The 71,626-nt window shown below is 40.6% G+C and overlaps 4 protein-coding genes and 1 long non-coding RNA gene across 7 annotated transcripts in view; 2 read left to right on the top strand and 3 right to left on the bottom strand.

Annotated features, from left to right (window-relative positions):
• LOC115584516 (calcium-independent phospholipase A2-gamma-like) overlaps positions 1-3,835 on the bottom strand; it is a 6,480-nt gene extending 2,645 nt beyond the window's left edge. The window contains exons 1-4 of one of the 2 annotated variants that reach the window (XM_030421977.1): positions 3,722-3,835; positions 1,124-2,608; positions 744-896; positions 495-652 (exon numbers count right to left, since the gene is read on the bottom strand). In XM_030421977.1, coding sequence (XP_030277837.1) covers positions 495-652; positions 744-896; positions 1,124-2,512 — 1,700 coding nt within the window. In that variant the 5' untranslated portion in view covers positions 2,513-2,608; positions 3,722-3,835. Of the gene's footprint in view, positions 1-494; positions 653-743; positions 897-1,123; positions 2,609-3,138; positions 3,405-3,721 lie in introns of those variants that run through there. The other variant, XM_030421978.1, reaches the window with a different exon arrangement.
• A 3,021-nt stretch (positions 3,836-6,856) lies between these two features.
• Positions 6,857-9,635, bottom strand: LOC115584513 (uncharacterized protein At5g50100, chloroplastic-like). The gene is made up of 3 exons (XM_030421974.1): positions 9,089-9,635; positions 7,349-7,537; positions 6,857-7,220 (listed from the first exon to the last, which is right to left on the bottom strand). Exons 1-3 carry the CDS (start codon positions 9,236-9,238, stop codon positions 7,026-7,028), a joined length of 534 nt encoding a protein of 177 aa, XP_030277834.1. The 5' UTR covers positions 9,239-9,635; the 3' UTR covers positions 6,857-7,025.
• A 5,495-nt stretch (positions 9,636-15,130) lies between these two features.
• On the top strand, positions 15,131-21,079 carry LOC115585754 (monocarboxylate transporter 2-like). The gene is made up of 5 exons (XM_030424374.1): positions 15,131-15,255; positions 15,372-15,603; positions 15,694-15,837; positions 17,491-18,354; positions 18,802-21,079. Exons 2-5 carry the CDS (start codon positions 15,387-15,389, stop codon positions 19,011-19,013), a joined length of 1,437 nt encoding a protein of 478 aa, XP_030280234.1. The 5' UTR covers positions 15,131-15,255; positions 15,372-15,386; the 3' UTR covers positions 19,014-21,079.
• Positions 21,080-34,539: 13,460 nt separating this feature from the next.
• On the bottom strand, positions 34,540-36,509 carry LOC115585457 (uncharacterized). Its single transcript, XR_003984709.1, has 3 exons — positions 34,917-36,509; positions 34,708-34,825; positions 34,540-34,624 (listed from the first exon to the last, which is right to left on the bottom strand). It is a non-coding gene; the product is annotated as an uncharacterized LOC115585457 (long non-coding RNA).
• A 4,173-nt stretch (positions 36,510-40,682) lies between these two features.
• On the top strand, positions 40,683-71,175 carry LOC115584510 (chemokine-like protein TAFA-1). Of its 2 annotated transcripts, none has more exons than XM_030421970.1 (6): positions 40,683-41,759; positions 42,949-43,093; positions 66,657-66,797; positions 69,704-69,828; positions 70,029-70,115; positions 70,272-71,175. In XM_030421970.1, exons 2-5 carry the CDS (start codon positions 42,952-42,954, stop codon positions 70,059-70,061), a joined length of 441 nt encoding a protein of 146 aa, XP_030277830.1. In that variant the 5' UTR covers positions 40,683-41,759; positions 42,949-42,951; the 3' UTR covers positions 70,062-70,115; positions 70,272-71,175. The 2 variants fall into 2 exon arrangements, with proteins under 2 accessions (XP_030277830.1, XP_030277829.1); XM_030421969.1 differs by having other exon boundaries at positions 40,686-41,759; positions 42,952-43,093.
• Positions 71,176-71,626: the final 451 nt, after the last annotated feature.

Raw genomic sequence — 71,626 nt, 5'->3', positions numbered from 1 at the left:
AAGTTTGTTCAAAATATAATACTATGATAACCGCATCATTTTGAATTGAAATACTTGAGCAGAAAGCAGCACCACCGAGGAACCCACACGCCTGCTAATGTTAGCAGCAAAGGGCGCAAAACAGTAAGCTGAATAGAGTTAGGCGATGACTCTCCTCACCCATGCAAAAGAGAGCCTGCCTTGAAAAAAGACATGTATGTGTGGTGACATAGAGAGGACGGAGGGGATCACTGACTGCAACATGGACAGGAAGTTATCTGAAATGACAACAACGCTTTCAGCAGCTTTAAAGCTCTGAGTTGGTACGCGATGGACAAAGTCTGAGAAACAATGGTTCAATCCTTTTTCAAGCGAAATTAGTTGAACTATCTCTCATTCCACCATTTAAAAAGTAAGAATTTGTTACTTGAAAAACTATATATCCTCGATAGTTGATCTAGTTTCATTGATAACAGAAACAATCATTAGTTGCGACTCTTAATCCTTACAGTTACCTTGTGCCTCCGCCGTCAATCGATAGCACTCTAATGCCACGACCTTTGACTGGATCCATGTAGCCAATAAGAGCCAAAGTTTCTCTCAAGGCGCTCTGAAGCTCCTGGTTATCTCCGTAGCTCCGCCGCTTTCTCAGCAACGTAACCCCGGTTCTCTCCTGCAGACAGAAACAGCTTTTTATAATTTCCGCTGAGATCAAATCAGCTTGTTGAACACTTGTGAATGTGATCGTCTCACTACTGACAGACCTGCCACATTAAAGCTTTACATGATGGGTGGCGGATGAGGTGTTCATTGAGAGCCTCCACGCAGGCAGTCAGGGCTCCGGGAGATGACGCCTGTGCCAGGCTGCCAATCAACCCTTTTGTTATTTCCTCCGCCTGCCTCTGACTCAAGACAAGCTGAGAACACAGGGACCAGAAATTACTTGTAAAGATTTGCACAACTGTTTGATTTAATTTGATGCGTTTAAGCTTCTGTGACAGCAGCGAGCTTGCTACCTGTAGGTAGCCTAATACAATACACTGTCAGCTCTCTGTGCAGGTTTCTAGACTAATGACCTATTCCTTTTTATATTTTCAGTTTCTTATGTTCTTCCTTAATTTGACACAACTAAACATAAAGTCACCTTTTTATTCAATATTGCTGGTGATGCCATGGCAGGTTTTTGCTTCCCGGTCTGGGTCAAGGGGCCAAGATTTAGAAAAGCACCCAGCATGTCAGGGATGGCACTTGTGGGGCGGCGAAGGTAGTCCATAAAGGACACAGTCTTCTCAGAGGTAGCAGGCCCAGCATCTACCTCTATGAAGAAGTTTCGATCAGTGTCCTCATCTGATCCACTTTGACCCTTGAAATACTGATTAATGTGTCCGGCCGTTTGGAAGTAGTTCTCCCCAAAGTTGGTGGTATTACAGCTGCTGTGGAAAAGGCCTCCATTTTCGGGGGTGAGAGGTTCTTTGTGTTTCAGTTGTGATATGGCACCTTGAGTTTGTGAGGTAGACTGTGTTGAAAGGTGTATTTTGTAACTGGTGTTGTTTTCTCCCCTGTGCCGATTTTGGTCAATGTCATCAGTAACCTTTGCACCAAAGTATTTATTGATATGTCTTGCAAAGTGGAGGTATCCCTCCTCCCAGCTGCTGGAGATTGTGTCTGCTTCCACTGCTGCTGATTTTACTTGAGGCATTTCAGCTTCTTTAGTGTTTTGCAATTTTCTCCTCACATGCCTTCGGTTTGTTCCACTGCTGGAAGGCATGGTTTCCAAATTCTCGAGCATTTGAGCTTTGGAAGAACCGCGAGAGAAGACTGAGTTAATGTGATTAGCAACGTAGCTGTAGCTCTCACCGAATGTTGTTGCCAAAGTGCTGATGTGAAATAGTTGGAGCTTAGAAGCCCCCTGTGCTGTAGCACTTGTTCGGGAGCTTTCCTGTCTGTCTTTGGAAGTCTCCGTCATGTCTTTGCCCTCAGTTATTTTTCGCTCCCTGGCTGCCCGTTGACTTTGACTTCGCCTCTGTGACCTGCCAAGATAGTCTGGAGTTGTGACAACAAGACAGACATTTTCGGCCAGAGGTGCAACGTCCTGTCTCTTGAAATAAACGTTAATGTGTCTGGACCATCGATTAAATGATTGACCAAGACGACCTCCCAGTGAACTGAGGTTTACGCCGCTCTGGGCCTCCTCAAAGATCCCAATTGGAGCTTCAGCTTTGAATGTATTCCTATTAGAGGATGAGTAAAAACGCACAAACTGGGGATGTTTTACTTCTTTGCTAAAAACTCTTTGGAAGTGGTAAGAGGTAGAGTTTGTATCAACGTTGTTAAAACTCTTAGGTTTTCTTGTAAATCTGGAAGAATGAGGAGGTGACAGCAGTGAGTTTCTGTGCAGGTCCAGGCAGAGCGGTGCTTTGCCCAGACGAGGGTACTTTCTGAGAAGGCTCATCAGGTACCTAATCTTGCAGTACGACCTCAAAGTCTTGTTCACAGAACTTGAACACAAGTTGGCGCTGAGGTAGCGACCCATGTTCAACCTGGAGCTGTGAGCAGCAATCAATCAAAGTCCAAATGTCACTCTTGAGCTTTCATAGATTCGGGCTGCAGCAGCATTTCCATTAAGAATCTGGGGAAATAAAAGGTAGAGATATGATTTTTGCTAGAGGTCATAATCTTACATATCACAATTTAAGATTTTGACCTGATAATGGTGCTGTATGAGAGCCAGAGGATCCAATCAAAGTATTAATTATTTGGGGAACATGACTGCCTGTACCACATTTCATGGCAATCCATCAAACAGTTGTGGAGACATAACAACTAACAAGGTCAACATTCTGGTAGTGCAAGAGAAAAAAGTCAAGGAATCACCAGAATCATGAGTGTACATCGTCTTGAGACTCTGAATGATTGTACAAAATTTTGATTACAATGCTACATTCAAACATTGCCATCTATAGGGCCATACAGCTAGCCTGGCTGAAAAATGTCTAGTATCAACTACATGGGTAACACAAATATCATCATAACTTAATGAATAAAAGCATTTCATTGCTTGTTAAAAGTGAAATAATTATGAACTAGAGCTTAATTAACTAAAAACATAACAATTAATGCGGGTTATCGTTGTACTATTGCATAAAACAAGCGAATTACCTTGCAGAAGAAGGAAAAACTTGATAAAAGATAAAGTTACAAAAAGTGATCAAGCATCAGATAAATCTTTTCCTTTAATGTCTTGCTGCATGTCTGTTCGGATCGGAGGCACCTTCACTTCTATAAACAGGTTCAACGTGAGCTGATACAAACATCATGTTCCACAATAGCCTTGCACTTCCACATTTTCCTGGTAATGTCCCATCATGAATGTTACACGAAACCTCGGAGCAAGCACGTCAGTGTGCACAACCTGTAAATAACTCTCTACGTTCAGCTCATGCATGTATGCCGGCAATGTGACACAGAAATATGAGAACACAGGAAGCCTTGCCCTTAGTTACTCTCGTATCCAGAGTAAATGGGAGTGTGCTGTACTACTGTGTAAAACAAAGTTCATTCATAAACACGTTCTGTGTCCTAATATAAGAGAAAAGCAAACAGCTTGGGTGTGCAGTAGTCAAACATCTACTATCTGTGGTTGCTTTCCACTTAAGTGCAGGAAGGTCATGAACCAAAGTAGCTTATGGCCACTGTAACCTTGACAGGAAATGTCTGGTGAAATCAGTCACTGAGGATTTACCTGAAACTCAGCACCCACTTCTTCTGTCTTCCCAGCTCCTCTTTAAGTTATTTCCTGCTCTTTGAAATCCAGTAAACAACTTTTGACAAACCAGTCAGGAACACTATTTCTTTCTGTGTTTTGATACTTAAAGCACAGCTTCTCTCTCCTGCGGTGCTTTAATCCCATTGGTTGAGCTGGGCCGGGGGGTGGACCAGCAGGACCAATGCTTTGTAAGACAACATGAGCTTAAGGTCATGTGTGTCACTGCAGGACTGGAAGCACAAGTCTAAAATTAGGGAGGGGGGTGAATACTCAGGGGTCTCAGGGAGCTGATGTTAGCTGCTCCCTACGTCACAGCACAGCACAGCACACAGACACACACACACACACACACAGACACACACACACAGAGAGAGAGAAACACACACATACAGACACACACCTCCCTCCAAAACAGACAGAGCTGTAAAACTGGTCACAAGCTCTGCACAGGCGGCAGCATGTGACACACAACAATTACAAGCCTGTAGTGATTCATAGAAACAATGAACTATGATAGAGCTTTAGATTACAGCCCACAAGTTTCAATGTAAATACTTTGTACATCACAGAACTATGTGCGTGTATGGCTTCAAGGGTGGAATCTATAACTAAGTCACACTATAAAACACTGCTTTTTATTTGATCATCGTCCATTGATTTCAGTTTATTATGTCAGTTTTTGTTGTATTTCTTGTGTTTTTTTTTATGTTTTCCTCAAATTATGTTACATTGATTTTCATTGGAGTTTTTTTGGGGGACTTTTGTGAAATGCTGGTGGCTTCCTGACCTCTCTGACACATCTTACCTTTTAATTATGAAGCACTGAATGGTTTCAGGCCAAAATACATTTCTGACCTGCTGCTACTTTAATAATCGTCCAAAGTCAGAACTAAACATGGAGAAGCAGCTTTGTTATTAATGCGCCACATATTTGGAACAAACTCCGACCCTCACCTCTTTTAAATCAAGACCGAAGATCTTTCTATTTGCCACGGCCTTTCCCTGAAGCAATTTCAAGGCTTTGAACTGCACTGTGACTTTTATTCTTTAGTGTTGTCTCTTTTAAAACCTTTTTTTTATTTTTGCCTACTTTCCTTTTTCTTAACTTGTTTTAGTGTTTTATTTCTTGTCTTGCTACTAGTTTTTAATGTATTTTAAATGCAATTTTGATTTCTTTTAATGTAATTGTCTCCAGTGTGTCCAGTAAAACCACTAATAAGCACATAAACTGAAAACAACAAGAATCCCGACAATAAACTTAAATGTGTTTTGTTCAATAGATGTTTTTTGGGAAGTTATACACTGATGTGAGCAAAATAAAACACGTATGAATGAATTAATAATTTTAAAATCATAACCATATCTTGTAAAACCACACTGTATCAGCTATGTCATGAAATGGAATAAAATAAATTATACGTTTATTTTTACACCAACACTGTCACACGCTTTGCTGCCCAGTAAACTTCACCATGTAATCATAAAAAAAGCCCCCAGACATAAAAGAAAACAAAAAACCATTTACTTGGTGTAGTTTATTTCACAAAGTTTACCCAACATGTAAATTATTTCTACCTCCTCAAGAGACGATTAAGTTGCTGACTGTCTTCTCAACCGTGATCTAAAAAAATGCATTTAAATCATTTGGATTACATGGACGAGACAGGAAAAGGAAACGCAAGTTGTTAATTTGTGCTGAAGTGTGTCTTGTGCGCCTTATATCACAGAGAGTGTCTGTGATATAAGGCGTCAGCACGCAACCTCCGACGAGCATGCGCTGTTCCGCCTGGCGGTGTGTTGATGAAACACGCTCAGAACAGCAGAGGCTGCTGACAGTCTGCGGCGCATCTGTCCGCCTCGCACTCCCAGATACATTACATGTTGATTTATCCAAAAAGAATCATTTACTTTTTTTTCTTGTTTTTTTTTTTTTCTTTTTATATCTGCTACCTAAAAGATGAAAAGGTTTGAAATGAACAGGTCGACTGTGATCTGGTCAATAATCTGACATACAACAGAATTCTTTAGTGCGCGCCACTCCCACATCTGATATTATTTTAGACTTACAATGACATCTAGTGGCAGCTTCCTGACCGTTTGGTTCTCCATCTGCCGTTGAATGAACATCGGTCTGACACGCTGTGTGCAGCAGGAAATTGCATTTTGCCTCAGTGATTTTCTCTGTGCTGTTTATTTGTCATAGTGTGACAAGTGTTGCTTATATACAGTACACCATTACTCTCTGTCTTCTCTCTGTCCTCGAGGCCTCTTTCTCCGCAACTTTGTGTTTGTCATGGTTAGGCTTAATATAGGCTTAATATTTTATTCAATATCCAAAGTTTATGTCTTCTGCTCGTCTGTCAGTTTTAACAGTGATGTGACAAATGGTGTTATTAGTCAGAGAGAGCTGCTTTTGAATGTCTTTTATCCCCAAATCACCAGTTTATGCTCTTTTTTTAGATACTATAGAGAGATTTGTAATAGTCAAGCGTGTTCCTGTCGATCTGGACAATCTTATTTTTGCTTTAATATCACAATATCATCGTCTCTTTTACTGTGACAATTTCATTTTTGGTAATTCTCCATCATTTTAACTAACACCGAAGGCAATATTTTAGAAAAGAGGGTGTTGAGGTGTTCTTTGGAGGTTGATCTGGTGAGTTTACACCAAAAACTCACAACCAAGAGTTGAAACTTGCAACAACTCGCAGAAGAATGGGACTCGATAATTGATGATGACAGAAATGCTTTTTGCACCTGAGGTGACAGGATGATGTGATGTATTTCAAGTTTCTGCTGTCAGGTGCAAATTCATTCTATCAAGGTTTCAGACGTGGTGGTTAAAAAAATTGTTCAGTGACATGCAGCATTGGAAGCTAAGGAAGAAAAACACAATTTTAGACATTGTTCATGTGGCTTTGGAACTCTCTGGCAGACTAATGATAGGCCCAATGACATTCCAGCTGTCCAGGTGAATCAAATCAGACATTTGGCACTCAATGGCATGCTTTTTAATGACAATGAACTGGAGTGCGTGCTCAAAAAAGTTGAGAACCATTGCTCTTAACTGATCTAACTCATATATGTTTTAAAGGAATTCTGCACCAAACGATGGCTTCACAACATTTATTGTATCAGGCAGCCGATATTTCCCTTCAACATCTTGAAACTTTTCCAGACAGGATTGTAAAACCATGTTGAATTTCTTCTCCAGTTCTTCTTCACGATCAAATTAAAAGGGCTAAACACACTTAATTTTTTTTTTCTCCAATGGTCAGTGTCATTGCGATTTCTTTTCACAGCGTCCTGCGGTGCACTCCTCCCCACGTCCGGTCCACTTTAAGCGATTCCGGGCAAAGATGGCGTAGGACTTGTCCATGAACGGTCTCACAGGCGACCACATCATGAAGCGACCCACCCAGCCGAGGCCTACGGCGCCGTACATGACCGCAAACGCCGGGACTCCACGGTGAACCTGCCAATACACGACAGGTTAGCCAACTGGTTTTAATATTTACACTGATCCGCAAAAATCTTCCAATACAGCAGTTTGACGTACAGAATATCACGGCTCTTTGAGCGTTTTATGAAATGCAATCTAACCTTTCCTGTCTCATCAATCACATGCATTTCCTCCATGGCCATCTCGTAGCTGACGTCCTTGTATTTCGCTCCATCATAGGCCGGCAGGGAGATATCGACGAAATCTACTTTTCCAGGCCGGTTTTTCTGCAGAAACTCGAGGAACCGGATCTCTGTCACACACACAGGACAGAGTCCATCATACAGCACCTGAAAGAGAGAAAGAGAGAGAGAGAGAGCGAGAGAGAGAGAGGGTATTAGATGATTAAATTACTACTGTCTTCAATTTTCCGTTTCAGTGATTCAAGTGCACAACTGGAAAAATGATCAATAGTGGAGAAAAGAAGATTTCCAGTTGGCACATTGTGTTTTTATGAGTCAGTGACACCTTGAGACATTCAATGACACCTAATCTTATTATCAGTCTATGCTATGTCAATATTTACTGGACTATTTACAGATGTTTCTGTAATGTTACCCTGTATAGTTATGCTTGAATATGGGATACATATCTGAGCCAAGTTTGTCTTAAAGGGGCTGCTTTTTCTGGACAACTACTGTTTTATAGGGAGAAAAATAAGTAATACTGTAAAAACTGTTCACCTGCAAAACTTGTATATATATATATATATTAAGAGCTGAAACTAGATGTATTATTGAAGTAAGAGTAATTTGTTCTGAGCAGAACTTGTAGGAATTACAAAATGGAGAAAAATATAAATTACAACCCTTTCCAACCCTTGGTGCGATGATATTCTCGATTATCCCAATTTACGATAATCCATTACTGGATCAGCACTATCATCTTAGTGATTTTTTTTATTGCGATCCACAATAAAATCTTATCTCCCAGCATTACCACTTGGCTACTGTAATTGATAAGGCAGTTCTCATGAAGAGCTCTCTACTCTGAGTTAACTACTATTATCAAACGACAGGACACACTGCTGCTCAGCTCTACATACTGCGCTGATCCAGATTCAAACTTTAAAAAATTGATGTTGTGGGATTGTAGGACGGGCATGCTGGCAACCCCGCACGCCAGTATTTGACGTGTTGGGAATGAAACTCAAAAATAAAGTTTTAAATATTTACTTGGTATTTATTTAGAAGTTATCAAGGAAAAGGTACTGTTAATTGGCCAACATTAACTTGTTATTGGCCAGTTACAACGTATGGCAGCCGAGACGCACATCACCACTGTTTTGGATGACAGAATGGTAGTTTTTCAATAGCAAACAAATAACAAAACAGTACTTGGCAAGACATTTTTATTATCTAACTAGTATTGGATGTGAGACGTGCATAAATCTACCCAAGAACTGGACTTAAAAAGGTGCAATTTGTAGTTTTTGGGGACAATATTTTAAACAGAAGAGAAAAATCTTTATTGACTGATTTTTTATATTTTTTTAATGGCTAAACAACCAAACTCTCATGACTGCATAAACTGAATAAACAAACTGACCATAAATGGCAATTTCACATCGTTTCACTCAGTTTATACTTGGCGGACCCTGCCACCTCTCTAGCTAATATCTCTGACTTGTATTATTACCTGATTGATACTGTAAATATCATAATTCTAAGTTTGAATTTCTTCTCCAAAACTACATAGTCCTCCTTTAATGTTTGTGTTTTTTCTGTCATTGCCAGCAGGTTATCTAACTCACCAACAATGATGTCAGTAACTAAATCAGCCATTAATAGACTCGAACTCTGTATTTGTTTAGTTTGACTGTAACACGGAGACACGTTTACCTTGACATCTGCAGATCCAGAGCTGAAGGTCCGATGCTGATGTCTACAGAGGGCAGGTGTCGCTCTTACTGCCGCCCTTGAGTTCACACAACCGGGCAGCCTTGTCAGACCCGACACCAAACATGTTCTCACGCCCGAAAACATCTGCATACCCTGAATGCACCACGACCACGAACCTTTGCGAAGAGCTAAACAGGAGATAAACTATCTAGCTGTGAATGCATGAGCTAAATGTCTGACTTGAGTGTGTCAGACAGCAGCTTAGCTAACGTGAAGGGAAGCCAGCAACTCACGTGTTACACAATATGTTGAATAACGTAAACAGAGGTCGTTGATGGTGTTCAACAGACAAACCGTGGACACAGAGAAGCTGTGACGTTACAGAAAAGTTATCTCGCTCCCTCACATGTCTCCATTTAATGAGAGAAAGTTAAATTCGTACAAACTGTGAATCTATACGGTTTGATAACAGCGTCCCAGCTGACAGAGTCACGGAGGCGTGGTGACTGAGCAGTGTGGACTCCTCTCTGTCCGCGGTAAGAGGTCTCACTCTGCTGCGTTTTTCTCGAGCCGAATATTGGAGGAATAGAGCCGTAGCCACGCCTCTTTCCGGTGGACGCAATGGGACCTTGAAAAAACCTTGTATGCTGGGGCATGGAGAGCAACAAATATTTTTTTGACCCCGTTTGAATTGTGTCATGGATTACACATAGGATGTTTGTGAATTTAAAGTGGTCATGTTATGCTAATTTCAGCTTCATACTTTAATGTAGGGGGGTACTAGTGGTATAGGTTTAGATACCTTTATTAAACAATTAAAAATATTACATTATTTTTCACATATGGTGCTGCATTCTCTTTTCACAATGTGTCTTGAATGCCTCATTTAAGCTACGGAGTGAGACATCTCACCTCTGTTCAATCTTTGGTGAGAGAGCGCGTTACTTAACCGGCAGATGCAACAAGCAGAGGCTGAATCAGGGGTCATGGCGAGCAAGGTAGTGTGATCCAAAATATCGCTTCTACAGCAGCAGTAACTGTATTTCTGCTGACTCTCTATAAAAACACATTGCATTAAATATATTATCACTATTGGATTACGGAAGTAAAGGCTCGACTCCAAACAAGGTGTGTCAGGCAGTGCAGGAGCAGGTTTTTCTGTTGAAGAGAGTAACTCCCTTTGGTGTGGCTTTTGGGCTTTGTCACTTTGCAGACCTTTTACATGCACAAGAATGCTACATAACACATTAAAGTAAAGGCAAAAATCCCAAAAGCATAATATGACTTCTTTAACTTGTAAAGATTACACAGCCAAACAAATTACCCTTTCAAATAACTGCAGTTGTCAATCTGGCCAAATGTATTGTGATTTTTACATTTTAAATAGTTTTTCTGCACAGAGTTGGAAGCTGTGTTAGCTTTAGTGACGTGGGTTGAGCAAGACGATGTAGTTTACTCAGCGGTTTAACACAAAACTAGATGGCAATACACTTAAATTTAAGACAAACTGCGACTTTTTTGGCTTTGAAAATTATCTTTTAAAGGTCATATTATGCCTTTTGGGTTTTGTCTTTTCTGTATTGTGTTATGTTGCATTTCTATGCATGTTAAAGGTCTGCAAAGTGAAAAAGCCTAAAGTCCATGCCAAAAATAGTTACTCTCTCCTAAAGAAAACACTGCTCCTGCACTGCCTGGTTTGGAGTCGAGCCTGTACTTCCATAACTTCTAATCAATTTGTGACGCTGGGGCCTCTGGAGACTTGGATTACGCTGGACCAGCTGAATCAAGCCATTTTATGTGTCAGCCTCATGCCGATGAAAACTCAAGAGATGTTATTTATACCCTCGACACGCAGTTGAGCTTGTGCACTCTTTCCACATGGGGTGTACGCTAACGCTTATAGCTTAGCATCTACAGTGAAGATTTTTGCTTTTAAATAGTGTCAATTAAGTCTTTTCAAATCAATGTGTGAAGTTGTGGGCTTCCAGAGACTTGGAATTATACTGGACAAGCTGTATCAAACCATTTTATATTTTATTTACATTTTAAAACCAGTCCCCATGTTCTTCAGTTGTTGAGGAGAATACCTCAGTGCTCTTTTACTGTGATGATCCCCACGTGTTTTGTGGACTACAAAACTTCCCCCTGAATTTCCATCAGCATGAGGGTGAGTAGATAATGACTGAAGTATTGTTTTTTGTTGAACTTATTCTTTAATTTCTGTACACATTGCTGGGTAGCTTATGAAGTCCTCTACCCACCCACGAAGGCATCAATAACGTCCTTGATTTTTGGGTTTTTGGGTGCACTGCCTGAAATGCCTGGTTTTGGCCTTTACTTCCGTAACTTATGTGCATCACCATGTGACAGGCATTACAGAAATATTAAAAAATACACTCCATTCAGTCAGCAGAGTTATTTAAAATCACCCTACCTTGCTTGGCATGACCCACCCTCCTGTGCCCCTGATTGGCTACATCCTGCCTGTTAAGTCATGTACGTGTCCAACCAAGGGCGTAAGTTTGGTCTCAGCTTTGGTAGGGACACTGCCCAGCAACCTATTAATTAATAACTTTTGTATATAAAGGGAATAGCCAAGGTTTAGGCTTCATGAAACCAACTTTGTCATTCAAAAAAAAAGAGAAAAAAATCAACTTCTGATAAAAAATGTTAATATAAGTTAATACTTTCATTGCTGATATCTCATCACAGAACCATTTTAAGACCTCACCTGAAGCCCTGACGGTCCAGCTGCTGCTTCCTCAACCTGACCTACATCTGTACTGGTTTCATGAATATATTTCAAAATCATGCATCAGTGAATAAAATGCCATCTTTATATCCATTACACATATCAAACCTATGAGAAAGAACATTTGGGTAATATTTGAAGAATAACATCTTGACACCTTTAATTATGCAAATCCAACATTTATTTTCAAAATAACCAGCATGATGATGAGATTCATAGGTTACGACTGCAAGGCATTCTAAAACAAAGAACTGCAATGATCATGCCATCTTTATTCCAAACAAAATTGCTAATTGACATTCAGTGCGTTTACATGACACTCAAGAAAACCGAATTACTGTGTCAGTCTGACTATGATGGGATTTCTAAGATGCATGTATACACCTTAGTCTGACTAAAATCGGACCGGATCGGATTTCTCATAGTCGAATTAAAGCACCCAGATTATTCGATTGATAGTCGCATTACTCCTGCATGTATACGTTCCATCAGATCAGATCGGATTTTGCGTTCTGCGCAGGCGCGAGATTTTTTCCCGGGGCCGTGAGCCAGAAGCAGACGGACGGCGGCGGCGGCGTCTTTCCTCTGAAATCACCACAAGCAAGAGCGCCATTGTGCCCCTAGTTTGTGTAATTATCATGTACACCATATACGAAATGTACAAAGATGTAGCTCCGTCTCGCTCTTCGTACGCCATCTTTCTTTAATGCCGAGGCAGCTGGTGACGTAAAGAGGTCAGCCGGAGGTGTTTCTGTTACCACTAGTTGAAATGGGTACAGCGCCACCTGCCCAATTATCCGATTTTCTCACCGGCATGTATACTCAGATAATTGCAGTTGTCTGGTTGAGTAGCATAGTCGAACTATGGCTGTAATCCGACTAAACTGTGCATGTAAACGCAGTGCGTTTACATGCACAGTTTAGTCGGATTATTGGCTGGTGAGTAAATCGGATTATTGGCCGGAACATATCATACCCCGGTACGCTAGGTGGCGCTGTACCCGTTTCAACTAGTGGTAACAGGGCCACCTCCAGCTGACCTCTTTACGTCACCAGCTGCCTCGCATTCGAGAAAGATGGCGTACGAAGAGCAAGACGAAGCTACATCTTTGTACACTTCGTATATGGTGTACATGATAATTACACAAACTAGGTGCACTCTGGCGCTCTTTCTTGCGGTGATTTCGGAGGAAAGACGCCGCCGCCGCCATCCATCTACTTCCGGCTCACGGACCCGGGGAAAAATCTCGCGCCTACGCAGACCGCAAAATCCGATCCGATCCGCTGGAACATATACATGCAGGAGTAATGCGACTATCAATCGAATAATCTGGGTGCTTTAATTCGACTATGAGAAATCCGATCCGGTCCGATTTTAGTCAGACTAAGGTGTATACATGCATCTTAGAAATCCCATCATAGTCAGACTAAGACAGTAATTCGGTTTTCTTGAGTGTCATGTAGACGCACTGACTGATTGTCAACACCTCACCTGAAACTCTGTTCCTGATTCATCATCAGCCTGCTCTACATTTGTAGCTTCATGCTGCTGTTTTTACTGTGTGCAGTGTTTCATAGTTACTAGCTAGTTACTCACTAATTTAACCCTTGTAATTGCTAACATTGGTTGAAAGACTAGAGGGGACACAGTTAGCTTTATTAGTACCCTCGAAACTTATACTTAACACCAGTTATGTTTTACACAGTAGAAGCAATTTAGTTTTTTGCTGTCTGAACAGCTAGAACACGATACTCCCGTTTCCTGCTCATAACATGGTTCAACTGAATGTGTCTCTTCTGTAATGGCAAATTAAATTTGAGCGCCTCATTATTTTAAATGATGATAAAAGACATCTTAATTCGTTTGCCTCCAACAACCACATGTCCCACGAGGCCCTGATGCCACATCTGTGGTAAAGACTCAAGGGATACAGTTTTTGAACGCTAACAAACAGAGAAGAAATTTGTCTTAGAATCACAAGGGGTTCCTTTGCCGGTTTCCAGCTGTGCGTGTGTGAACGCCTCAGGTCAGGCAACAGGTTTTCAAAGTGGGAGGGTTGGGCCTCCTCAGGAGGGCTCAGGGAATGGAAGTGAAATAAATACTTCAAAAGTTATATTTGTTATCAAAAGGTCACACTGAATAGCTAAGACGTGATTTAATTCAGGAGGCCGTTCAGAGAAACAATGGGAATTGTTTTTCCCAATTTTGAAGTTATATCAAACACCAACATCTGGCTTTCCTGGTTCAGTTGTTGAATGTCAACATGTTTAAGATCAAATAACGTAATAATGACTTGGGCACTTGATTTTTGGGAGGAATCCTGATCTTCTGATCTTAAGAGGTACAATAAAAAAATCTGTTGTCAATGTATTGGCTAACATACATTTTGTGCAACAATCCCTCAAATGTAGTTATCAAACAACTGTGAGAAGGATATGTAACCAAGGCAGGATATTTTACAGTCTAACAATAGATTGTGAAATGACTTCAGTGCACTGAAACAGTAAACAACCTGAAGATTTAGTAACAGTAACAGAGTTTTAAAATAAATTATCTATCTATCTATCTATCTATCTGTCTGTCTATCTGTCTGTCTATCTGTCTATCTTGCTGCAAAATAATAGTTAACTGTTAATGAGTGCAATATTTCCTTATAATAAATGCATAATAAAGTATTTAATTTTCTCAATGAAGCAAGAACAAGAGATTAGTGGAGGATTAAAAACTACTACTACTATTAGGTTAAACTGAATAAATCTGCTTATAATGCTATTATAAACACATTCTTAAGCATTCTGTAAACTGTTAACATGTTTATTATAGATGCTTAAGAGATAAACTATTTCCTTCTCCATTATTAACACTGAAATAGACTTATGAATAATAATAAGCATATTATGAGGACTGAGAAGAACCTTATCAACTAACGCTTATTACGAAGACATTAAGATAAATCATTACCCAGTATGGGATTAACAAGATTTCAGGTGTTAAATTAATTAAATTAACCAAAAACAGACACTCCAATCTGGTTATTTAAAAAAATCTAAAAAATCTATCAACACTATCTCAGAGAAACATGCAAACACAAACAGTACAAAGGGCCTCGGCAGGACTACACAGAACTTTTAAACGGATTGTATTTTGACTTTTTACATTATCCTTAGCTTAGCTTTTCTGTTCATAGTTACACTGTATGCCTTAAAATCACAGACTCTAGCAGTGAAATTGCTTGTGTGTGTGTGCGTGCATGCGTGTGTGTGTGTGTGTCTGTGTGGCCACTTGTATTTCTCGTGCAAGCACGCGTGATGAGATCAAAGGCCTCAGAGCAGGGTCTTTCTGCGGGAGACCGCCACAGCCTAGTACAACAACAAAGTTCAGACTGGGTAACACACTTTCGAGGACTGAGCAGAGGTAAGCCCTTTGTGACAAGCAGAGTCTGTGCATTAGAGTAAGCGTTGTGCGATCATTACTGTCACTTTGAAAACGTTCTTTTAAGACCCTGCTCACTTCTCCTACCTGCTCCCCAGCTGCTGAAAAAGAACATGCCCCCCGCAGCAGCAACAAAACTCGGGTACACCCCGCCGGACGGAGGCTGGGGCTGGGCTGTCGTCCTCGGAGCTTTCATCTCCATTGGATTCTCTTATGCCTTTCCCAAGTCGCTCACCATCTACTTTAAGGAGATTCAGGAATACTTTTCGGTCTCCTACAGTCAGATTGCCTGGGTGTCCTCGGTCATGCTCGCTTCTATGTATGCAGCAGGTCAGTGGCAGACTTAGCCCTAAGTGCTGCAAACTTTCTGTGAAAGGAGAAGGTAACTACCAAAGATTTTTCTCTCTCTCCTCTGTGCAGGACCTGTGAGCAGCATACTTGTCAACCGCTATGGCAGCAGACCCGTCGTTATGGTCGGTGGGGTCATGGTCTGCACTGGCATGGTACTCGCTTCTTTTGGCAAATCTATCGTGCATCTGTATCTCTGCGTAGGTGTAATTGGAGGTAAATATTTTGTCGTCTCATTGCTAATCATGTCAGCTAAGCTAGCGTTCATTTAGATTTTTGAGTTTTTGGTTTGTTTGCATGTAAGGTTGCTGCTGCTCTTTTCTCATGTTTGCTTTACGTTGCCCGGTTGCGACTGGCTGGAACAGGAGGATGCTGGTTGAGACTCAGGAGGGGTTCTCTGATTGTCAGTGCCAGTCCACTTGTGCTGTTTGTGCACCTGTGTCAGGGTGAATGCGGGCCATCCCTTCTGTGGAATGTATAAATATTTTTTTTTTTAAATCATAAGGAAACATACAGGCCATGTTAAAATGGTACTATTACACCTTGTTCTTTTGAGAACGGCGTACTAAATCAATGAATGGCTACAGGGATGTGATGTTTGCCAGACCACATGATCAGGTTTCTGGCAGCGAGCAAACAAACCTCTTAGACTTTAAACTTTAATCTAGTGGAGATGATCTACCTGCAGTGGCACTGAAAAGACCTGTACACGAGGGAAGTGCCTGTTTTTGTATTACCTATCAATCTGCAGATTATTTTTGTACATTAATCAGTAAATCATTTGGTGCATAAAATATCATAAGTGTTGCAAAGAGTCCCTGTTTCTTGTGTCAACCAAAACATTTTAGTGTACTGTACTGTCATATAGACAAGCAAAGGAGGAAATCCCCATAAATTAGATGCTGGTGACAAAACATTTGCCATTTTTTTCTTAAAAAACTAATTTTTTAACAATCGGCTATTCATATCAGCTCTGATTATAACGAAAATAGCTTGAATTCACACAAAGGAGCTCAAGGTGGATAGTTTTGTATCAGACTAGTCTTTCGTCTCTAGTTGATGATAGAATTGATATCACCATTATCATTTTAAATGGCATTATCCTACCCCACTACCCAAGTTGATGTCCCGGTGATGTCATGAAAAAGTTTTATGATATACAGTATTTTGTAATGAAAACCAGATAATGAATGTTAAAAAATGACACACGTTTTCTTCACTAGACATTCTTTTCTTATTAACTTTTGTAGATGATGTAATAGCGAGTATATTTACTCAAGTGGCAGTTTTGATGGTCACTTGAGTACCGACAACTCTATCCATCTACTCCAGCACATCTTAGAGGGACGCATTTGTCTGACAGCTTTAGTTACTAGTCACTTTTCACTCTATGATTTTCCATATCTTCCTCTCCCCTCAGCGAAAAACCTTCAAACATTGTTACTTTGAATGTGAACGTTTGTTGTTGTGAAGGATTAAGTGTTCCTCTATGAGTTGAGAAAATTCTCTGACTTCTTAAGCTTAATAAACTATTTAAAACCCCCGCTAGATTAGCTGGAAAACACCTTGTCACAAAGCTGAAAACAGGCTGTTTTTCTGACCTCATTCAAACTTGACTTCTTAATGATGCTGCACGCGGTTCTCACAGGACAGCACTGCTACAAATGCCTTGTGCTGTTTATGGAATATGATGCATTGCTGTAGAATTGGTACTTTTACTTACAGAAACTATCTTGACCTCAATGTTTCTTTAGCTGTCTTTTAAACTTACTGAGACTTCAGCATCACCGTTTTCAGTCTGTATTCATGTGATCCAAGTAAAATCCGGTGGTCATGCAAAAATAATGAGCTGCTTTATTATTTCACCAGGTTTCGGCCTGGCCTTCAACCTCCAGCCGGCCCTGACGATCATAGGCACCTACTTCCAGGTCAAAAGGCCTATGGCGAACGGGCTCGCCATGACAGGAAGTCCAGTCGTTCTCTTCACTCTAGCTCCTCTCAATCAATTCCTGTTTGATTCTTTTGGCTGGAGAGGAAGCTTCCTCATCCTGGGAGCCATTGTTTTGAACTGCTGTGTGGCTGGTTCTTTGATGCGACCAGTCAACAAAACTGCCGGACAGAAACCGAAGACTGAACCAGCCGAGTGTAACGGGGCAGCCGCTGAGGAAGCTGCCACTGCGGACACCGGTGCACAGTCAGATAACCTCCTGACTGAAGAAAACCAGAGTGAGGGCAGGAGTCAGGGCTGTGTGCACAGATTCATTGACGTCTCGCTTTTCAGACACCGGGGCTTCCTCATTTATCTCACTGGTAATGTGGTCATGTTTTTCGGCTTTTTCGCGCCTGTGGTTTTTCTGGCTCCGTACGCCAAACATCAAGGGATTGATGAATATTCAGCAGCTTTCTTGCTCTCTATTTTTGCTCTGGTGGACATGTTTATCAGACCAACAACTGGCTTCTTAGGCAACTCCAAATGGATAAGGCCTCGGATCCAGTACTTTTTCAGTTTCGCAGTCTCATACAATGGTGTGTGTCACCTTTTGTGCCCGCTGGCGTCTGGATATACAGGCCTGGTTGTGTATGCCGTCTTCTTTGGTTTGGCATTCGGAATGGTGTCTGCACTGCTGTTTGAAGTTTTGATGGACCTTGTTGGATCTCACCGCTTCTCCAGTGCAGTTGGACTGGTCACCATCATCGAGTGTGGACCAGTGCTCCTTGGACCTCCACTTTCAGGTTTGTGATTCGAGTTGTGTTTCAGATCAGGGTTGTCATGATGTTCGGCCTTGTGCATTTTTTCTTTGTTGGTTAACCTGGTCACCTTTTCATTAGTAACTGAGTAGTTGATAGTAATTGTTCTTTTTGTAGATATTGTTTTTCTTTACAGTCAAGCTTACAGACTTTCTCCACCTTCCTGAGGTCATATTTTGGGGGTAATTTATTTGCCAAAAAACTGACAAAACATACAGTAAACAAAGTTAAAGGCAGATTTCATTGCTTGCATTTTTTGGTCAAATTTCTATAGATACTGCGAGAATATCGTTATCGTGAATTTGTCTTGCAACTATAATCCTGCAGTGAAAATCTGATATTGTGACAGCCCTACATCAGATTCTAAATGCATGAACAAAATCTAGAGAATTCTAAAATGATGACTAACATAGTGTGCATCTCCTCTTGCAGGAGCTCTGGTTGACATCTTCGGAGACTACAAATACATGTACTACGCGTGCGGCGTGTTTATGCTGGTGCCTGGCATATTTTTCTTCATCATGCATTACTTCAACTACAAGAGACTCGACGAGGAGAAGAGGCAGAGCATGGCCGCGGAGATGAGGACTTGCGAAGAGACCGTCCAGCTCAAAATGAGCCAGGATGAAAAAGCGGACGGATGACTGTGATTTTTGTTCTAGTGGATGTAGAAAAATAACACTGCATAAGCTTTATTATAGCGAGACGCACATTATATACATTATTATGGATAAAAGTTTTTTTCCACTTTGGATGAGGTTGTTGGACTCTTTGCTACATATCTGCACAACAACATTTGGTATTTTAATGGGGTTTTTTTTATATGTTATTATAGTACATTAGGTGACAACTGCAGCTCTAATGGCTTTTGTTCATTAATCAGCCATAAATACCTCTGTTTGCTCCACTGCAATTATTCTAATGGCTCCATGAACTAATATGGGTCCTCTTTGTTTCTGCAGTGGGTGAATCAAAAGTAATTTTCCTGAGGGACTGATATAAAATGACAAGTCAAAACCCACAACATGGAGAGAGAGTGAAAGAGAGAGAGAGAGAGAGAGAGAGAGAGAGAGAGAGAGAGAGAGAGCCAGAGCCTGTTATTATCTTCTTACCACCAGATGGCACTGGACACTATCATGTGAGAACTCAACGTGCAGCAAAATACCTCCTATTAAACTGCAATTAAATGACAGGAATCTTCAATGGATGTTTGTTTTTTTGTTTTGATCATTGCTTTCCAAAAGTCTGGGTCCTGGCCCTCCCAAGGGGAGCCAGATATTATGAATTGATCACCAAGGGCACAGCAATTAAAAAAACGAGAAAACCATCGTGAAGATTCAACAAAATCTCTCTTAAAATACCTTCTCTGAAATCCCCTCAAGCTGCCCATAAATTTACTTCCCACTTTTAGAGAAAAAATTCTTTATTCACACTTCAAGTTTTCTAGTCTACAGTAAAATACATTTCCAGTGTCTTGGGGATCTGCTGGAGATGTTTCACCGGGGCATTCGCTTTAGCAGAGTCATAAAAATTCAGCACGAAGTTATGGAATGTTTTAGCGCCGAGCTTTCAGATAAGCGCGGTGAACCTTGTGTGTATTTCATAACAAGATGTAATTTGCATGTGTAGGTGAAGGGCTGAAAAGTCTGCAAATGTGAGGAACCTAATAACACGAGATCAAAGATTCTGACTCATCTGCTGCACCACAGAGAGAAAATACATGGCAGAAGATAAAATTTGTGATGATTATGTCAGGTCACATCATCCACCCACAGGTCAAACTCTCTATTCTAACATGGCGCGTGATTACAGCCCCTGAGTGCCAGACCTCGAGCACCTGCAATACAAGATACATGGTGGAGCCATTCAGGGACAGAACAATGCCATTATTACAAATGCATGCTTAAATGATCCATTCTTATCATGTCCCTGCAAGGTGCATATTGACTTCCTTTTTTTTTTTCCAGATGGATGAAAATTGCTTAAGTGAGCAAATCAATATGTTTATTTATATCCTTAGATAACATTATCTGAAAAATCAGATAAACAGTGTAAGTCCATGGCTTATGTGTGGGCGGTGCTGTCTGTGGATTCTGGTTTGAATCAATACTGCGCGAATGCAACACTGGGTTGATGTTAAACAAAGGATTGTTTTGACCCAGCGGCAGTGAATTATTTCATATTACTGTTGGTTTATTTACCGTAACTGGTTATTTTGAGCTGGTGTTAGACATTCTAGCTTTTTTTTCTTAAACCTCTCACAGATTTACTTTTAGTTGAACAAAATGATGTGCATACACTGGAAGTCAGCAGAAGTAAAAGTATCAATACCACACTGTGAAAATACTCCACTTTAAGTAGAAATGCAATAAAAGTGTTACTCAAGGAAAAGCATGCAGGCATTATCAGCAAAATGTATGTCAAATATCAGAACTCATTTCTCAAGGAACCTCAGTATGTCTAATGATGATATATATAAGCTATCATATAGTATATTAGAATGTTATTATCACGCTTTAATGTGTAAGTACTTCACTCTTCTTTATGGTTAAGCTAATTGTTAAGTATTCAACATTGGGTTGCAGCTAGAGATTATTTTGTTATGGAATAATTTGCACATGGATCATTTCATTGTGTGGTTTGTTAAATGTAAGAAGAGCATTAGCTGGAAAAACGTCACTAATGTGTTAATAAATTGGATTTAAGGGAGCTACAGTATGTGTTTTTTTTATGTTAATTTGTAAAATGTAGGACAAAAGAGGCAAATGCTGATCACAATTTTAGAGTCGAGACATCTTTACAAACCTTTTTGTGCCTGACAGTCCAAAACCTCAAAACTCTTACTGCAATTTTATAAAAGAAGAAGAATCACCACTTTATAGATGTTTAAACCAAGAAATGTTTGATGTTTTTACAAGGAAAATTATGCAAATAAGTAATCAGATGAACACATAATATTTATAGATAATAGCTAATCAACTTAATGATTTATCAGTGAAACATTTAAAGGGGCTCTGCTGAACGTCAGTACTGTGACGGAAACTGGTTGTTAGTTAATGTCAGCTCACTCCATTTGTAAACTAACGTTAGCTACTGTCGCTAGCTGTTAGCGGCGCGGATAGAGGCACTGAGAATGTGCATGAAGTTGTGGAAAACAACTTCAACAAACTGCCCACAGGCTTGATTGAGAGAGATGGGGTCTAATTTTTCATTACATTCACATTTGTAAATGCATATAGCCAAAAAAAGTAATGTAAATTGCCTCAAACTGTGAAAACGCACCAATGTCTTAAAGTTCTTCTTGTGTTTTGAATGCAAAATCTCAATTTATAGGGTAAGTAGTAAACTATAGCTGTCAAATAAAGGTTGAGTACATGTATTAGGTTTCACAAACTGGGAAAACTTAAAGCATAGACAAATGTAGATGTACATGTTAATTTTCACCAGGGTATCCAGGCTTTGTAAAACTGCAAAGGATGTTCTTGACCAGACGCGAATAATATCATGTCAGTAGATTCATATTTAAGTGGGTAAAACAAAATTGGGTCAGTGTTGACTCAGTGATTTTAATGTGTAGAGGGAAGTGTTCATACATTCTTTAAACTGCTTTTGAAAAAAAACGTTTCAACTTGATTTTTTTGATATGTGATGAATGTATCACGTACTGCACCATAAAAGAAAGGTTAACGCGTGGACGTGAAGTGAGAGAGTGAAGACCTCCAATTAAGTGGCAGTTCCCGTAAACTCCATCATCTTCCCAGTGAACAGCTTGAGCATAATCACTGTGATGAACTGTGACTGATGTCAGCAAATCTAATTTTAATTGGGACCAGGAAGATTGAATCCACGCAGCTCTGCGTCCAATCCCTGTGACGACTGCTGCCGCGCTGAGACATGATGTTTTAGCCACGCCGCCGGTTTAAAGCAGCTGCACCCCGAGTTCTGTTAGAACCGCACGGTCGGGATGTGTGCAAAGAAGGGAGTGATACTGTCTATTTAATCCAGCATGTTTGTTAATAATCTCTGCTAATCTCCTTTAACCACAGCGGCAGAACTAATCTGTCTTCACAATGTTTACACTCTGAGGGAGGGCAACGTCATGCGAGCACCAGAGACTTAAGAGTTTATTCATCAGCCCTGTGGACGGAGCTATTAATGACACATCGCTGGTCTAAAATAAACATCGATAGCCCCGGCCTGCTAACATAGATACTCAGGGCATCCTGACATGTTCTCGCAGACGGAGGAGCAATTGCCATGTCAGTCTATCCAAGGAGCTCTCAAGGACTCAATCACACCTCCCCGAGACTAGAGACGCCATGTCCTGCCGTGTGTCTTTAACTGACTGTCGTCCCTGATGAAACACAAGATTTACTGAGATCATTTGGTGAAAACAAGGCACAGAGCACCCTAGTCTCAAAATCAATAATCTTCACAGCTGCCTTAACATCCATGAAAGTCACCTTGATATGTAGACTAAAATCATCCTTATTTTCTCAGATACTTTTTTTACAAATGTGTTTTTCCCTAGCACGAGCAGCCGACGTCTGATTATTCAGGAAGGAAAAACAGATGAAGATTTTGTTTCACCGTCCCCGGTCCCTGGAGGAAGGGGGGGCAGCCTGAACCAGATGAAAGATATGTGTTCTACAAAATGTGGCGATAACTGATTATACTTGTTATTGTTCATTTTGAGGAGACATTTGAACAGAGATAAATGTGCAGTAAGCTGCGTTTGCAACTAAATGCATTTACTCAACACTGGGAACCACTTTTTGAAATGACCGTTTTTGTCTCCGTCACTTTTTTAAAAGAATAATGAGTTTGAAATGAGCTAAAACAGATAGCCTGCACCACGAAATGTTAGCTAACAAATGGGATTGAATAAATTTTGACACTCCGTTGTGCAATTTGTCTCCTGCCTTAATTGACTACTGTGTCCTCCTATGATCCCCCTCATTACATTGCCTTAAACAGCACATGCTGCAGACCATTCAAAAAGTGTTTTCTTCATCTGAGCTATTGTACCACTTGTACAATACTTCAGTGGGTTTATGTTCTGCCACTTTACACTTCTAGTCCACTAAATGCTAGAGGAAATTTACATTGAACTTTTCAAGATCAATTTAGCGGATGTAGTTACTTTGCAAGGTACTGATCTACCTCAATGAAATCATTTGATAAACTTGTAAATTTCACCATCCACACTGAAACTAATGAATATTTGAATTAAATGTTACGATTATTTTTCATTTAGCTTTTAAAAATGTCAAAAAAACAGAGAAAGATTGCCGTCCCAGTTTTCCGTCAACCCAAGGTGTCAAATTGAATCATTTTGGATTCATACTGTCTTGTTTTGTCCAACCAACAGTCCAAACAACTAAACATATTCAGTTTATAATGATTATGAAACAGAGTGAAGCGAATCCTTCAGTCTGAGAACACTGAGACTCATTTAACATTTATGATTATAATTCATTGTTTCAGTCCCAAATGAAACTTTCTAACAGTACATTTCTTTCATTGTATCATATTTAAGTGCACCTAATAATAAGAATACAAAAATATGACGATATAACATTCTGAAAGTGGCAAGTCTGCATAATTGCTTGGCTTCTATCATGTAATATTGTTACTTTGAATTAAACCTGCAATAATCTTTCTTGCCACTTCTGTGCAGCAGAAACAAGATGTTGTTTTTTCTACACTGACGTATGATGACCCTTAAAGTTTAAAATGCAAAGTTGCAACACACAGTTGTTTGTTTACACATCCATCCAATCTGAACAAGGTTTAGTTTTTCATTTCTGTCTCGTCACAATGCAGCGCTTATGCTCTGGTCAGGTTAACGCAAAAGGAAAAACTTTTGGTTAAGGTGACCATTTGCCCGCCTGGTTGGCTTGTAATGTTGCCACCTCCCACCGTGATATGCTGTGTTTGCTACAAATGTCAATCGTAGATGTTTCTGTGGTTTGTAGAAACACAAACTGCTAACATTATATCCCAGTGACCAGGCTGATAATTTATTTGGGGTGTTTTTTTTGTCTTGGAAGTCCAATAATGAAACTCTTTTGGCTCTGTGTTTGGTCTCCACCAAGTCCTCAGAAAAATGTTTAACTCTTTAGGTGCTCAATGCTCCATTATGTTTCCCAGCTAGTCTGCTGACTCTGACTTGTATGATACTTGCTGCTGAGCAGGCAGTGAACAATGGGGTTTTTAAAGCTTGTTCTCTTAATATAGCTGCCCGCAGCAGCTGAAAACCTTATGAGAGCAGTGAGAGTAAAGCAAAACCAAAGAGTTGTAGCTAACAGCCAAACAATGAGCCGACACAACAAGCTCCTACAAGCAGAGGGAAGCTGCAGATTTAGGTGATTATACTCTTTGTAGATTAATAACTTTGTGTGAGTGTTTTCACATTTTCATTGATCTAATTTTATTATGAAATATTGATTAGAGCTTTAAGTAAAGGATCTGAATGCTTCTGTCAACACTGGTGTATTGAGCTGAGAATTAGTAAGAGGTTTTGTAGTGAAAAGGATTCTAAAACCAGACTCCATCTCAGATATATTTGAATAAATGCCATATGAATATAATTTCTGTTTGTTTGTGTCTGGGCCAAGACAGTTTGGTATTACAGACGCTCAACCAGCCAAACCGTGCTGTTACTTCTGCTGGACACCAGGCTTCCTCGTGGAATACAAATGGGACAAAGCAGAGCCCTTATGAAGACGGACATTTTTTTGAACTCAGACAATGGAGGAACTTAAACTCTTAAACTACTCAATCACGACTAATGCTTGTAAAAAGAAATTGAGTCGCAAAGCAAAAGGACTTAATGAGATTATGTTACCCATAATTAACAAACTGTGAAACACATTTCCCCAAACCGGGGAACAGTGCGTCTTCATTGTCCGCCGTGGAGCCGAAGAATGTGTGAGTTATCATCCCAACACACATTTACCCCACTTTTCGCAGTTGACAATGCAGAGCCTCTGACCAATATCCTTAATCTGCCACTCAAAATACATTTAGCTTTTGTGAGAACAAATGTGCGCATCTGAAACACTGCTCGTGGAGACTCTCCGCTGCCTATTAGAACTATTGTTCTTCTTTATCTGGCGAACACAGACAGCCACTGAAGCCTGCATGTCTGGGGACGGCGGGTGCCTGTTGTGCGCATATTACAGGAAGAATACAAGGATTGTCCTGCGGATTATAATCTATCATTTGAATACCACACTGAATTACACTGCCATGCGAACACTTATGATTGAAGAGGACTGGATGGATGACGTACAACTACGCACGGGCACTCTCACATCTACACATTGTGCATTCTGTGGCATGCGGATGGTAAAAAAAAAAGTAAGTGGGCTGCGTAATCGGTCCATCAGCGCAGCACACTTGAGCGACCAATTCGACCTGAGAGATAACATTGTAAGATTTCATTTAATTCCTCAGTTTGATTTGGAAAATTGTATTGAATCTAAGACAGTTCCCCACCCCCCCACCCCAATCTGCAGATGCCCGAGATAGGCATTCCAGCGTCATGTCCTCAGGGATCGACACCCTGGCTGCCCTGGGTTGAGGCTGAGAGCATGACAGAGAGAGACTGGGCATGGAAAAGGGAGAGGAGCAGAAATAATTATAAGAGCAACTGAGGCGTATCAGCTTGTCCTTGCCTCAAAATGAAAAGCAGGATGAAACATGATGGCGCAAATCAACTGCAAACCCACATACAGTACCTGATCCACTTCTAACATCTGTGTAATTACACATCAGGATCTGCACATCTCTGGCTAGGATCCAAAAATAATGAAGTGTATCATTACCCCGAATCAAAAAATTGTTGATGAGCAGGGAACAGCAGATGATGGAAGCTCTGTGCATGGCATTGGTGACTTATTTTAAAACCCAGAGCACGCTGTGTTGTTTTATCGTCGTTTGGCTGTGCTGAAAAGGCTTTTTTAGTATACTGGCCTTTGTACCACTGACGAGAACTACACTGGCTGAATTGAATCAATGTCATCAGTCGCTCTTTGTGTTTCAAGGACAGTCTCTCCTGAGTCTCAGGCTGACATGACGAGGTTGTTGACTGTCACAGCTGCCTCGCTAAGCCCGCCAAAAGTGTGTGATTAAATTTCCATTCTTTTCCTAAAGAGACCTGGAGCCAGTTTGAAACCTATAAACCATATGGACAAGTCACTAAAATGTCTTTACAGTAGACCCTATTGATTCTCCTAGAAGGAAATGACAATAAAAACTGGCTTTGTGTGCTGCACACAGTATGTATGAACACAATAAGCTCTTTCTTTTTCTTATTTCATGCAGTTGACGAACAGTTTTAAATGACTACACAAGTGGAAGGAAAGTCATTTAAAATTAGCAGTAGACCACTTATCCGCCTTGGCCAGATATCAGGGCCGATATTCAGCATTTTCCAATTATCGATATTGGTGATTTTTCGTCAGATTGCCAATAAAATACACTGATGAAAAAATGTGCTACTGATTCAACATTCTCTCATATGACGTCCCGCCTACGACAATATCTAGTTGGTAAAACGTCACAATTAACAGCCTATAACCACTGAATAATCCCAATTTGCAAAGTAGCTAGTGACTAAATTCATCAAACAAATGTAATGCAGAGAAAGGAGGTTTGTTTCATCACTGGTTTTCATCTTTACTTGAAATAAATTTCAGTCCTAAATATGGGTTTCCACTCTCCTTGATTTTTAATGAAAAAGCCATATCGGTTAAACCCCAATTCAAGATGTAAAAAAACTGCTGTGCCCAGCTATTTAAGGAAATCACTGAAAAAAATACACTATATATCGCTATTGTGAGCCTAATTCAAACGTTTACATCCTCCTTAAGAACAGATAGTTTGGGGGTTGAAGGCCACAGAGAGGATAATGATGATGCATTCTTGAGAGTCTTGAGAAATCTCCTTTGTTGTCCTTTCAAGGATTTGTTTTCAAGAGGGGCAAATGCATATCTATCTGTGGCAAAACTAACATGGTTATTTCGCTAACTGCAAAGGTTCGGCGAGGCTCACACATGAAGAGAACCTGTTAATTGCCTTGGAAAGATCACAGTTTGGGTTAGAATTAGTTGGTTGAGGTAAGGGAGCAATGGTTGTTAAGAGTTAAACCAACATCGACTGAACATTTTAGTGACCCGTCTCTACAACAACACCACACCACGTTCTCTCCCTTTGCTCCTGATGGACAACATTTCATTTCATTTTCTGTTTCATTTCATTTTATTAATGTTCTGCACAGCACATGCTAATTAACATTTCCCTTCATTGTGCCAGTGGTAGGCATCTGGCAAATTTTCCACCGACAGACCTTGAGATGTTTGGAACAATTAAAAAGTGACAAAAATGTAAAGAGCAAAGACGACAAAACAAGAATCCTCAAGACGGAAAAACAAGCCACTCAGATCGACGGGAAACAGCAGAGCAGCGGCAGATACAGAAAACAGCAATGATTAAGTTGATCTTGATCAAGTCAAAAGATGCAGTTACAGCATCACAGAGTCGTTAGACACAACTAAAGAATATTTTAAATGAAATACTAGTTGATATTTCATAAGACAAATGTTAAGCTAATCGACTGGCAGAGGGCTTGAGCCGAGCCGGAAGCAGGTCAGCCAATAATAACAATGGTAATAATGAAATGAGTAATGAACTATGTAGATTGGAAATTTTTCACAGGTCTGATATTTCAAAAGAAGGGGCCTTGAGATTTTTTATGACGGTGTGTAGGTGGTATGGTTTTCAAATGATCCAGCATCACACAATGGAGACGCTCTTGTACAGAGAAGCATCGGCCGGAGCTGGACCTTGTAGAGCTGCTCTTCATCTGTCCTTTTTTTCCCCTGCTTAATTAAAGCACTATTATAAAGGTTTAGGAGCCTTGCCATGTTCTTTATCCTCTGGCAGTTGTCATTGTTACTGCATTTCACAAGTTATTTCTACTTAAGATAGCCATATTTACCAATAGAAAATATTGCCCTGACGGTAAATATTGAGCTTTCTGTCTGACACGAGAGCCGACTTGTACGGAGAGAGAACGGGCTTCAGGGGTGTACATCGCATTTTCAAATGTTTTCGGTGCCCTGGATGTCAGGTAATATCCAGTTATTTGCATTTCTCTCTTAACCTATTCTTTTGAAGGATAAGGTGGAGTTGAATTTAAAACCGAGACATTTAACGTGATGGACCACTTCCATAGAGAGCCTAAGTCACGCCCCTTCCGGTGGACCTCATGATGACCTTGTTTCAGAAAACTGTGTATTGTAGTGAATGGAGGAGAGACAAATGAGGTCTTTGATCCAGTCTGGATTGTGACATGAATAACACATATCAAAATATGACTTTTCACCTTGAGAAAGTCGCAGTTTGTCATAAAACGAACTAAAAAATATATAAATTTAAAGATTACACAGCCACAGTGTCGTCTCGTGAGCTGCTCCTTTATATCAATAGCTCGCAGAACTAACAAACTACTCTTTCACATGTCTGCAGTTGTCAATATGACCAGTTTTATCGTGATGTTCATATTTTTTTTGTACCTTTTCTGTGCCAAGTTGGCGGCCATGTTGGTGTTGTTGACCTCTGTTGGCCGAGACGATGTAGTTCACTGAGCGGTTTAACACAAAACTAGATGATATTTTACTTATATAACGACTTTTTCTCTATTTGAAACATAATCTTTTAAATTGACAAACATCTTATGTGTGGTTCATGGCACAAATCAAGCAGGATCAAAAAATAATTTGTTTCGCTCCAATCAATACCGTACAATTCCCAAAATATGGTCCTGTGGGGCAAAACGGAACAGGCGTGAATTCAGGCTTCCCTATATGCTTTTTATGGGTTTCTTTTATTGTCTTCCCAAACTTGAGAGTTGATTTCTTATGGAAAGAAAAATAAAATAAGTAGAATAAAATGTAGTCCCACTGATTTGCAATTGACAAAAATAAATTGGTATGGCTCAAAGCAACAACAACAACAAACAAAAATTTAAAAACTGTACAACTACAGTACAAATACAGTAAAATACAGCAGTGCCCACTTTCTAGGAGGGAGCAAAGGAAAATATACACGTATACATCTGTCCTATAAAATGACAGCACTAGAGTTAACAGTTCTAACTGAGAAGCTTCTTCAGTTCACCAAACAGATCAAGAACTGTCATCAGTTTCCAGCCTATGAAGCTCTGGTGACCCACATGTTATATTTTGTACTTCATACACAAAGGAACACACGTCTTGGTATCGTGTTAAATATTTCAACAAAACATAGCATTATTTATATGTTTTCTCACCGTCGATAGCAGCAGCAGCCATTACCGGCAAAATAGCATGTTGTGTTTACTTGCTGTATTTTCCCAGTCCACCCTTTGCCTCTCAGCAAGCGCACTGCTACAAGAGACGGTGAAAATGCAACCCCCTGCTGTCCAAATTCAACATCTACAGCAGCTAAAAATGCTTTGGTGACATTTATAAAAACATCCTGTTACGCCAGGTGTTTGCTGACTATATGAAACTAATTTCTTTAGCAGTCAAGAACATTAAGAGGCCAAAAACATGCCCACATGTTCACGCCGCAACGGACGCTGTGGAAGACAATAGACCATGATGGCTGAAAAATAAATTGAGAATATAATTAAAGGCAGCAATTTTAGCAAATATGAGGGAAAGAAATAATTACAACCTAGTCTGTGTTTCAAGCAAATCAATATATGACTTTCACTGCAAATAATGTAGTCTAATCAAAAAAGAAAATTGATTTCCCAACGAGGGTTGATAAAGTATGTCTTGATGTTCCTCTTCATCTTAATAAATGAATTATGCAAACAAAGATGGCTTAGGAAAACAAAATAATTTGATAGACTATGATTTGTGCTAGCCTATCTCAAAAATATAAATAAAGGTTGATATTGCAAGCTATTTTTTATGGAGTGGCTCTTCTGTAGTTCCCCCACTGGGCTGTTACTGCATATACCGTCTAGGGCTTTTATTGTGAAAGGTACAAAACCAGAACGAGTCTGTAAGTGCTGCAGTTGTGAGTAGAATAAAGTCTGCCTTATTTTTTAAATCTTTATAAACATAGGTGCGATTTATAACACTTGGCTACAATATTTATGAACATAAAAACATCGTTTTTGGCCGAGGTTCCCCGCACGAACCATATTTGGAAGATCAACCTCCTTCAACATCCTTTACGTTCGTACTGCAGCTGGACATTATTGGACCGTTCTCCCACATTTGCATTCAAGTGACAAAACCATCTAGTGGTCATAGTTGTTATTGTTTGACAAGGATAAAGCAAGCAGATTATGTTAGATGGATGGGTCAACCGAATGCTGGACACGGGCTGCTTTTCGTTTCCAGCGAGCTTGTTTGGTTTTGTTGCACTTTGGTTGTCCTTTAATTATTAATGAGAACTCTGTTTATGTAAAAATATGTATAGGTCTGCTAAAGTAGCTTCTTGTCCTCAAACTAGTCTCAGTCCACATTACTTCAACAATTCTGCAGTTTTTGTTTGGTTTCGCCCCTCTCAAATCAATCCAGTCCTCTGCTCCCTGCCAGGCAGGACAAATCAATGATCAACCTTAAAAATGCTTAAAATTGCATTTGGTTATCAAGTATTTGTTGGTTTTGCAATATGTGTCTAGGCTCCACTGAAGCCTGAACTGAGAATTAATAATTATTTCCCTTCCCTATTCCTTCCATGTAGCAAATTACACCTCAAAGAATCATTTGACATAGATTTTTTTTAGAGATTTGAGTGAACAGCTGCAGCAGCACCTATCTTTGCAGAGGAGAAGAGCTAATGCAACAATGTGACAAACAACATAACTCACAAACTGACTCCTGTGCAGCCAATCAGCTTTAATGTATTGTAATATATTCATAAGGTCGTTCAGTGTTGATGGATTGGCTAAGCTTCAGAAAGTGGGAACCTAATAAACAAATTTGTTAAGTCTTTATCTTCCTTCACTGTTGCAGCTCAGGATGCATAACCACGCGCGCAGCCTCAAATATGTCACGCAGACACATTTTTACAATCGGATGAAGAGGAGAGCAAATAAAAATATCTAATAAGGTGCGTGTGATATGTAAAAATTACTTAAAGGTTGATTCATACAGCATCCTTTGGCAACAAAGGAGCATAAAAACCTTAATTACAAACAAGACAAATGTGATAAATGTGTCAGGTTTTTTGGGGGGCAAATTAGAAAAATACGCTGGAGGTTGACAGTTTAAAATTAAAAGACAGGCCTGTTTTCTTTGCAGTTGAATTAAACTGCTTACATAAACAAACGAATAGGCAAAAACATACACAAAAGACTGAAATTAACCTCATCAGCATGGAGTGAAGAGCATGATTGCAAACACCGGCGGCTTCGCACAATGCCCAATGTTTCAAAAGGCAGCCCTCTCAGCTGTCTAAATAGGATGATTGCTGCTGGTCTGAAGGGTCCTTCAGTGAGAGGAGCTCAGGAGGAAAGAGACAGAGAGAAAGAGGTAGCACATGTGGGAGGTGTCAAATAAAACATCGCTGATTAACTTGTTCAGTGTTGGGATGTGTGATGTGCACGGTTTACACTTGCAGCCTATACATGTAGCCACAGTTTGTGCACATCCATCCACACGTCGACTAACTGTGTCCCTAAGAGAAAATGAAAGATCTGAGTCTGAGCCTGGATTCGCTGCTTTTTTTTCTTCTTCTCGTCTTCTCTTTGAACCGCAGTGGCTGCGTTCATGGACAGGTGAAGGACAGAGTCAAAGGAGGGTATCTTTTGTTGCACGAGGCTGATCCTTATTATCTTTCAACAACATGATGATCTAATTATCGCCCCGTGAGAGACTGCTGAGCATATCACTAATAGCAACCATTTATCAGGGCATATTAATTGAAGCAGACTGCCTCAATTAGTCAGTCGTTCTGGCGATTGTCATGTGATGTGCTACCTTTGCCCAGCCCGCTATAGCAGCTGTTTCCTTGCAAAGCATCAGATTGAAATGTCTTATTTCTTTATAATTCAAAGAGATGCTTTAATGAACGTTTTTTTTTTGTTTTTTTTTTCCTTGTTTTTGTGCCGCTCTTGTCCCCTTGTGCCTGATCCGGAGCTTACTTCTTGCCTTGGATTAGCATGCTCATTACAGCCCACATCTATTCAGTCAGACCTGAGTAAACGGGTTCATAACACTGATTTTAATTTGATAAGCCAATTATTTTTTTTATTTTTTTTCTGCAAGGGAATCATTCTCTCAAGTGTGTCTCTTAGCTGTTTCCCAGTCATGAATGCTGAACAACATGGTGTATCACAAGAAAAGCGAAAGTATCGTCTCTAAAAAAGGGGTCAAACTTGTTGATGTTGTGCACATTATTGTCGTCACTTCTGTTTAACCAGTGAAAGTCCTCATGAAATACAGTAGAGAGAACAAAAGAGAGACTCACGCTACACACCGACAGTATACTGTATATGTTGTTTTCTGCTGTTGAGTTATGGCAATAGCACACAATGGATGATGGGACCATAGACTTATCAATAATGCATAAGATAGTAAGAGAAATGACAGGCACTCTGCTGGTAGGTTCTCTCTTGAAGCAAGCCATAAATTTGCAGGGCAATAATAATGACTCTTCTCAGGGAAATAAAGGCCACCCTCTGCTCCCCATAGTCATAAACCTGACTTACTCTTCCATTGGTTGGAAGAAAAATGCCTCCTCTCCCACCACACAGGAGTCATACACAGGAGGTGCTTCAACCAGCCAACTTGATATGCAATCATCTCTCTTTACAGAGGAAAGAATACAATTTCAGTTTTTCATATTAGCTATTTTCCTATTATGCCTGTGGAGGTGGGCAGAAATTGTGAGCGCAGTAATGGTGAGGAGAAATTCACTCGAACAGGTTGGGAAATATTCTGGAAAAGATTTCCAGTAACCACCACATTCGAATCCAAACTGGACATCTACTGCAAAGTCGAGAGGTCCCTCACATATTTAGGAAAGTCATATTAAATGAATGGTTTGAAAATTATGTGAGAGGACCAAAACTGCTCCCATAGGAGACTCTCGCTGACAGCTTGCCAAAATACTGGATTCAGGGGAAGTTGGCCTGCTAATTAATACAAAAAAATTTAAAATGTTGTGTTTTTAGACAGATTTTCAGCCTCTGTGCTAAGCTAAGCAAAGCTAGATAGCTTCATATTTACTGTAAAGATATGAGAGTGATTTTTTTCTCTTTTTTTATGTCAAACTGTAACTTTGAGACATCTGTCTGTTTTACGTGATTCAATATTTTGGATTACCCATCAAGCTGTTAAGTGTGTATACCACTTAGAAAGGTAAAGTCACTAAGCTAGGCTAACTAGTTTCCAACATGAACGTATACATTTGAGCTAGTGAGCCGACCAGACGCAAAGATGGTGGCTATCCAGTCCAACGAGCAACAGCTACGGCCTTCGAAGCCAGTGTGACATAGTGGCCAAACTGTTTAATTAATACTTCACATTGTGGACACCGGCCCATAAGTCATCCCATAAGTCTTACAACATTTGGGAAGTCTAACTGCGCTGCGCCAATAAATTGTTTTATTTCCATTCAAGTTAGCAGAGGGGCTAAACCAGAGGTAAGCCGCTCCTGGCTTATTCCAGCTGAACGACATATTTCCAATATAAATCCAAATTTCATAATAGACTGATAATCGACCTTCTTTGTGGTGTCAGGTGTCCTGTCAATTGATTAAAAGTGGTGCCTCTATGGGCAAAAAAAACTTGTGGGCTTCAAGGAATTTTTGGTTGCAATACTGTAAGTCGATAAGGAGCGGAATTATAAGAAGGATGAGCAGCGTAACCAGTTCTAAAAAAATAAGTTAATTGCTCCCAGCTAACCTATAATTAGTAATTACTTTTCGTGTAATTTTAACAACTTACTTCCTATAAACACATCCAGTTAGTACCAAATGATCCCCGCTCCAGGGGAACACTGCAGAAAAATACATAAACTTGGCTTCCTCTCTGGGGTGCCAATGTGCACAAGTCAAGACAAATACTGAGGGTATATTTATGGATTTATTAGAAAACTTTTAAATACATAAACTTAAATCTTAGTTTGACTTTAAGTACAGTTTGTTCTTGGATATCCCCTTGAGCGAAGAAGCATCGTGTGGTCCTCACGGTCAGCGATGACAGGATGTCCTTCTCCTCTGTAGCAGCGTTGTGTCATACTGTACCATTTATTAATTTTTGGTCAGCCAACCATCACATAACAGAAATTGCATCATCACTTATAGAAAGGTTTTTAGCTGACCTCTTTCACTGAGGCACCTCCAGCTGTTCCAAGTCATATCCAGTCAGCAGTGGCCCAGAACAAATACTGGGATGGAGAGTGCCGGGGTGGGTCTCCATAATCAACTCCAGTGAGCTGCCTTTAAAGTGCAACCAGCAGGTATCAAACAGTTTAGAGTCCATTTGTTGTGCTGAGTGCTTTCCACAAAAGGTTGCATGAGGCACTCTGACCTTGTCAAGGGGGTCGGACTGGGATATCTCCTGAATCCCTTTAAGTCTGCCAAGGAGCCCGGTAGAGATTTGACATGTCTCACGCCGACTTCTTCCTGAAATCGTGCATCTTAACATTGCTGTAACAGCCACCTGATATCACAAAAGATAGCACATAACCATTTTTCTGTCCGTGTGTGAATACAGTTTTCTCACTTCGCTCCTGAGAGGATGTGTTAATGCATTTCAGCCCCCAGACACAACTCCTCCTCCAGCACCAGTCTGATCCGGTGTGTGGATCCACGGTGTGTAACATATGGCTGTTACAGGGACATGACCAAATCATTATGTTCATGCCGTTCAGGTGCTAATGTAAACATCTGAAGGGCAAATGTGGTTTCATCTCAGGAGACCAATGTAGGCATCAGAGGAGGGCTAGAAAGTTCAATTACACGAACATACACATTCTTTTTTTTTTTGGGGGGGGGGGAGGTTGTCGTCTGATGTGATAGGAGCCAACATGACTTCAATGCACCGTGTCAGTCATGCGAGCTGAGGAGGACACATTACAGTGATGGGAATGATTGATTGTATGACTTTAGGGAGAAAACGTCTTCCTCCTTTTTAAAAAAAAAAAAAAAATCCCTCAAAGAAGCTGTAATCTCCCCGTTTAATGTTTTCACATCTGATTCAAGGGCAGCAAATGAAAGACGCGTACATCAGCTTGGCATATATTGTATACTCGATCTCAATTATTAACACAGCCCTGCGAACTTAAACCAGATAACCGCTGATGGCTGATGACATTTTATTTTTTAAAGCCACCTCTTGTATTAATGTTTTTTCTTCACCTGGTTGCCATGAGAGAGAGAGAGAGAGAGCAGGTTTTACAGTAGCAAATCTCAGGAGGCACAGAGGCAGTTACTGGAATGGAACGGTGAAGCCGAGCCAGAAGGCAACAGCATCTGCTCTCTCTGGAGACTGTCATCAGCAGTTTGGGCTAAAAGAATGGCTACTTATGTTGAAATGTCTGCGTGCCGGCTCTATTTTTTTCTCCACCTGACACTTCAATATCCCTAGTTCTCTTTGTTAATTTGAAAAGCTTCATAACGCGCATGCAATGACATTTGACTTAATGGCAGGATCAAATAGTGTAGCTCTCAGTAAATGTCAATCGGACTCGGGAAATAACAGAGGAAAAAAGGCATTTGCGGCGATTAATTATACGCTTTAAGAAAGAATAACAGAGCTAAGGCATGCGTTACGTCTGCAAGAACTGGTGGATTCCTTATTCTGCTTTTTTCACCTTGGCTTTCTCATATCACACCTCAGGCGTGGAGAGGTTTGTGTCTGGGAAGCTAATGAGTTGTTTCGCCTGAGAGGAATATGCCTCACTCTTATCCACAACAAAGATATAATGGAAAAGATTAATATCCTTAAAAGAATCTATTAAATGTTAAGATCGACGGATGTAAGAAAAAAAGGTGAGACACTCAATTTCCATTAAACATGAAGGGGCCCGGCAGATTGAAAACTCGAGATTTTAATAGCAGTTTGGGTTGATTCTAGCCACTAAGACATTAATACTCTCCCGAAATAAGATTCAAAGGCCAGATTCTCACACTCCCTTCTATAAAGATAATCTTATTTCTTACTTGGCTGAACTTGAGAGTTGGCTCATGCAGATAAAGTAGACACCAGCCGTTTCCCATTGACCTTTCCAGAAAGGGAGCCGAGAATGCTTCAGAAAAACAAAAACACTCAATGAAAATGCAAATGAATCACTTGAAAGGCATCCCTCACAACTCCACTGTAAGTAATTTGCTGGCAGTGATTTATTGATCCCCGTGAAAAGATATGAGTTGTTAAACCAACAGCCAGATAATATCTTCCTCTATTGTTGAAGCTTCAAAGCGGCGTTCACATCACTTGTCTTTTGGCGTCGCCGCTTTTGCATCCCAACAGCACGTGTGAACCGGGAGCGAACGCGAGGGTTTTCATGATATTATAGCGGGAATGCCTGTAGAAATATATGACTTTTATCCGCGAAGAACTCCTCCTCCTCCACCTCCTCCTGCTTCTTCTTCTTCTTCTTTACAGTTCATGAGGCATTGCGTGGGGATGCATGACATGATCTACAGTATGACATGTTCCCTATGTCTATTACAAACAGGCCCTCCGGGGATTGGAGTCGTTGTAATCAACAGTGATATCATCTTCAAATGTCACATGTTTTTTAGGGCGGCTAAACGTTTAGTGATCCCTGTTACGATAAGAGGAGGCACAGCTGAGGGGAAAGCAAAATAGAAAACCGGACCGTAGTTCTTCCAGAGACGTCTCTAACTCATCCACCCCGAGCAAAACACAACGATTTATTGGCATTTTTGCTCTGCTTAGCCACCCTCTGCACAAAGTAGCAACCAACACCTTATCTTGTGGGCATGCCATTTGGAAAAGGAAATTTGACACGGAATCAGACAGGCGTTAAGAGCAGACCCATATTTGCTGCCATTATTTGTAAAATACATGACTTGTATTGGCTCTCTGCAGATGTAAGAGGGAGCACAATGCTTCGGATGTGTCCCTGAGAATCTCGTCTCTGTATGTATGTACCATTCAGGTCAAAATGCCCGTGGGAGCTTATGTGCTGTCTGCTTCTCGGCCATATCTGTACCGACCCTTTTTTTAGATTTGGGAGACAACTCATGTGAACATTCTTACAAAAAAAAATTGTCCTCTTTTTCAGGGTTACTTTTCAGAGAGCAGCCGTCAGAACCTCTCACAGAGGAGTCCATTGAATCAGCAGTGCATGAACGTTCTTCAGACAGAAACGGGTGGTCTGCAGGTCAGGAAAAAAAACCTCTTTATGATTGATTTGTTGCGCTGCAAAAATTATATATGTGCAGTCAGGAGCAGTTGTTCACATTCAGACATTTTTTTTTGAGTGACTATGAGTCACTGAAACTTGGATCTGAGGAAAAATTGTTATTTCTTAATACCTTTTTCAGACTGGATAGTAGGAGAGTATCACAGGAAAGAACATTCAACCTTGACAGGGTTCAGAATGCTCTAGTATTTACAAAGGAAGTGTCCGTCTTACTTTCCCTTGTTCCTCCTGTCGAGACTGAAGAACATTTATTTGTACAGAAATGTTTTATTGAATGCATTACTGACATCACATAAAACGAGCAAATGATGGAGTGACTGGTATCCACTAGATTAGCCAGCGTTACCGCTAATGGCTCAGTTAGCCCAGTTAGCCGTGGAGCAGGTGACCACAGAAGTTTATCTGGACTGGGACCTCGGATCACAGGGGGAGACACGGCTGATGGGGCTCGGCTCATCCTGGTTCTGCAGCCTCCAACAACAACACATTGAATGCATCCAAGCGTGAGTGTTAGTGAGTTTTATTTTGTGTATGTCGAGTTCAAATGAAGTGTGTTTTACGATAAGTTAAGCTTGTCTTAGTTTAGAAAAGGACGGATACATGACCTTTTTTTTCTTGTGACATGACATTTATTTTATTATTTTATTTTGTTTAGCAGCTAGCATATATCAGCCAGCTAGAACTACGGGGGCTCTTGCAGGTACAGTGCGGTATAACGAGACAGGACAGGCCGTGGTTAGCTGGTTAGCATGATCTCTTCAGTAGACATCTCTTCAACACAGTGCAAAGATGTCATATCGTTAACTGTTGTTTCTTCACACTGGGATTGGAATCAATGTGTGGAGTGCTACTGACTGTTTTGGTCTTTTAATGAGATTTGTTTGCAACAAGTTAAATATGAAGAATATAGTATATTACATCAGACTTAACCTTTAAAGACAGGGGAAATGAATGCAACTTCTTCCATGCGCTGGGAGATCACGCAAGACTGAATTTAAGCTTTGTGAATTCTGGGATGACGTGGCTTCATCAAGCGACAACATTTGTCATTTCTAAAAAAGATAAGAAAAAAAGGCTCATTATTTCTGAACAAGCAGCAATGAACCTTGACAGCACTTCACTGTGTTCCAATCTCTTTCAAGTTTCTGACAGTCATTTGGTTCCAGTGGCTTTATTTTCTGTTTAATTGTGTCTTTCTTCATTACGAGCGTAACCAAACTGTAATCTAGCCATTCATAAAGGCTATAGGTTGTTACCCATTAGGGATGGGGGCGGCTTGATTCTCATCACTACTGATGCTGAGTTGGTTTGCGTGTCAGCACAAGCTTCAATAGGATCAACGCCAGGAAAAAACAAGAAAAAAAACAAAACCCTGTCTTGATACACAAACACTCTCACTCTGTTCCTGTGCCAATCCAACTGCCAGAATAAATGTTGGCAATGCATTTTTCAGCAAATCACAGATTTTTGCAACCTTACATTTCACACACTGAGCTTGTGGTATGGTTATGTTTTGGCACAAAAAATACTAGGTTCCAGCTAGGAAACCATCTTGCTCTGGCTTAAAATACCTAGTTTTGTCAGCACAAACATGGAAGGATATTGTCCTGAGGTATCCTTAAAAGTATCCAGTGGTGTCACACTTACAAATGTTGAAACTCCACCATCTCCCCCACCTCCTGAAATAAAAGTCAGCTCATGACGGTGAACGTGACATGACACCTTTTGTAGAAATGTCAAAATGGTCTGTGTTATGGCTGTCTTGATATCAGATTTTTGCTACATGTTTGTTTTAGTTAAAGGAAGTCACAATATCGATATTATTGCGTGATCTGTCTGCACTGCAGGTAGAGTCTCTCACGATTGCTTGTCATATCCTCATTAGCAGTCACACACTATGTCAGTAGCTAGCTAGTTTCGGCATTGTCTACATTTTTCAGTAGGTCGCAGTCAGTGTTAAGATGCATAACCGCCAACTTGTGAAAGAAAAGAAACGGACATGATTCAGGAGCTGCTGGATTACTCACACTAACATAATATCCGATGTGTACAACATGTCAAATGTGACATCTAGCTGTCTGTGCTGCTGTTGAATACCCAAATTGACATAGAAATCCTGATCTCAGCGCTGTGAAAAGGCAGAGTAACGCCCCCGGTTGTACTAATAAGTACGCAGGTTTTGTAACCCACTAATCTAGTGGAAAGAATGACGGTTTTAGCATTGTGAAAGTGAGGTTTATAGGGACGTAAATATAATTGCGGAAGGTTTAACTTTCTACAGCCATTTAACTGTGCAGTCAGTTTTTACTTTTACAAAATGATACGTTTGACTGTATACAGTGTAACGGACATGTTTTCTGGATAACTGTCCTTGTGTCCTTGTGCTCTTTGTTTGGGATACAAGACCTACCGTGTGCTCAAAGAATCCTACATTGTGTCAACACGGGAAGTCCTTCATGAACAATTAACCAGCGCCCCGTCTTCAAAAACTATTCTTCTGCACAGAACAACTCAGCAATTTATGGTATTTGGCTTCCTCCTATACGTCCCAAATCCCCTCTGCACAGAGTTGACTCTGCCAAAGCCTCAGACATTAATGCCGTGTTGTAGTGAGCCTACTGTCTCAAGCAGTTTCTTGCTGTTCCCTCTCACTCTGGGTATTTCTCACTCCTCCCTGAACTGGGAATGCACCCTGTCTTTCCTGAGCAAGCATCAAAATAAGATGTGAAGTCTTTATGCTGTAGAGATGGCAACGAGAGCTGCAGGCCTTGGGCATGTTCTGCATGCCAGTGATAAAAATAAATAAATAAATAAATCCAGACACAATGCAAAAAGTAGAGCTCACCATGTACAGTGGCGGCGGCGGGGGAACGGCGAGGATGTGGCGTTTTCCCACACGTACAGATCAATGCTGATTTGCACCAGAAACAGAGCTCACCTCCGTTGCCTTTGCCTCCATCACCATTACGTCTCCATCATCGACTGAAGAGCTCCCCCACTGTGGGTGAAGATTACCTTGAGCTGAATGGACATTATTACTTCTCAACACAATCCGCTTTCAATTTTCCTTTCTGCTCTGCTTGTGAAAACATCTTCTTACCTAATCTTCTTTTATGCGCTCTCCTCTAACACCAAGGTACGCGAAGGACTGAGAGTTTACTTCTTTGCCGCCCTTGTCTCACTTGCTTGTATCTGGTGATATAACATCCCGACTTTTTCTTGTTAAGTTTCTTGGAAATCTTCAAAAAAGGTATAATCTCAACCTTATGTAGGGCAGAGAAGAAATTGACAACCAAGAAAAAAAGAAGGAGACGGAATAAAAGGAGATGTTGCCTCCGGAGAAGAGGAATCCATTCTAAATGTAAATAATTATTAATCATGTGGTCACAGCAACATGAGTGGTGCCAGTTTCTCCACTGATTTGCATTTGTCAGAAGAGACACATAATCAGGTGCAGCACCACCATGCCATCTAATCCAGAGGCAGTCTAGCTTTAAGACATGTGATACAGTCTTTACACTCAGCCCGGCTGCACGGGAACATTTGTTTCTTAGAGCTCGCTGAGGGGGGACTCAGCGCGAGCCGCTGCTCAGAGGCTGCCTCTCACTGGAAGGATGCAGACGGTGAAAGAAGAGATTCCACTACAGTTAATTAAGGAGGACTCCGCACGTGCCTATAAACGCGAAGGGGCAAATGAATTCAGTGTTAGTGGGAGCAGCTCCTCAAGGGGAGGCAGTGATATTTCAAAGGTGGAATTGAAAGAGCTGTAAATCTATTTCCTGACTCCGGCTTGACGGTCATTTCTGAATCACCGGACTGTTGCCATCAAAGTGTGGAGCAAAAGGAGGCAGAGTCAGCGGAGTTCCCTCCTCAAGCTAAAATTCAGAGTTATTGGATGGGATCAACATGAGCAGCGTTATGGATGGATTTATGTCACTCTGTTGAGATATTTATATACTCTTTGTTGGGTTGCTCAGGTAAGATTTTTTTCCCCTCTTTTCTACTGTAGGCAAAAAAAATGAATCATGTCATTGTGAGGAGATTTAGCTTTTTCTGCATGAAGACCAGAAAATAACTACATTCACTGTGAATTTCAGTTTGGATTAAAATGTGGATGGTAAAAAAGAATTTTACACATCATTGTAGTCAGAATGCTTTTTTTCTCTGTTCAATGATACTATTTTATTTTCGATTATTGACATGTTTATTTAACCATTCAGCCATTTATCTTAATCTGAAGTATTTCACAGATGTGACAGGACTGAAAAGTGTTCTTCACCGAGCAGAATCCACTTCATTGATAACCTTAACCATTTGTAACCGTAGCCATCCACGCACACATTTTCCTTGGTGAGGTTTCATAAAAGTTTGTTTTTTTCAATGTGATACTGAACTCATCATACCATGAAGAATTAAATTGAAATGTCCCTCATTAATGTGATAATTGGACTATGTTATGAATGAATGCCTTGGAAAAGATAATTAATAATCTAATGCTTGTTGGCAGTTTGCTTCTGCGAATAAAACTGTTGTGAAACGATGCCAGGGCTCAAACATTTTCCATTTTCCCCTTCATAGATTTCCTTCACAGCCACTCTTCTCCTATGACCAGGAGCATTCCTCGCTGTTGTTCAGTTTTTTTTTCTTATCCAAACAGTGTGGTGAAACATTATAGGGCTTTTGATTCCTATTACTGCTGTGTCACTGTCACATTATTCTGACAGATACAGAAAAGACTTGGCAGCCAGCTGCTCCAAAAAAAAAAAAAAATGTTATCTTTCTTTAAGTTTGAATTCTGGTTTTGAGGCAGGAGCACAGCTCAGGAGTTGAAGGGAGTCAGCCTGTCAGGGGAAATCTCTGCTGCATGGGAAAAACTCCCCAGGGATCACTCCACATTTGCAGCACTGTGGCTCAGGGACAAGACAGGGCAAACTAGGAAGACGAAACAGTGAAGAACTCATACTTATATAATCATGCTAATGATAAATGCCGATGACTAAAAGACTTTGCTGACGAGGCCAATCATAGACCCTGTACAAGTCTTGAAATGTTTGCGTTTATTAATTCTATCTTGCTCATGACTGCAAAAGTGTGTTGAGGTCATAGGTCGAGGAACATGATGTATTTCTTTTTTTTTTTTTTGACTCCACCTCCGCTGGTCCTCAGCAGATGTGTCCTGTCATGTCCTGGCTGCTCTGCCTGTGCCTCTGGGTCAGTGTGACTGCCATTCAGCTGTGTCAGGCCACTTTCTACGACACCATCCAACAGCACCCTGGGACGCGGCCTGGGCGGACCACCATCCACATGATCGGTGAGCGGACCGCGGATTATTCTGATAAACCAAAGCAAATGTTTTCCCCAAGTGACATCCGTGTGATGTGGCCGCGGCAGCAGCACCGTGGGTTCTGGTCGCTCATGGGTTTAATTAGATTGTCACAAGCTTTGGAGAAAATAACATCTCTTTTTTTTTCGCTCTAGGTTTATGTTTCCATCTTGATTAATCATCATTGCATCCACTGATACATGAGGTTCGACTAGCTACCAATTATTTAGCAAGCGCGTCGCACAATGGCTGTTTTTTCATTAAGATTCGGCCTTGATAGTGTGAGAGTTTCAAAGACAGGCGGTGTACGCCTTTGCACTTTTTCTTCTTGAGCTATTACAGTTGATATTCATGCTACACTGCTCGATCTCAATTTCATCTGTGCGCGTCTGTGGTTCCGGAGAAATTGCAATGAATAGAATACGACCGTAACACCGCGGTCGAACTTCTGTTTTTTGTCAGGCAGATGTGAGCTGCGGTTAGGGTAAATAATTATGATCTCAGGGTTTTCAACAGTGGAGTGGAATGCCGAATGCTGTCAGAACTTCAAAGGGTGAAGTAGCTGCATGAGCGTGCGGGTCTTCGGCGTCTGTTATTTCCCTCTCTATGCGTCGGTGCACCTCAAGCATATCAGCAAGGGGTCTTTTCAATACTCCCAATATTGTGAGTCAGAAGACTTCCTGTTCTGACACCTTCATTTCATTACTCACTTCTGCACATGTGCATCAGAGGAGAAAAAAAAGGGTTGAAGGCACGAGAGGGAAAATACGCTCGCAAATAGGATATCTTCCTATAAAGTGGTCTCATGTCAACAAAAGGGGAAATGGAATTAATATTTCAAATGTGCATTCATTCAGGTGCCGTTTTGGGGGGGGAAACTAGTTCAAAGCGAACAATTCCACTCCTCCTCCAGGACTCTCTGCCTCTAAAAGTGTAAATGCCCTGTCATTCCATTTACCTTAGTATGGCTAGTCCTCACTCCTGGATAAATGAGATGCCAGTTTTATGAGAGGAGGATGGGAAGCCTGTCTGGATTGATTCTGACACCGGGACATTTGTTCGGTGCTGTGTGTTGTGTGCCTGTTGGATTGGTGGGAGGATTGGGGTTGACGGGTCATGAATTGGTGGCAAGAAGGCCATTGGTTGCAGACCACTGGGCCAATCATTAAAGGCAGCGAAATGCCACAAGTTCACGGTGAGTGGTATTACCCGAGGAAATCGAGATTACAGAGGGCGGGAGATCAGTTGTGTCCTTGCCAATAGAAATTTAGATCTGTGGGAGGATGTTGTTCAGAAAAAAGTCAATCACGTGTAGTGACTTTGGAAACAGCTTGTGGAACTGTGACTCCATACGCTTTCAACACGAGCGAACTCTAAATAAATTATTGGTTGTAAATAAAAAGCACCTGTAGCGTGAAAAGGATGGACAGGATGATTACAGATTTAATGGCAGCATTGTGCTGCTCGCTGCAAATGTGGTTCTCAGTAATAATTTCTATTTGACAGCAAATATGCAGCTGTTCCACTCGTGCGCAGAGACGTTGCCAGTCTTATTGCAAGGAATGCGTGTCCAGAAGTCCATTAGCTGGATGACCCTTGAGTAGGTGCTTGTGTGTGCTCAGTGATTCGGACGAGGCAGCCTGCTTTTTCAGCCTACAGCTCTACTTACAGATTGCTGCCTGCCACTCTCTCAGATACGCTCAGGGCTGTTCTCTGCCTTCCTGGTGCAGGCGGTTTTGCTCTCTGCGGTATGATTCATAAGGTGCTGTATTTATTTGGTGCAAAGAGCGTGAACTGTGCACTAAACAGAACAGATTGTGTTTGTCGTGCATCCGTAATGTGCCGGGGAGAGATGTTGCTTTTGGGGTCATGCGCTCCTCGACCCCTGAACATGTCCAGAGGAAACTGCAGAGGATTTTTTTTTCACCTTCCTAACATCGACTTGCTCCACCAACTTGCTTTGATTATTAAACTTTAAGGTCCTGTGTAGGATTTAAGGGCAACCACTGGCAGATACAGACATTTATATTCATCGTTCTGTTTTGATTATTGCATAACTGCTTGAAACTAAGAATCCTTGTGAAGTGATGTCTTCTGAATTAGAATTTGACAGTGAAACATTGTGGGCGACAACGTTGTGTTGTGGGGTGGAGGTACTATGTGTTTGAATTTGAGGCAGTGTGTCCCACCAGAGTTGCCGTAAAGCAAAGTATTTCTCATTAGTATACTACTGTAGTCACCATTGCTTCCTACTGTTGGTCAGACTCACCGATCTCACAGAGTCTTCCATCACCACTGACATAAATCCCAATAGGTTCAATAGCATCTTCCTCACCTCACCACACCACATGTCCGTAACTTAGCTGTGTTCAGCCTCGGAGGCTTGAAGCAAAGATAGCCAGCTAGCTATACTAATAAAAGCGCAAATAACAACAGCATGGTCGAGAGAAGCACATCAACATGGGCCTGTTTCTTCTTGTTTGGTAGAAAAATATCGATACTAAGATATACAAATACAAACACAGGTGGCTCCCGCACTTCGCTAGGTTCTTACACGCTCAACGAGTAAACAAATTAAACTCACAGAGTGTCAAGAGAGGAAATATTCTGACACCTATTTTCCCGAGGCTGAAGAAAACAACCGAACAACTTCTGCATTCCCTCTGAAAGTTCCTCTTTTACCACACTGAGACGAGCTGAACTGCCTTGTCAACTCATTGCACTTCTGTGAAATACTGGACAATGTTTATACAGTTATACAGCAATTCTGCTTCTATTTGCTTATTAAGTGAATACTCTATTAATGGCAACTGCACCACCAGTATATGCCAAAAAATCCTTCACACTGGACCTTTAATCGCGTGTGAAATCCTGAAAACATGCATTGCAGCTGTGGCAAATTCCCCACATCTTCAGCCCTTGCATTGTGTTTGTTGAAAGAATGATGATATATAATGTGTGCTCACTGCAGAAAGAACAAAGGTGCATTGAATGTTTTCAAGCAGCAGTCTATTACCAGTGGAATGAATAGCGCCATTGGTGATGCAGTGCATCATGTGGAGGTGTTAGCAGAGAGTACGACAAAGAGTAGATAGCGGCTGCCTGGGGTGGCCTTGCTCCCTTATGAACTCACTCCCACCAACTGTCAGCTTTCGCGGGGTCAAACTGTTCCATAACGAAAAGGTCATCGATTCTCAACGCTGTGCGGATAGTCTCTAAACTCATGGTTGCTGTGAAAAACAGTATAGCTGCAACTTAACGGGCATAATGAGATAAGATATGCAGAGTGGTGAAGCTGAGGATACAGGCAGAAGTAACTCACTTGTAAGTATCCACTGTATATTATAATTAATTCAGACTTAAGTCATGAATACTTAACTCTGTGTGATATCTGTTTCATTGTCTCCCTCTGTTACGATGAAAATCCTCTAAAGCAGCTGATGTTAAGTCCAGTTTGCAGGCCTGTCAGTCCTTCTATAACATATCTACATTTATGTAACATCTATGTTAAGCAACTCTTAAATATCGGTGGTCTTCTGATACATGGAGAACCTATAGTGTAATTTCTTTCCAGAGTGAAAATACCATTAAATTCCCTCTTGTCTTCCTTTCAGGAGCTTTAGTGAGGATCAGGGCTTTTTTTTTTCTTCTTCTGTGCACTCCAACAAAGGAAACCACTCACTGGTAAAGCTCACAATGAAACAAACATGAAAAATGGATTTTCGGCTGTCACAAACAAAGGTCGTATCCTCCATGCACTGTTTTAGACACTGACAATTTAATAGCCTTATATAATGCGTCCTGGAGGCACATTATTTTGACATGCATCTTCCTCTTCCCCTCCCCTAGACCTCCTTTCAACCATGCTCTCACTAGTGTCATCGCTGCTCCGCCACAGTGCCAATGGGAAGTGGCGTGCAGCCTCAGCCCCGAGGCCTCTCCACATCTGGAGCTCAGCAAACCCACTTTGTTCTGATGTTGTTATACATGCCACTGTGATGCCGAAGCACCTCTGACCACTCTGTAAAACACCAGAAAACTTCCTCCAAAGCCTTCGCAGTGATTTTATTTTTTGCTTTATTGGCTCTTGTAGCTCTGAGAGGCAAAGCTTGTACAACCACTGAGTATCTCATATTTCACCAGGAGCAAGCTATCTGTGCTATTTCCATGGTTAGCCCTGAAATAAAAATATATTCTTAAGTAAATGAATCTATGGACAATCACTGCCCTAATTATTACTGTATGCTCACAGCTACAAATAGGTTTTGCATATTTCAATACTTCCCATTTATTTCCTCTTTCAGGCCATGAATTATTCATAAGAGAGAGCTCCTCTAAGCTTGTGGATATTTGTTTAAACAGCATGTTTAATTGAAGTCTTTCAGCCAATTCTGTGCAGGGGCTATGGTTTGTGGTCACAACGCTTATATGCAAAATGAATTTCTGTGGCCCACAGCTTAATTAATTAGCCAGCTTTCCCTCTCTCAAGACTACACCAGCTGTTGCTTGTCTTAGCCAGAATCCCCAAGCATTAATAAAAAGGGTGTTAACAGCAGACAAAGTTCATAGCTCAATACATATGGCAGTGTTTAGGTCACGGTTGTTTTTGGTGGAGTGTGTGGGGGGGGAATGAAAAACTACATGTCTTTCTAGTTATTTTAACCCTGTCTTGGATGAGAGCTGTGCTTTTGCAAACATTCCTACATTCGAACGATGACTTATTTTACACAAATCATTACTTTAAACCTTTTCAAAACACGTTAATTGAAAACTTGGCCCCAAAACGTGTTCTTGTTTCTTTTCCACTCAGTTAGAGATGCCAGGAAAATATAGTTTCAGACTGTACTGATCTCTTTACAGTCTCTATGATTATATTAATTAAACTATGTTACACATAGGTCATTGTTAGCACATAATGACTGGCAGATACCAAACACAAATTAGCAAGTGCAGTCACCACAAATCATTGTCACTGTCTTGTGGTCAGCGTGACACGACTGTGCACACCCCTGTGAGCAGTCTGCTATTCTGCTGTCAAGACAATGACCTCTGAGCTAGCACAATATAATCCTCATCGTCGGGCATGTTTTCATTTTTAGACTACAACTGTCATCAAAACAAAATTGGAGTCCTGTCAGCGCCATGTTGCTGTGTGAGGTGAAGAGTAACATAAACACACTTGTTTCCTTATCCTCGTGTCCGCATTCATTCATAATATCAGTTACTGAAGGGAAAACAAACTATAGTGCAGGCATCTACTCCATGTACGACACAAGTAATTAATGCGTCAATTATTTTACAGACATATTATTTCACTTACAATTCTTTGTACCTTATACAATAAGTTGACTTGACTTGAGTTTAGCAGTGAATTATGTAAGAATTGGTCACCTCTTGAATTTATACACCAAACAAATAGTGGGCAGCATATAACCAAAAAAAAAATATAACTGCTGTAGCTACCATTAGCTAGTTAGCTAAGTTAGCATGCTAACATCAACACTTTTGGACTGTTGTTTGCTCACATTCCATTAATAATGTTAAAATAATGACATATCGCACTTTGAAACGGCATAAAAACATTCAAGAATATTTTTTCATGGCGTTAAAAGGTTCTGATAGGTGAAGCGACATCATTTTGCTATTTTACCAACAAGACATGTAGCTTTAAGGCCTACGTTTAAACTCAGTGACTCTTTGTTCTACAGCATGGGAAAAATAAAATCATATCAACCAAGACTTCAGAAAAAGGAAAAAAATTGTTGACCTCCAAGAATCTGATTCATACTTGCAAGACATTTCCAAAAGGCCTTAAGGTACCTCGTTCATCTGTGTGAACATCAGTATGCAAGGAAGAAGCCACTGATCTGAAACCACCGTAAAAAAATGAAAAGACAAACATCTCACATTTCAGGGAAATATCCTGTTTGTGTCTCCTATCGTACCTTGAAAACCACCATTGGTTGCCATCTCAGTCTAGCTTGATGCTAACAGTCACCATTTAGCATTTAACAGCAGAGGCTGCCGTGCAGTCCGTTCATTGGGGTTCTGATTGGCAACAAAAAGGGATTTCCAATAATTTCATCATTCTGACGACAGAATTTTTTTTCAAAACAAATAATGTGAGAAAGAGTGGGGACTTAAGGGCTTAATTGAACACAATCCATCAATTAGTTAGGGTGTAATATCGACCTCAACAGAGCCGAAGTATTCATTCAGGGATTAAAAAAGAGACAAAGCTGTATGAGCTTGACTCACAAACAACGCAACAACGGACACACTGCCAAATTTAATGTTTCAAATTCAGACTTTTTGGATAAATCTCCTGAAGTTTGAGTGATGTAAACTTTCAGTAAGGGTGTATTATACTAATAAGCCTTGAATAATTTTTTGAGAGAGTGATTTGAAAAACAGTTTGTGTGCTAAACTTAACATCCTGCACCAAACCGCTCATGAGGGATACATATTGTTCAGACCCAAATTAATAAGTATATTTGTTTTAGAGAAGTGCCGCCACGAATTGCAGCCTCTGGCCAATTATTCCTCCAAAGAAAAATCATCCAGACAGCACATAAAGAAGGTTTGTGGTTAAGAGACATTTGCTGTTTAATAACCAGTGAGAAGAGAGCAGCACATTTTGCATTATTAGTTGAACACTTTAAACCACTTTGCCTCTGATAAAAAAAAAAAAAGAAGCAGAGCATCGTCTCGGGGTCATTAACGAGATTTTAAGACCCCTTGTTTTTGTTTTGGAGTTTGCAGCGGTTTTCTAAATATGTTGCTGTGACAGCTGACATAGCTGAAGGATAGTCGACTGAAACCCTGAGTCCTGATAAAAAAACGTTCAGTTTGCTTTAATCCAGAAATAGTCCAAAACAAAGCTCCTCTATACAGACACTGCTCTTTTTTGTTGTGTGTGTGTGAGTGTGAGTGTGCGTGTGCGATAGAGAGAGAGAGAGAGAGTAGCAGAGCCAAATAAGTGCTTTTTGCTAATATTAAACAATGCTGTGCGAAATGTTCCGGGCCTGCTCAACATTTAAAACTATCTGTAGCGGAAAAATGAATCAGTGGCTCCTTAAGAGATTTTCTGCATCACATTAATGTTTCATATTAATTAATGTGCGACAGGGATGTTAGGTGTAATCAGTTTTCAAACTTTCATTACTGTGAATTATGTATCTGCATTAGCAGGTTTAGAAACTGGGAGCAGACAGGGCCACGGTTATAAAGAAGGGAAGCACATTTGTAAAAAAAAAAAAAAATAATAAAATGTTCTGCTGGTGAGAAGCTTCGGTTCCTGACATTACCAAACTGTACATTATTAATAGTTTGTCATTTATTTATTCTCATAAATGAACTTTAAATATTTTAATGTCAATGACCTGCCGCTGTTTGGAACCATAACCAGCCCAGAGCCCATAGACAGATAATGAGACAATGAGCACCCAATACTTTTAATTAATTTTCTTTCCTTTTATGGTTGTTTTGACCTGTTGTGTCTCTTTGAGGTCATTTTAAAGTCTCTTTTTCAACACATTCTTATATCAAAATGATTTCCAGCGACTCCCAAAATGACATCTATCACTATTCCCAAAACAACATGACCGTTGCCAGGCTTGGGGAGTAACAGAATACATGTAACGGGATTAAGTCATTAGGAAACAAAAAAGATAACTTCTTCTGGTAAAATGACAGAAAATACAAAGGAATTCAATTACAGATACATTAAGTAGAAACAGGGATTACTAATAGGATTACAATTTTGAAACATTAATGATATACTAGTCTGTAACCATGCACATGTGCACGCATGACAACACTTCACTAGTCTCATACAACATCACACAGGACAAAGAAGTAATCTTGTTGATACTTATTGTCTCTAGTCTTGATTTGCATGTGTTTGGTACTGAGGGAATCTAAAAGTAACGAAAAGCAGTTACATTACTTTGATATTGTGTTATATACGTGAATTACGTAACGGTAATTTTTAAAGAAACCCTCCCAACCCTGACCGCTGCAGCGTAACAGCGAAAGGTCTCACAGAACTTTACCGTACGGTTGTAGTTTGGTTTAGTTTAGGCACTAAAACTACCTTGTGAGGTTCAGGAAAACATTGCGGTTTGGGTCAAAATCCATGTGTTACTCCTGTAATTACAAATATACTTACATTATCTAAGCAGTTTACATCATGCTGTGTATGTGGCATAAGTAAGTTAAAAGAACAGTTTACTTCTGATTTCACACTTCTTGAAATCAAACAGACTGAACTTGTTTAACTGTACTTGTTTAACAACCATCCGTCCACGACCTCCTTCCTATACAGACTTTTCACTCCATATACTGCTTCCTACTAGTTCTACTCTCTTCCTCCTCTTACTACAGCTGATAGAAGTCGACCTATATAGTTTTTCTAATGAGGACTGGTTCTTTTTCTATTTTGCTTTTCTTTTTTTGTAATTTCAAACCTCTTTTTTAAGGAGTCTGTCTTACTTTGTGGTCACTTTGCCTCTCTCTTATTAGTTTTGTGTGTTCATTGTGCATTTCTGTGATCGATCGCTCTCTTCGTGGTCGCGACTGTTTTGTCTGTCATTTTACTTCTCATTTTGCTTTTTTTTTTTTTCATCTGTGTCTTGTTTTGCATATCTTTTTGATCATTCTCGAGTCACTTCATACGGAGGTTCTGGTCCGGGAGTTGCTGGGCCCTGTACCCTGCAGGTCTAATTAACAATGCCGACAAGTCTGCAGCCTATCACCTTTTGATTCTGGGACCTAATGGGGAAACAGGGAGGCTCATCCCACCCATTGGCCACCTCTCTGGCCCTGCCCCCAAATTGGACAATGATAGGAACTTAAACACACCTAATCTAAAGCACCGCGCAGCGCCATAACTGAACTCATTATTTTTAAGCCATGGGTTGCCCCATTTGGAGTCACACCCTGTTGTACCCCGACACAGTGACAGCACTTCCAATTTCTCTTGATAAATAACATGGAAAAAATATCAATCCAACCTTTTATCTTTTGTTCCCATGCCAGAGAATAAAAACAAGCCCTCACAATGGAGGAGGATCCCACCATCGGCACACTTCACACTAATTGCTGATGCCAGTGGCTGCACAAGCCTGTGTGGGTTCATGCGTGAGCACTGTTCCTCTTTTAATACAACATTTTCCCCTGTGAAATAAAGTCTGCTGGGGAAAAATAATGATTGCTTTGTGTCCCCTCCATCTCTTAAATCTCACGTCAGAGAGTTCAGACCTTCTTTTTCTTATGTTAACATGGGATTGAGGACGGAGATGCTCCCTGCCAGGGTAAAGAGACCACCCTGCTGTTTAGTTTTCATGTTAACCAACCTTACACGGAAGTGCAGAGATGTTACAATTTGGTCCCAGGGTGCTTCTGTCCCTCTCTGACTTACTGTTTTTTATGAATGTCTTCAAGGTGTGGCAGCCCTCAGGCTCTCTCTGCTCTTTAGACGATGAACAGGGTTTTTGTCACTTCACTGCTGGCCGTTCGTGGGGGAATTTCGATGTGATTTTGAAGATTTGGTGACCCAGTTTTGAGACACATACTTTATTTAAATCCAGTTAAAACTGGGTCTTTGGGGATTCTGAGTGATTTCATGTGACTAACACCCCGCCATCCGACAGTGTGAAGTAAAAAAAAAACTACCTCTATTAATTCCCCCTGTATTTGTAGTGGTGACAAAGGGACCTCATTCCTCATTTTTTGATTTTCTCAGTGAAAGAATTTGGGAATTATGTCTGACAGATCATTTCATGTGGCGTCGTCTTTGTGGTTCCACTTGCCTATTTTAAATGCTTGGCAGGAATATGAAATTCATTATCATTACTTAGACCTCATTAAAGCAGAAGAAGCATCTCAACTTACTAATTGGTTCCAAGGCGGAGGGTAGTGGGAGAAATAAGCAAAGTAATTAATATTGGGTTTATCACACTATATTGCGGCTTTTTTTTTCCTGCTCTAATATCTCCTCGGTGTGCCACAAGTCTTCTGGCATATTTACACAACAGATCCAATTACCTTTTCCTGGTTAGACTGGAGTAGGCATGTGTGAGAATGGGCGCTTAAAGGGGGGGGGACAAAAAAGTCAAATATGAACAACATGATGAAAGGATTGACTGAGGCATTTCATGATCTGTCACGAGATGGAATCGAATCAAAAAATACAAAGCAGTATGTGAGTTCTAGGATCTGAGACTGTGTCCTTTAAAAGAATGAGGCAGCTGATATCTGATTTAATCATGTTGTATAGGTTCTGACAAAATACTTAACCATACGGACGCACATGCTCCATACCTTTTCCTTGATTGCGGTGAAACGTGATGAAACTGACGATCGTGTGACACAATCCACTCTGTTGTGTTCGACTAAATAAGTAAAGAACCATCGCGCCGATTTCAGCTCGCAGGTGTTGCATAATCATCATCGCCCGTTCCCTTCAGTTCCCTACATGTTATACAGCGTGGAAGGTCATTTAGCCTTTATATTATGCATTATTACACAGTTTACATATTGCAGTCACACTGCAGAGATTATCTGGCCGGCATTGAGAGGGGCCAGCCGTCACATCAGAGGCGAGCAGCTGTTCTCTGAAGGCTCTCTGACTCGACTCTATCTCTGCTTCCTTTTGTTCTCCCTGAATATAAGTCTTTCATCAGAGCAGGCGATCTAACCGTATGAAACACCAGCTCTGGACATTTGCCAGTTGGGGGAAAAGGGGCGAGAATAAAGGACAGGGACAGCTTGACATTTAAAAAATGAATGACATCTAACTGACAGAGAGAACACATATTTTTTTTATATTGTTCCCTTTTCTGTTTGCATATTTTCAGAGGAAACGAGAAGTTAACCCGTCCTAGAAAAAGGATAACAGAGATAGAGTGCCTTTGCTTTGTTTATGTGTGTTTAATGGACATGAAAGCTGCTGTGTGATTGCTGTTGTACAGTACATCGCTGTCATGCTCGACAAGCCACACATCTCCACCGTAAAAAACAAAACAAATAACCACTGGCGTTTTTCATGTGCGGGTCCTGCTCGCTGAGAGTCAGAAAAGCATTTAATGCCCTTGATCAGGGGCCCGTCTTGCGGTGTCCTGGGCTTGTGTTGTGTGTGACAACAGAGACGACTGGCTTTGAGGCTCACATGCAAATGGGAAACCCATTCCCTAGTACTCGCTGCTTCCGCTGTTCCATGCAGTTTTCATGCATCTTAAAACAACACCGGCTCTGCTCGGCGAGGAGTCATTTTGCATTTCAATAAAGTATCACCCATCTTTGGCCCACTGCACAGGACCAATTTTTCGGCCTCCTCGTGCGACACCCTGTCAAATCCGCCAGCCATATTTCATGAATTTCTCTGTTTTTGTTTGTCATGGACAGTGTTTTTTTTTTCAGGGTAGCAATTCGTAGATTTATTTGCTTGCAAATTGTTTTTGATTTTTCTCTCCAGCGAGCACATGCACTCGCAAGTGTAAACTTGGGCCATGCACATCAATCAAATTGAGTTTGTTAAGTAAAAAAATACCCTCATGTGTTGACACCTTTCAGAAACGCTGTTAATTCTCAAACCATTTTACATGCCCGAGCGTTCTTTTTAATCATTTACAACAACACACAAGTCCTGCATTTTCTTCAGCCCTGAAACATTTGTCTCGTAGTTCATCGAGCAATATGTCACTCACTTTCACCCCAGCATTTATGTCTAGAATAACAACAGTGCTACAGGGACTTCAGATGTTCTCACAGAAGGCAGGGAAACAAAATAGTCACTCAATTTGACACCATGCAGTCACATGTTTTTCTGCCTCTCACTGTCTTCCATCTGCATTAATTTGACATTCTCTAATCTGCCGCTCCCATTTCCTGTCACAGACAGCACTGCTGTAGCCTGCTGGCTTAGATGTCTGCAGAGAGCGTGCACACAGAAAGTGGAGCCTATTATGGGTCACCTTGAATCCATTTCCCATTAAAAGGTGACAGGCGTGCTGCTCAACAACACGGACTGCCGCGGTTTAGAGATCAGGGCGTGCTGTCTCTTATAAATGACTTTTAAACTACAAAATAATTAACGACAGGTGATACAGACTCTGAGTTTGTAGCTACTTATTGAGTCTATTTAGTTATTTAGTTGTCACTCAGTTATCGATATATATCGTCACACAGCACTTAAATGTTTGCTTGAGCGTGCGCATTCAGTACGCCAGTGTCACTTGCTGCCAATCACTGGAATCCAAAGCCCCAGGAGAGATGGGTTACCTGCTAAATTGAGTCCCCTAGGCTTTCCAGTTTGTATATGGAGTGTGACAGTGGCTGCTCTCACTGCTATCCCTCAGCTCGCACGCTGCATTCATTAAATTTATATTTCACTTGGATTATTAGGTTTTTACAAATGATAGGCCATGTTCAGGACTGCACAATACAGAGTATTTTCTCGTGTACACACTGTGTGGAACAGAGGGCACCAGAGTGTTGCCATTCAGACAGTATACTCGCTATCGGCGTCTCCAGAGACAACCACACAGTCTGGGCTCATTACAGTAGACAGCGAGTCATTGCATACTTATTGCATACTGACATTTCTATTGAGATAGACTGGCCATTTTCCTCTGCGGAATGGCTGTTTCATCACGTTTGAAGAACCATTTACTGGTCCCACATGAACTGTGCTCACATTCATTAGGCAGGCAGAACCGCGGATCCGCAGAAATTCAGAATTGACACCGTACACGTTCATGTCACGCACGATTTGACGGCATTCGCCTTCATCCAGGCTTGCTGTCCATAACTCATCGGATTTCTGATGCAGTGTCGTTGGCTTTCCAGCGTGACTCATTGGGCCGTCGACCGTCGACTCAGCGGCACTCCTCGCTCTCCGTGCAGCAGCTGAGACACTGCTCGTGCCAGGTGTTGTCATTTGTGTAGATAATAGCATTGCAGTTAAGTGCTCCAGCAAATTTCCACGTGATTAACTTGAACAAAGCAGGTCCCTCTGTGGGAAGTTGGGTAGAGTGCCACTGGGTTAGTTAGGTTTCAAAAAAAAGCTCTTTTACTCTGAGTGTTAAATGTATTTTACAGTTACTGTCAATGCACTGTTCCATCTTGATTTTCAGACAAAAAGAAGAGAGAATATAATTAATTAGAGCAGACTAGAAGTCCCAGATAGACTAGAAAATGGGTTCAAGATGAGTTCAGCGATATGAGATATTAGACTTTATGTGAAAGAGAGAAGAAGAAGAAAAGTTTGTAAAACAAAAGTGGACATACAACCCCTGTTGCTATGCGACAGCAGGCAATCAGTCCTTTAAAGTGAAACTCCGTGATTACATTCCTGTCGCTGCTGAAAAAGTTAATACACAGTAACACAAAAGAGTCTGACGGCATCGCTATAGCTTCAGGGGATGAGAACATCATGAAAAAGGCCCGCTATACAGTTCACAGTATGTAACGACTGCCACTAAAGCATTATGCATTTGTGACCCTGAAAAAGTGAAGTTGAGAAAACAACCTCACCGCAAGTTTTATTCGTCATATTTCTACTTTACTTATGGCTGAGAGCTTCTTCTATCTCTGCATTTATGAGTCAAATTGTTGTTTTTCTGAGAGTAATATATCCGCAGCAGTGATGTGGTCGTGAAATAAATCTCACCACTCGTAGACGAAGGTCTGGGTTTTATATCATATCATATTACGGCCAGCAGATGGAGTTTGCCCAGTTATCGTGGACTTGCATATGTCGATTTAAAAGTAAAACATAATAATCAAAAGACCAAAGAACCTCAGCTTTAAAGCTAACACAGACAAGAAGTGCAATGAATATATGCAAAAAAAAAGTATGACGTCAGTATTTTTCAGCAAACTTTACAATATAATTCTTAAAGGTCCCATATTTTGGGCTCCGTTTCAGTGCCTGGCTCTTTAAACACCCACTCCCAAAAAAAAAAGGCCAGTCTGCACTGATTGGTCAGCTCTCACAGGCCTAAGCAGGCACCGCCCACCATGTTTCTGCATCAGCTCTGCCTGTGTTTTCGCACCACAGCTGTGTTTGGAGCAAGGCGGAGGGCGGTGACTGTTGTGACATCCCAACCTTACAGAAGTCCTGATTGCTCGTGAAGACGTTTTGTACAATATAGGACCTTTAAAGGTACAGTAAGTTTATCCATTGTGTAGTTTTACAAATTATTTTATTATATTAATCTTACTGTTTAAGTAGCATTTTTCTGTTGCCAGTAAAACTGGTGGTCTGAGGATGAAGAGGATGTTTCAGCAGACTGGGTGTATCACACAGAAGATTTTCATGAAACTCAATGGAGGCAGATGGCATAACAGTACATGTGAGGACAATATGCATTGTCAAGCCAATTCTGAAGGACACCGCCAGGTTCCAGAGTATATAGACTCTGTTATACACTGTTGAGCAGCTCAAACACTGCTAAACTCAAAGTCTTAAAATGACTATTCTGACTATAACTGGGTCTTAAAAACCTTATTTTCATATAACAACCTAATTAATCTGTAAGATTTTAGTATTTCAACCAGTTAATTCCAACCTTTTATATTTTGAATGAACCTGTCAGCTGAACTGACGGTTCTTGAAGGGATTTTGCTGCACTAGAATAATGGAAGATTTGATTTTACTGATACATGAAACTAATTGCTGTGAAGTTGACACAAGGGAACCCAAACACAGATACAGAGGCAGACAGACTGAAAATAAAAGGGAGCTAAAATCCAAAACATGAACAACAGAAGGTAGACAACAAATGAGAGAAATCCAAGAGCAGAAAATAAAATAAAGTCAAAACCAGAATAACACAAGGGATAAGGAAGCAAATGCAGGTAAACGCAATGAGGAGACAGGACCGGGCAACATAGGGTCGAATACAAACTCTGGCTTAAATACACAGGGGGTGATGAGCCAATGAGACACAGGTGAGTACACTTACCGTGTGTGTTTTTTTCCACTTGGCAAGCCAATCGGACATGACATGGGGGTGTGGCAGCATCGACGATCCCATTTTTTAATTCGAAGTTCGAGATTTTGACTTAATTTCGGTCGATTTCGCCCTTACTTTTTATGCATAATGGTCCCTTTCATAATGTTTTGTTTAAGAGGTGATGCTTAATTGAATAATCTATACAATTTTAATCAAGTGGTTCTCAAACTTTTTCAGTTCAAGAGCCCCTGAACTAAAACCCCATTAACCCTAAACTAACCCTAAATCAGACCACAGACCATTTTTCGTAAGATTTTATCAGAACTTGGCTTTTAAATGTTTAACTACAAAAAGTGTATAAATTCCATGGACAATTGTCACCCATTCTGTCATTGTGTCAGTTATGTATGAGAATTGTGGTGAAAACATTTTTTTCTCCTCTTTGCTGGAACCCTCTCAAGGACCCGCTTTGAGAACCACTGGCTTAGTCTAACAATCCCACCTGAGCAGATCGTGTTTTTACTTTTGTCACCTTTTGTTTCCATGAAACTTGGATGACGTTTGGGTCTAGACACAAAATAGACTGCATAACCTTTAGGAAGTTAGTGAGAGTTTGGAAACTAACTCTCACTTTCTTTAAAACTGCAAGATGACATCCTTGTTACTTTCTCAGGATGTACTGGATCCTAGATTTGGTCTGCAACGGTTAAGAGGTCATGGCTAGTTCAAAATGTAGAGTTTGACATTGGTTAGGTTTGATTGAATTAAAGGGCAGTGTTGGGCCTTGGCGAAGGTATGCACTCAACTCAGTGCCCTTCTAGATTTATGTCATGCAAAAGCTGCAAGCATTAACTGTAGCTGTCAGATACAGATGATACGTCTGCTGAGCCACTGATCAGTTGGCACAAAGCTAGATATTGTCAAATATTATGATATTTGCCTTCAGATGTGATATTCTCAATACAGTATTGAATATCAAACAGACGTGTGATTCTTCATCTGACAGGAACTAGTCCAACTGTATTTTAATTTCATTTTTAGTTTATTATAGTGTTCTCACCTGTGTTTTTAGTATTATTCTGTTATTTAAAATTGCTGTATGTGAGAAGCATATTAACCTCTCAGTGCTTCATGTATTCTATTATTCTGAATAAAATACAAATACAATATCTGTATTTTGTGTATTGGACAATATTTTGGATATCACCAGGGCATTTTGTATCATTTGTAAGCGTGACACAACTGCATAAAGGGCCCCCGGCTGTGTTGTGGCAACAAAAAGCAGACTCTTTTTCATAAGAAGTCAGGATGTCCCCAGTGTGTTTGACCATGGCACATCTCCAGCCGTGTTTGTGACAGACAAAGCAGGCATTTTAAGCCAAAACATCATCTTTTCTGAATTCTAACAAAAAGGGATTTTGTTCCTGAAACCTAACCGGATCATGCGGACGACGTTGTCACATCATCAAATTAAGGAGAGGAGGTGGATTGCCAACACTTGACATCAATTCATTAAAGGTTCACCGTCATTTTTTCTTCTTAAGCAAGAAAACCGACCAACAAAAACACAGGAAAGAAGGACAAATGAATCCTATAAACTACAACAGATCCTCAACCTCATATCTCTCAAAGTTATGACTTCTCCAGCTCCTCCAGGCCTATAAATGAGCCGTGCCCTGTTGTGTGCAGGTTGTAGGTGGTCACCTCGTTTTCCCAGCTCGGAGTAATGAAGAGACAGGAGCACCGAGCATGACAACAGAAAACAGAGCAGTTCCAGTTGAGACCCTCTGCTCCCGCGTGACCTCTGATCCCACAAATGACAATTTCAGTCTGACCCTTGTTACCTGTCAATCAATCTGTTGCTGCAAGAGACAACACCAGCACACACACACACACACACACACACACACACACAGCAACCAATCAACCAACCTACACACACACACACACACACACACACACACACACACACACACACACAGCAACCAATCAACCAACCTACACACACACACACACATGCACTCACAGCCTGAAGCTGTTTGTCATTTGGGAGACTGACTTTGTTCCTAGTCGCTAATAATGGGGGAAAATGGAAATACAGAAAACAATTATACCCTTGCATGGCTCCAGCCTTCACCTGATGAGAGCGTTCATCTCCAGCCATGTTGTTCTCCGTCTCCGTCTGAAATATTTATAATGCAAAAAGATGGGGTCTGGGAGCGTGCAGCGTGTTGTACTCACGGGCGGGAACCATGGGTTGAACTTGAAAAGTGCTCATCGGCGTTGCATAGCTTTTGTTTAAAGGTACCCACTACACCTGCCAGCTGGAAATACCGCTCTGATTTGCATTTTTATTTGATTTTAATGTATTCTTCTGAGGTGATGATTTCCAAATATAGAGTATCCCTGATTCTTTGCGCCGTCTGCGAGCAACGAGCAGTGCAAGTTAATTCTGTTGAGTGGTGTGTTTTTAATAGATCAAAGAGGAAATCTGGGGCTGTCTTATGCAATTAAGGAGATGCATTAAGAAGAACAAACCCCTGTGGGCTGTTGTTTTCAAATGATGCCCCACTGCTTCCACTGGTACATCACGATTAATGTTGTGCAGACATGCCCTTTTGTTGAGTGCATCAGACAGCCGGCAACATTCTCCCAGACCGGCGTACAAGATCTGGATATTTTTCATTTAAACCAAAGGCTGTTGATGTTTTCTGAAATACAGGGCCAGGGGTCATGATAACCCCAAGAAAACTCAACTCACTTGGCGAGAAGCAGGAAAAAGACAAGCTTTTTCTCGATTATTATTTTTTCTGCCCCCTGCACCGAAATCTGGCTGTTAATTTAGTTTATTAAAATTCACTTTACCCAATCAACAGCTTGACATTATTTCTGTTTAATTAATACTTGTCGGTTACTCCAGCAGATTTAAATCAGGCACTGCACATATTACTTTAGAAGCACTCAGGAGTAAAACTCTGAATCCTGAATGAAGTGCAAACAACCTAATCACGATCTAATTCTGACTTCTACCGAGGTTTAAATGCTCATAAAAGAAGATGATGATCTTTTTTATTTTTTTCTATCAAGCAACGTGTTAGAAATGAGAGAATCAAGTGTGAGATGAGGCCACTGATCTACTTCTATCCAGCGGGTCAAGTGGAGCTGTGTTGATTAATCCTCTCAGGCGCTCACATGATGGCTCAATTATATCCAGAAATTGACACACAACTCTCTCTCTTTCTCTCTCCTTCTCTCTCTATCCTTTTTTTTTAGAATTTCAACTATTTAATGGCTTCGTTTGGCTGGTTTGAAGTTGCGCGCCGGAAAAATAATAGTCCTTATAATGCAGCTATATCAACTGAAAAATTGCTGTGTCCACATCAAATGATCTGTTGAGATTTGAGATTTAAAGCTAAGACTTTACTTTTACTTTTGTAAAAGAACACATAATAAATATATTTTTGAATTGTTTTCGAATCAATAAGTTGATCGGCCTAAAAATTATTTGGCAACATGTTTCGACAATCGATCGTTTTTTGTGAAGTCATTGTCAAAGTTGATGTCCTTGAGTTTTGGCCTGATAAAACAAGTAATCAATATGCTGTTGCTCTTTCTGACATTTTACCAACAAAGCATGCTTTTCAAAGAAGAACAGCCCACAAGGGTTTTGACAAAGAAGTAATTGTTTTCCACTCACTTCCACACATGAAAAAAAAAATTACTTGGTCTCACATATTAATTTTTCCTCATGAAAAATCCTTTTCTCACAAAAAACTTTGAAAGATTATCCTGGCAAGAACTTTTTCTTTTCACACCAGATCACAAGTCTACGACGGAGTATTAGGGCCATACTAACAGGATAAAATAAAAGAAATTACCAGAATGAAGTCATAATAATATGAGAATAAAGTTGTAATAATAATACAATAAAAAAATATATTTTTAATGAGAAAAAAGCTTCAATAGAGTTATCAAGATCTGATGTGACCAGTTCTTTCTTCGAAATAGACACAGTAGTTTGCACAATTGTTTCAAAGTCCTGATACTGATAATAATTTGATGCTGATGTGCCAAAAGATTAAGTATTTTCCTTATTTGTGAAACCGATACCAAAGTATAACTTCACAAGATGCTCAACATTCCTCATTTTAACACAGAGGGAAGACTGCTCTTTCTTGTAAGAGTTCTCACAAAATTACTACTTTTTCTCGTAATCTTATGACTTTATTCTCGTAATATTATGACTTTATACTCGTAATTACCCCCCCCCCCCCCCAAAAAAAAAAAAATTCTCTTAGTCTGGCCCTAACACTCCGTAGTACAAGTCATAAACACAGGAGAGAAAATAATTCAAACCAGATTTAGCAAATGGATCACCACAAAAACATTTTTAAAAAATGTTTGACTTGCCCCTCAGGGATTCCATTCATAAGGGATGTACTTGTTTTTCTTTAACTAAAATGTCCTCTATTTATGCTGATTTGGCTAATTAGTTATGAAAAATGTGACTTTTACAGTTTGCTTTACCAAGCAAAATTGCAAAATAATTACACTGAAATGTTTGCTGCAACTCTGCTTTTGCTGTCTTGGGCACTTAGTGTGCAAATAACAGAAACAATCCATATGAGAGAGGCATTATGGTTTTTATCATATAAAAAAACTGCTTACAACTATTTTATTGTGTGTATTGTTTATAATCTTATATGCTTAAATAAGGGAATGCTGATATAAAGACTAATTCATCGTCTTGACATTTTTAATGAGGGTTTTCTGAACTCTACAGTGTCCACGGCAGAGGAGGCTTGTCCATAGAGGCAGAGGAGGTTGGTCCTCCTCTATTTTTGAGAGGCAAGAGGAAGATCAATTTTTTTTTTTAAGAAAGAGTAACTGGTTGAATAAATCATTACCAAATCTCAGTATCATTTATAAAATATTATATATATATTATATCATTAAAAAAAGTTTCTTCTTTGGAAGAAAATCCACTTAAAACGGTTCAACAGCGACAGCTGCAGACGGAGGAGACAGAGCAGTCTGTGAGAGGAGCAGGGAGCAGGAAGGTGGGGGCTAGAGGAGGACGGAGGGCTTCTGTCCTCCGTAGGAGGGATCTCTTTCCATTGACTTAATGCATTTAAGATTTTTTCATGCTGATCTATGATTGGCTAAGATACGTAATTTGACGCGCTAAGGGAGGACGTCCTCCCTTACCAATCAGCAACCAGAATACAAGATTGACAGCAGGTTGGTCCAATAACAGTTCCCAAATTTCATTCTCACATTTATACAACCCTAAACAAAAAATACTACTATGTATTTTACAGCTTTCACTGCCAGCCATGCTCGGACAAGAAATATGGAGTTTTCAGCAATATTGGAATCGGTTTCAAGGAAATATAAGCACATTTCTGAAAGAAAAAAAACTGTTAGGAGAAATCAGAGAGAAGTTTCGTTTCTTTCGTACAGAGCAGCAACAAAGCCACTGTCGTGAAGGTCATGCGTTGAGTGCTAAGACAGCACAGGGGGTAGCGCAGTTTCCTTCTGATCAGGTGACTAGGGTTCGAATCCCGCAAGAGATAGAAGTTTTTTGTTGTTTTTTTTGTCTTGTATATTAGCTTTTTAATGAAATGTTATTTAAAGAAGTCTTGTAAGTCATTGTTTTATTGCTTAATTTTCATTGAATATAAGAAAGTAGGGTTAATTAGTTGACTTGGATAAAATAACATGACACCGTGGACTGGTTTTCCTCCTGTCCTCCCCAATTTTTTCAGTCACCAGCCGCCACTGGTCCACGGCCATTCTAAAAGGCTGCTCTGGATCGGGACTGCCTCACAAACCGAAAAATTCAAACGTAGTGAAGTGATATATGCAAATTAAGCCGCATTCCACATACCCTCAGCTCATTGTCAAACATTACTTCAAATCACTTTGCTGGCAAAATACTGGATACTTTTGCCCCCTCTCTCCACTCTTTCTCTCCACAACCTCCTTGATCTTGTGTCATGCTGACGGGTGTAATTGTCAGATGGTCCTTTGCTGCACACCTCTCATATGTGGAGAGTCTGAGCGCAGTGGGTGGGAGAGGCCAGCGGTTGAGGTGGGTCGAGTCCGCTCGGTCCACTCCTCTCATGCTTCGGGGCGGAGGCAGCCGTTTGGTGATAATTGCATGGTGGAGACACTGTTCATATTCATGATAACCCTGAAGCAGGTCTCCCCTCCTGCGACAAGATGTCTGTTTTTCTGCCCGCTCTCACACAACTCTTCATCATCATTTCACATTCAACGAGCTGCGGGGTCCTCACTTTGCTCAAAGCGTGTAAAGCACCATTATTCTTGTTTACAGCGAACTCTTGTGATGTTTTTATTGTTATTGTCCTCTTTAAAATTAACCTGGGAGGATAAAGAATTTATAGCAGTTTAAGATTAAGCATGAGATGTGAGCCATAAAAGCAACTTTGAGATTGGTTTTCAATTATTCAAAATTAGGAACAGAAACATGAATCTGACTGTCAGTGGTGGGGGAAGTATTACAATACAATGGCAAAAACTCCTCTTCACATAACAGTACTTCATTCAAAACCCTACTGAAGTGTTATCAGTTGAATGTGTTTACAGTAACAAAGCAGAAGTCCTAGTTTGGCCAGATTATTTCCACTGTGAGAGGTATTGATATATCTGACAGTTATTAAATTGTACCAATGCATCAGTGTGTGAGCAGCATTTTACTGTTGTAGTGTGTCGAAAAGCTGGTTCCATTTGGTAGCTCAGTTCAGTGGTTCTCTCTAAGATAAATCTGAGGGGTTGTGAGATTCTTAGTGAGAGAAAAAAACCTAGTTCTGCGACAAATTTGTTTTAAATGTTTTGAACTTTTCTCCAATCTTCACTTTCTGAGGACATATTGGATAATAGTTCAAATGTAAACTAACATTATCCCAAATGTTTCCAAAAATGCTCAACGCCAGAGAAACCTGTGATTTCATTCAAGTAAGCAGTGTGTTTCTTTTGGTCAGCGGCATCAGTGGCCCTTTACACCCCATAGTTGCTATAACTCCCAGCCAGATGATTGAGTAAGTGAGTGAGTAATGTTACGTTGCCTTACGTTACTTGTGTCTATTTCATTAGTATGAAATGACATAATGCTTATAGACATATAGTGAATATAACTTTAATCCATTACCTCGTCCGTAAACATGTAGCTGCAATAACTTCCAGGCAAATACCAGATCATATGTCAGTAAGTTATATATGAAATAATCAGTTATCTAATTGTATCGACCATGAGAAGCAGATAACAATCACTGAAGTATCATTAAAGTTTTCAATACATTTTCATATAATGATTAAAGCCCTGACTGTTCTATTTCTGATCAATACAACTAAATTACAATGACAAGTGCCTCATGCCGAGTCACTGTACTAACCCGAGTAACAAACAACATTCCTCACATTGCGGTAGAAGGAGTTACCAGGTAATCATTCAGGTAATCATCATCTCCATGCTGCTTTTCTGAAGCATGAGTAACGTTATTCCTCTCAACCACTTCAGAGCGTCCTGAACACAAACTAACTCCTAACTTATAACTACCCGGTCACTTGAAACATTTGCTAACCAGTCGCCATAAAGACAAAGCTAAACACCAGAGTTAGCATACAAGCTTACAAGCTAGATTCACCAGCAAGCTACGTAGCTCGACTGCAACATCAGCGATATGCACTATTGTGAGTATTACTGTAACTGCCGCCACCATAGCCACCTTGTGGTTAAAACACAGAATATGAAACATATATAAATCAGGGGTCCTTACCTGTCCAGCAGAAAAGCGCCATCGCTCTTGAGTCCTTACAAATCCCGCAGCTCCCTCCACCTCTGAAATGACGCTCTGATATTTACCCTTGTTTTCTCTCTGGCTCAGTCCAATTCTTTCTTTACACACTGCTTTTCTTCATCAGTCTTCTTATTTCTTCCCTTTGAAGCAGGCAATGGTGTTGCATTTTTCGGGTCTGTTGTTATCTTTTCTCCGCCATTGTTTACAGTTTGCGCTTGCACGTATCTGACCAGGTAAGAGCCGGCACTGCGCCTGCGCGGGGGAGGGGCACTGCCCAGTACGCTGCGTGAGGGAGGGGGGCTGCCAGCAGTATGCACGAGAGTGATTGACACTTCTCAGACACTCCCCTTGGCTCTGATTGGTTGTGTTCACCTGGAGCGGTGGATTCTTGCAAATGAAATTACAGTGACTGAGTGCTGATCTGCATCTTATTCTACTGTCAGATCATAATGACAATTTTAGCCAATATAACCAAAAAATAGTTACACACTACAGCTCGACTAATCATTCCAGCTTGTAGTTAGTGGAGTAAAAGTAATATAATTCTTTATGACATGTAGTATGTAAAAAGCAGCATAGATGGAGGTACGAGTGCTTCAATAAATGTACTTTAATTTACTTTCCACCACTGACGACTGTCTATCTTCAGACGGAGATAATGTCCGTACAGTGACGCGTTCAGATGTGACAAAATGTGTCTCTGTCTGATCACCCCAGAGATGTAGACTTAATGTCTTTTCTTTTCTGTTTCTTCTTCTTCCTTATCAGAGGGGGGCACATGTGAAGTAATCGCTGCTCACAGATGCTGTAACAAGAATCGTATAGAGGAGCGGTCACAGACAGTCAAGTGTTCCTGTCTGCCAGGGAAGGTGGCTGGAACCACCAGAAACAGACCTTCATGTGTCGACGGTGAGTATTTTCGCGGGTAAAGAGTGAACATATCAAGTTTTACCACTAAAGGCTGCATGAGATGAGATATTTGCTTTGAAATCCCTTGCACTGCAGGAAAAAAGACTCCAAGATTCTCAGATTTAACTCAAATAAACATGTATCGTGTTACGTGAAAATCCAAAAAATCCTGTCAGGAAAAAAAAAAAAAAAAACTGCTCTGTTTTGTAAAGATACAGAGATTTGCTCATATAAAAGCTTAAGTCTCCCATATAATGCCTTGTCCCGGATAAGATTAACGTTACCTGGGATAATGTCACGTTCAAATACAGCCGCTGACAGGCGGCAGAAGGTATCTGCAGGGGAAAGCTTTACTCCAACTGCATACCGTCCAATGCAAAACGCTGAATGTAGCAAACCTCGGGGTAGAGTCAAGAAATTAAGGCTAACATAAAGCACAGAGCTGCAGAGGAAAGTGGCTGTTGTCAATGTACCATGTCGATATTTCATGTCTGCACGCTTGACAAACGTCGACAATGCTTTGTGAGAAAATAGATTTGAAGACTGACGGAACTAAAACGTACACCGGCTTCGGGAAAAACCTCTCACCTGCAGCTTTTATCTTAAATCCTTTTGCTAATATTGCTGCAATCTCTGGGCAGACAGGGGGTATTTGAGGTCTCTCGATGTCAGCTCTGACAGACTCTTTTCCTCTGTCGCACATTACAACCATTTACTGTCTACTTACCCTGTATTTAAGGCAATTTTCTCCCCTGATGGCAGATATGTGGCGTGCTTTTAAGTCAAGCCACAGTCACACCTACCGATCTACTCACTCAGTAAAATGCCTCAGTCCAGCCCGTCTGCATTCATGTGTAACAGTGTTTGATTCTGGCAGCTGTTTTAGATTTAGTCGTGGTCTTTAGATGAATGCTTATTAGTTTTAATCACATTTTTAGTCTCTTTTTAGTTGTAGTCGACCAAAAAAGAAGTCATACATTTTTGTCCCCTTGTAATCAAAATGTTTTCTCTCCATAAACTCGTTTAATGAGACAAATGAGTCTCTGCATAATCAGCGGCTTCATGTTTGCAGATGTCTTCACCAATGCGTCAGACAGTTTGATCAGGCGGGCACGTGGAATATACTTACGAATACTATAATTAAAGTCCCTCTAGCGCTGAAACAATTAGTCTGTTAATGGAAAAAAATAAGTTTGCTCAGAAATCATACAAGTGCTGTGTTCAGAGCTCACTTTACACTCGATACACTATGATTACAATTACAGTGAATCCTTGTCCAAGTAATCATTATACATAAACTTGCAGGCTGTAAGCATAACAGCAGCAACACGTGATGCACAGTTAGACACAATTTCTCATGTTGCACTGCAGGATCATATATGATGAATTCATTTGTCCAACCGAAACGGTTATTTGTCCCAGCAAAGTTATAATATTAATTGTAAAGCCCTGCATGTTTCACTAACGAGCTTTAAAGCTAGCAAATTGATGTTAGCAAACGCGTTAACGTTAGCCTGGAGGCCAGACTCACTCATTCATTATTTTGGCTGAGACAGGCTGAGCCAAGCGTTTACAAAAGTTGACGCAGCTTACTGCCCAGTAAGGCTGACACAACGTTAGCAAATATATGTGCTTCGCTAACACTAGGACTTACAGTAAGTTAGCATCACTGTGACATTAATAGCAGGGTGGTAAAACATCAAGTGTCTCCTCAGGTTGTTTGTATTCTTCCCACTTAATCTGTAGCAACATGGGACTCCCTAAACGCAGAGTGCTGTGCGCCTGACGCACAGTCTCATCAGCTCCCATTAGGTGTCTGATCACATCATCATTTTACAAGTGATGTAACAGTGATTAAAAAAAAGAGATTTTAATTCTTAATTTAACTTGAAACAGAAGTCTGTTTTATCTTTGATGATGATTGCTGCTCCTATCCTGTTTTATTCATTGAATCCATGATCCTTTCCAAAACCTAACCTAAGTAGTTTTATAGCTGAAATCAAACGAAACTGCAACTGAAATGTGAAAATATTATTTCTAATACCTGAAAATATCTGAAACAAAACTCAAAATAGACGCAGAGAAGACCTTAAAGTCGTCCAGCAGAAAAAACTTTTTATAAAGCTACCGAAACTGTCATAGATGAGGTTAAACACAAACATTTAAAAACAACATGCAGAGCACACATTGAGAGGGTCACAGAGCTCACTGCTACACCCATCTGGGTGAGATACTACATGTTTAGGGAGGCCCGAAGCAACAGGTCGTCCCTCAGTCTCCGTTTACTACATTGTGTCTTCCGTTTATGCCAAAGTGTGCTACCGTGCATCAGTTCTGTCCTTTTTGCCGACCAAAAGCTATCATGTTGTCACTAACTCGCTGTCAGTTCGGGAGGCATCGCCTGGGATTCTGGGAGTGCTGCACACGTCAGTCAATGACAGCGATGTATTGTTTATATTCTGACAGACGGTCTAAACGCCCCCCCAAAAAAAGCCTTTCATTCATCATTTGTCAGCAAAAAACAAAACACGCATTTCGTCGTAGTTTTTATTACCAAACATCTATTTTTAGCTCAGCGTCGTCCTGTCTTCGCCAAGGAAAAGAAGGCAGTTGAAGAGCATTTATTATGTCTTCGTTAACGAAAAATCAACACTGATTTATAACTGCAGCCATTAAAGAAACCATACTGAAGGAAGCAACAAGTTCTCTGAAGCACCGGTGACACATACAGCAAACTTCCTCGCCGCCACCTTTGACATGGCACATGATTATAATTCTTCACCCCCGCCGAACGGTCATCCATCTGTTAACTGTCAGCTCTGCTATCTGGTTTGGCACTGTGTTAGGGTGAACATTACCTGCATCACCATCTCTCTTTTTTTTTTTTTCTTCTTTGTTGCCTGTAGCATCCATAGTAATTGGGAAGTGGTGGTGTGAGATGGAGCCTTGCCTGGAGGGAGAGGAATGCAAGACGCTCCCTGACAACTCGGGCTGGATGTGCTACGCCGGCAACAAGATCAAAACCACAAGGGTAAGAAAACCTCTCTTGACCGCTGGAACGCAAGGAGTTAAAGCGGGGAGAACAGTGGGAGGGGGAGATGCACAGCGCCGCGACGCTCGCTGTGGCGCCAACAAAACAGCATGCTTATTGAGATTGAATTTCGCTGCAATTTGCACTTGTTAACGCCGCCGTCTAACCCCTCAATTTCCCTTCTTCTTCCTCCCTGTCAGAACACTCAGCCATACACAACATCAACATATTAACACTTTGCCAAAAGGATGCAAGGGAACGCCTCGGGAGCAAAGGTTAATCTGCAGGTCAGCCTCTTCATTTATCCTGCGACATTTTGAATGCTAATTAAATTATCTCGACTGATTTAATTGCCGAGCTCCGTGGAGGGGCGCGACGCAACATTTCTTTTTTTATTCATTCCTGTGATATTCACATTATCCTGTCTCTCCTTCTCGTTGCAGCACTGTCACAGGACCAATTACCACAAAAACAATGAACCTATTGTTGCTTTAAGAAATGTGAACACTTCTCAGATTAAAGTGTAAAAAAAAAAAGAAAAGATGTAGAATACATAAAGCACATCCTGCTCAAGGCTGCTGAAAATACTAGCGCTCCGAGCTGCCTGCGGGGGACTTCATCACAACCTTATAATGAATATATTTCCATCATTTCTTTCCAACTTTCAAGATGGAGCGCCAATGTCTGTGCGTTTGGATTAATATCAGGAGAGCCTCAGACGGCCCCGCTCAGACATTAGTGAGACAGATGTTTCGCTGTGAGGCACGAAACGGGAGACGGATACGACAAAGGACACAGGCGGAGCGAGTACAGTAGTTGACAGCCCTCAGGTTTTCCTTTTTTTTTTTTGATATCGTGTGGGGAAAAATACTGTACATAAATTGTTTGTCCTTTTCTCGTGCACATGAACTCTTGTTTATGTCGGTGGTGAAAAACGATCATTCGAGTCCCTGAATGCCATCTTTATCTTTCCCTCTTGTTACCCACGAAGCCCAACACAGCCAAAGTTCACGGAGGCGGCGACGCTGGGATAAAACAGATGCATTATGGGGGAGACGTGTTTTACAAATACAGCTTGTGTGTCTTGATACTGTATATTTTACCATTTGTTTGTACGGTACTTGTATGCCTTTGATCACCTCTTAAATGGCTTTACCAGTCGAACTTGGTAACGTGTCAGCTACCCTGAAACTGATTGATTCACCAAAAATGTGATACCAGTAGGTTGTTTTCGATACTTGAAATGCCTTATTTGTGTCAAATCATTCAAACGATGATATTGTACATATGAAGCCATCTATTGATATGTGATGAAAATTTCATTAAAGTCATTGTTCCTGTAACTGATGCGAGTGCATCCTTGCCACTGCCCTCACAGGTGTCAGTTACCAGCGCCTATTCGAGGTGATCTGAATGCAGCTTGACGTTAAAGTAGCAAAAACCGTCGCTTTAGGGCCCCGAAAAAACCAGACCGACATCAAACATCTAGGAGTTGAAGGCCCACGTTTGTGTGTCGCCGATGGCTCACCCAAAAAAAAGCAAAGACTACAGCTGACGGACAAAGAGAGAAAGCTGAAGACTCAGAAATACAGATACAGGAAATGAGAAAGCCACATTTTTCACTCTCACAAACATGGCCAACATTAATCGAGAACATATGATAAAAGGTTGCAAATGGCACTGGCGAAGAGGTGGAAGCAAAAAATATGAAGAGACACTGCTAAATGGGTGAAATCATGGCTCATTACTACAGTGACAGGCTCAAAGGGCTTGATGCTTTATTGAACTGCCAATCAGA

This window comes from Sparus aurata, chromosome 7, assembly GCF_900880675.1.
Source record: "Sparus aurata chromosome 7, fSpaAur1.1, whole genome shotgun sequence".
Classification (NCBI taxonomy): Eukaryota; Metazoa; Chordata; class Actinopteri; order Spariformes; family Sparidae; genus Sparus; species Sparus aurata.
The sequence above is the reverse complement of the archived record's forward strand: the minus strand, read 5'-3'. Positions and strand labels throughout refer to the sequence as shown.

Excerpts from the sequence above, each read along its gene's own strand:
- LOC115584513 (XM_030421974.1), bottom strand. The coding sequence starts at position 9,238 with ATGCAGATGTTTTCGGGCGTGAGAACATGTTTGGTGTCGGGTCTGACA. Across the intron at positions 7,538-9,088 it reads CTGGATCTGCAGATGTCAAG|GTGCTGTATGATGGACTCTG; the intron begins GTAAACGTGTCT and ends TCTCTCTTTCAG. Across the intron at positions 7,221-7,348 it reads TGATTGATGAGACAGGAAAG|GTTCACCGTGGAGTCCCGGC; the intron begins GTTAGATTGCAT and ends GTGTATTGGCAG.
- LOC115585754 (XM_030424374.1), top strand. The coding sequence starts at position 15,387 with ATGCCCCCCGCAGCAGCAACAAAACTCGGGTACACCCCGCCGGACGGA. Across the intron at positions 15,604-15,693 it reads CGCTTCTATGTATGCAGCAG|GACCTGTGAGCAGCATACTT; the intron begins GTCAGTGGCAGA and ends TCCTCTGTGCAG. Across the intron at positions 15,838-17,490 it reads CTGCGTAGGTGTAATTGGAG|GTTTCGGCCTGGCCTTCAAC; the intron begins GTAAATATTTTG and ends TTATTTCACCAG.
- LOC115584510 (XM_030421970.1), top strand. The coding sequence starts at position 42,952 with ATGTGTCCTGTCATGTCCTGGCTGCTCTGCCTGTGCCTCTGGGTCAGT. Across the intron at positions 43,094-66,656 it reads GACCACCATCCACATGATCG|AGGGGGGCACATGTGAAGTA; the intron begins GTGAGCGGACCG and ends CTTCCTTATCAG. Across the intron at positions 66,798-69,703 it reads CAGACCTTCATGTGTCGACG|CATCCATAGTAATTGGGAAG; the intron begins GTGAGTATTTTC and ends TGTTGCCTGTAG.